Source organism: Nannobrachium achirus, assembly GCF_963921795.1.
Source record: "Nannobrachium achirus genome assembly, chromosome: 15".
NCBI lineage: Eukaryota > Metazoa > Chordata > Actinopteri > Myctophiformes > Myctophidae > Nannobrachium > Nannobrachium achirus.
Genome location: NC_137822.1, coordinates 41,285,800 through 41,357,888, shown reverse-complemented (window position 1 = coordinate 41,357,888; position 72,089 = coordinate 41,285,800).

Below are 72,089 nucleotides of genomic sequence, written 5' to 3'. Positions count from 1 at the left end.
GGACGAACCTATATAGGGTCCAATATATCCATCCGGTACTCAGAGATGGGAAGTAACGAAGTACAAATACTTCGTTACTGTACATTTTTCAGTACTTTGTACTTTACTGAGTATTTATTTTTCTGGGTACGTTTTACTTTTATCCGTTACATTTTAACACAAGTATCTGTACTTTTACTCCGCTACATTTTCAAAACAGGCTCGCTACTTTTATGTTAATGTAGCGCCGATGCGTGGCAGATCAAACGAAATGATTAGAGCGATCGATCATCATGTGGGGCAACACCGGCATGAGCACCGGTCTATTTACTTCCTGTAACTAGACTAACAAATAAAACTGGTGATATAGTCTACATAATAGCCTAATACCCTATGCTCTTATTTTGAAATCCACGGTTTTCAGAGGAAGTGGTTTAATTCTACCGTCATAACATGCTGGATACCATTCATCTCGTTACAGCTTTCAAAAAAATGACAACACAACTCTATGCACAATTCACGTGGATTAGTCTATTACTAATCCATCTATTACTTCTATGGATTATAAACACAAGACTTTGGCCATGCTGCGTTTTGAACCTCCCGAAGCTTAGGTGAGTTAGTGGCAGATAAAGTAATGCTTCTGAGTTCTGTGTAGAAAAAGTGAAATGGTCTGCTCTGCACAACTGTAGCTTCGGTCATCTTTGCCTCGCAAAAAAGCCTTTAGCGTGTGTGTGTGTGTGTGTGTGTGTGTGTGTGTGTGTGTGTGTGTGTGTGTGTGTGTGTGTGTGTGTGTGTGTGTGTGGCGCGTGCGTGCCCTAATGCGCGTGCATGCGTGTGTTTTTGGAGCGGTGAAAGCGCTCCCAATAGACAGGTATGTCCGTGGGTATGTGGGTGGCTGGGTGGCAGATGTGACTTATAAGGATTGGAATGTGACCTGAGGGCAGCATTCAATTTCATTGGTCCTCGCGCCTGGCCAATCAGTAACAGTTGGAGGCGGAGCGGGAGACGGGTTCAATGCAATTTTGAATTGTTCAGCGGCAGCCATCTTTGTATCACAGTCAGTCAGTCAGTTAGTCTGCTCCTGCTGCCTTCAGTGAAAGCCTGCTACTGCTTCAGTGCAAGCCTACTACTACACTAAACTATTAAAATCTTCACTACTCGCTACACTGCCTAAGCATATTGCTTCATCTGCAAGGTAAGACTTTTAAATATGAATTTGTTAATGTTTGCTAATACTACATTTAGAAACTTTCATTAAGCTAAGGTTTGCTAGCTGACTAACTTAGCAAGGTGTTGATTTCATTTAGCTAATGTTAGCCACTGTAGCTTAGCCTTAGATAGTCTGCTATGTTGAAACTAGCTGTTCCAACTCTGCCTTGAATTGTAATGTAATTAAATAATTTTCAAATGTAGCAACCTAGCAGGTTGCTAATGTTAACATTTTCAAACATAGCTAGCAAGCTACTGTTGTTAGCTAATGCAGCTTGGCCTTGTTACATAGCTACTCTGTTGAAATTAGCTGTTCAAACTGCCTTGAATTGCAATGTTATTTAAATCATTTTGTTGTGTTGAGGCGCCTCAGTGCGGCTGTAGAGTTCATGTGCAACCTCTTCCAGAGAGAGATAGAGACACTAGAAACTAGTGTCTCTATCTCATTGCCCTCAGGGCAGCATTTTAATGTTGGTCTATGCATATCATTTAAGCTGCCCTCAGACCAGCATTGACTAACTGCCCTCAGAGCAGCATTTTAACATTGGTCTATGCATGTCATTTAGGCTGCCCCCAGAGCAGCATTGCTCTTTGCATATCATTTAAGCTGCCCTCAGAGCAGCATCTTAACATTGATCTATGCATATCGTTTAAGCTGCCCTCAGAGCAGCATTGACAAAGTGCCCTCAGAGCAGCATTTTAACATTGCTCTTTGCATATTATGTAAGCTGCCCTCAGAGAAGCATTGATCAACTGCCCTCAGAGCAGCATTTTAACATTGGTCTATGCATGTCATTTAGGCTGCCCTCAGAGCAGCATTGACAAAGTGCCCCCAGAGCAGCATTGCTCTTTGTATATCACATAAGCTGCCCTCAGAGCAGCATCTTAACATTGGTCTATGCATATCGTTTAAGCTGCCCTCAGAGCAGCATTGACAAAGTGCCCTCAGAGCAGCATTTTAACATTGCTCTTTGCATATTATGTAAGCTGCCCTCAGAGCAGCATTGACAAAGTGCCCTCAGAGCAGCATTTTAACATTGGTCTTTGCATATTATGTAAGCTGCCCTCAGAGCATCATTGACAAAGTGCCCTCAGAGCAGCATTTTAACATTGGTCTATGCATATCGTTTAGGCTGCCCTCAGAGCAGCATTGACAAAGTGCCCCCAGAGCAGCATTTTAACATTGGTCTTTGCATATTATGTATGCTGCCCTCGGAGCAGCATTGACCAACTGCCCTCAGAGCAGCATTTCTGCAATGCTATTTGCATATCATTTAAGCTGCCCTCAGACCAGCATTGACTAACTGCCCTCAGAGCAGCATTTTTAGATTGGTCTATGCATCTCATTTAAGCTGCCCTCAGAGCAGCATTGAGTAAACTGCCCTCAGAGCAGCATTTTAACATTGCTATTTGCTTATCATTTAGGCTGCCCTCAGAGCAGCATTGACAAAGTGCCCCCAGAGCAGCATTGCTCTTTGAATATCATTTAAGCTTCCCTCAAAGCAGCATCTTAACATTGGTCTATGCATATCGTTTAAGCTGCCCTCAGAGCAGCATTGACAAAGTGCCCTCAGAGCAGCATTTTAACATTGCTCTTTGCATATTATGTAAGCTGCCCTCAGAGCAGCATTGACCAACTGCCCTCAGAGCAGCATTTCAGCATTGCTATTTGCATATCATTTAAGCTGCCCTCAGAGCAGCATTGACTAACTGCTCTCAGAGAAGCATTTTAACATTGCTCTTTGCATATCATTTAAGCTGCCCTCAGAGCAGCATCTTAACATTGGTCTATGCATATCATTTAAGCTGCCCTCAAAGCAGCATTTTAACCTTGCTCCTTGCATATCATTTAAGCTGCCCTCAGAGCAGCATTGACAAAGCAATTTAACATAGGTCTGTAACTTTGACAGTGTACAAATGGAACCAAATGGACCTGTTAGGGTCCATTTGGTTCCATTTGTACATTGGAACCAAATGGTTCCAAATGGTTCCTGAGGTCAGGTTGCAGCGGTTAACAGCAGCAGGCTGTTGCCGTTCTGGCGTGAACAGTTCTTTGCACTTTTGTTTTTGTAAAAATGTTTTGTGTGAACTTAATTCCACTCTCATACATTCATATAGGTTGACGGAGGAGGGGGTTCAAGCATCAGTCTTCTGAGGACCTTAAACACCAACAGCAGACTGCAGGGAGAGCATACAAGACCATTCTTGGGCCAAGTCCCATTGTACTGTTTACGGTGCCTGACGAGGTTTAGGGTCCAGCTCCCATATCCTGAGGTCCTCCTACAACTGCATCCTTCCTGACAGATGGAATCATCGTGTGGTACTGTTACGGGAGCTGTACTGCTCTTCAGTGCGGTCAGCTCAGTGGGCAGTTGGAGATTAGCTTCCTTTCCTCCATGGAATATATGAGAGGCGATGCATGGCCAAGGCTGAACGGATTGTGGGGGACTTCTGTTCAGGCAAGCAGTACCTTAGCCTTTCCATCCCCTCCAAAAGTACATTCTTCTTGGCTGCCATCAGCCAAATGGACAAACATTGAACACTACATGCCTTGGACTAGGTGGCTATGTGGCCTTTCATCTGTGGCTTATGTTTGGCCAGATTAATTAAACCTTGTTAGTAATAAAGTATGAAAGAATGAATGTCTCTCCAGCCTTACAGGAAACCTGTTGATTGAAGGTTGAAAATACTTCATAATTCCATTGTAATATAAATAAATAGTGTTTGCCCTGTACATGTATGAATAGTAAAAGAGAATGTTACCATGATCGCAGCAATGAAAGTTTAACATGGGAGAGAAAGACAGAATGTTACCAGATGCAATAAGACGAGTCTCTCTCTCTGTCTGTCTTTCTGTCTATTTGTACACAGTCAAAGTTACAGACTTGTAGGTCAATTTAGACCCCCATAAAGGAACCTAGAGAGTCCCTGAAATACACTTTGAGAACCACTGATATAGACTATTTAAGCAGCTTTTTAACCTTTAACCTTGGAAGAGGAAAGAAGACAGCTTGACAATGATGTTGTCCCTGAAATACACTTTGAGAACCACTGATATAGACTATTTAAGCAGCTTTTAACCTTTAACCTTGGAAGAGGAAAGAAGACAGCTTGACAATGATGTTGTGATATGAGACCATTATCTGTACTGTAACAAAATGGAATGTTTAAGAACCACTGCTCCAGTGAAGTGAGGTTTTCAGTGTTAATAATTGTTTTAAAACTATAATTGATTTAAAATTGGAATTCTGGTATAACACTGTAAATGATGTTTACAATAAAAAAATATTTCTATCATTTGTATTAAAGTTAGTGTTGAAAACATTAAATAATGATTCTGCATGCTTTATTTATGACTCCTCACAAACACGGGAAACATTGCTACACAAAGCACAAAAAGTAATGTACTGTAAACCTTCATTATACAGAGAATTATTGATAATGGGTTTATATTCATACTATTTTGCTAGAATACTGATGTTTTAACTATAGCATACTGGTCATGATACTCATTTATCTCTTTGTTATTATCTTCCAATATAATAGGTATTACAACAATGAGTCCACTAGGACCCCCATAACTCTGAGGAAGATATTATGTTCCGTCTGTCTGTCTGTCTGTCTGTCTGTCTGTCTGTCTGTCTGTCTGTCTGTCTGTCTGTCTGTCTGTCTGTCTGTCTGTATGTCACACTTCATGCTTCATATATGGCCACACTGAAAGACACTTGCAAATAGACCACATGAGCCCATATCTGGAAATGCCCATATTGTGTCAATCTCTATCTCTCTATGATGTCAGACGGTCAAAGTTGATCCTATGCCAAAGCTCCAGTGCCCAGCAGTCTGCAGTCACCCAGGCGGGTGCGTGCACACGACCATTTGCACGCGCCCTCACCCTTAGGGCATCTTACTAGTAAGGTATTATGATACTTTACCTTATAAAGTATCATGTATGTAAGTACCAGTATGTTTTGGATTTTAGTTACTCAAATTATACAGCATTATAAATAGATTAAATGCATTGTAAGTATATTTGTGAAGCTTTATAATAGATGGGATGCAAAGCAAGTGTAGCCAACAATGACTGTAGTCTCCTAAGGTCATAATACGTTCTACCAAAGACACAGTATGTTATCTGAGACCAGATGAGTGAGTCATGTTCTTATGGGTACCAAGCTCCATTATGCGCTGGCCTGGGAGTGAAACAACCCAAAAGAGTTCATCCAGAGGTCATCAATATGTCCGTACCTGGACAAATGTGTCCATGGCAAAGACCTGTCCTTCTCTGTGCCAAATATTTAGATTTTCTATGGATGACCCGCTTAATCCCTATGCTTCTGTACAGGCCCATATTATATAGAGATAATGTGGTTATTTTTGGTTTCTAAACACTTTAGAAAGTCAGACTGTTAGCTGTCTGACTGACAGTATGAGTATATAGAATGATGGAGGCTAAACCAGTTTGAGGACGACCATCATGTTAGCAATGACGATTAAAGAAGGCTAGAGACTGGAACACAACCACCCTAAGGACTACAAACCATGGATTATCATCTAGACCTGCTGCACAATATGAAATAGAGCTGCTACCTTTAAAGGACACAATGCGACATAGCTCTGTTTACACACTGCTGTACCCCCTCAAACTGTACAGTATGTTCCCCATTGTCAACAGTTTTGGCAATGTAAATGTATGTTTTCTCATGTCAATAAAGCAAACATCAATACTGTATATTGAACAAAACTGGCCAACCCCTTAAACCCTACCCAGTTTTAATCCCTCTTCCATAATTGGGTTGATCAATGCTTTAATGTATAAAGTTTTAAACTAGGACAGCATTGAGACCGTGACAGTGTCCAATATTGTGGGGCTGTCATTGACGTTATTATTGCCCATACAGTATATGGAACATGAAGTGTTACAGACAGACAGAATGACAGACAGACCATAATATAATATCTTCCTCAGAGTTATGGGGGTCCTAGTGGACTAATTATTAGAGGTTTGCATAGGAAAAGGTACAGTTTCATGAAGGTACAGTTCACTGGTACAAGGTCAAAAGGAGATCATAGAAAAGCACTTGGCTTATTTACACAGGAAACCATTGAAGTATCTCATATACTCATTGTTGTAATACCTATTATCGTGGAAGATAATAACAAAGAGATAAATCAGTAGCATGACCAGTATGTTATAGTTAAAACATCAGTATTCTAGCAAAATAGTATACATATGAAGCCATTATCAATAATTATCTGTATAATGAAGGTTTACAGTACATTACTCTTTTTGTGCTTTGTGTAGCAATGTGTCTCATGCGTGTGAGGAGGAGTCAGTTATATTAAAGTTATAGTGTTTACCCAATTACCCAATAAAGCATGCAAATGATAGAAATCAATTTTTTATTGTAAACATTGTGGTCATTTACAGTGTTCACAGAAATACATCAGAATCAACTGTCATACCAGAATTACAATTTTAAATCAATTATAGTTTTAAAACATCTATTAACACTCAAACCTCACTTACTTCACTGGAGCAGTTGTTCTCAAACATTCAATTTAGTTACAGTACGGACAATAGTCTCATATCACAACATTGTCATTGTCAAAATGTCTTCTTTCCTCTTCCAAGGTTCAAGGTTAAAAAAACTAAGCTGCTTAAATGTGTCTATATCAGTGGTTCTCATAGTGTATTTCAGGGACTCTCTATGTTCCTTTATGGGGGTCTAAATCGACCCTTACACGTCTGTAACTTTGACAGTGTACAAATAGACAGAAAGACAGAAAGACAGAGAGAGAGAGAGAGAGAGAGAGAGAGAGAGAGAGATACTGGTCTTATTGCATCTGGTAACATTGTCTTTCTCTCCCATGTTAAACATTCTTTGCTGCTTCATGGTAACATTCTCTTTTACTATTCATACATGTACAGGGCAAACACTATTTATTTACATTACAATGGAATTATGAAGTATTTTCAACCTTCAATCAACAGGTGTCCTGTAAGGCTGGAGAGACATTCATTATTTCATACTTTATTACTAACAAGGTTTAATTAATCTGGCCAAACATAAGCCACAGACAAATGGCCACATAGTGACTGGAGGGAAGGAAGCTAACCTCCAACTGCTCGCTAAGCTGACCGCACTGAAGAGCAGTACAGCTCCTGTACCAGTACCACACGATGATTCCACCCGTCAGGATGCAGTTGTAGGAGGACCTCAGGATATGGGAGCTGGACCCTTAAACTCTTCAGGGACCGTAAACAGTACAATGGGACTTGGCCCAAGAATGGTCTTGTGTGCTCTCCCTGCAATCTGCTGTTGGTGATTAAGGTCCTCAGCAGACTGATGCTTGAACCCCCTCCTCCGTCAACCTATATGAATGTATGAGAGTGGAATTAAGTTCACACGAAACATTTTTACAAAAACAAAAGTGCAAAGAACTGTTCACACCAGAACGGCAACAGCCTGCTGCTGTTAACCGCTGCAACCTGACCTCAGGAACCATTTGGAACCATTTGGTTCCAATGTACAAATGGAACCAAATGGACCCCACTCTAGGCTAACGCGGACCAGTTCGTGTAGGCAGATGGGCGGGCGCGGTGAGTCTCACCGCAAGTCTCCGACCAATAGCATGTGTTCTCCTCCCCCCTCCCCCCTCTGCTGCTCTGCTCAGCGCAGAGAACGCTGCTGCGTCATGACATCAACACATTCGGTGTGACGTTCTCTGCACTCTGATTGGTTAGGGAAATTCTACACTTCCTCCAACAGTGATCATAACGCGATCGCCCAGGCTTCATTTTCTTTCCGATCGCCAAATGAAGCCTGGGTTTCCGAGGCTAAATGGACCCTAACAGGTCCATTTGGTTCCATTTGTACACTGTCAAAGTTACAGACCTATGTTAAATTGCTGCTCTGAGGGAACTTTGTCAATGCTGCTCCGAGGGCAGCTTAAATGATATGCAAGGAGCAATGTTAAAATGCTGCTCTGAGGGCAGCTTAAATGATATGCAAAGACAAATGTTAAAATGCTGCTCTGAGGGCACTTTGTCAATGCTGCTCTGAGGGCAGCTTAAACGATATACATAGACCAATGTTAAAATATTGCCCTGAGGGCAGCTTAAATGATATGCAAAGAGAAATGCTGCTCTGAGGGCACTTTGTCAATGCTGCTCTGAGGGCAGCTTAAATGATATTCAAAGGGCAATGTTAAAATGCTGCTCTGGGGGCACTTTGTCAATGCTGCTCTGAGGGCAGCCTAAATGACATGCATAGACCAATGTTAAAATGCTGCTCTGAAGGCAGTTGGTCAATGCTGCTCTGAGGGCAGCTTACATAATATGCAAAGAGCAATGTTAAAATGCTGCTCTGGGGGCACTTTGTCAATGCTGCTCTGAGGGCAGCCTAAATGAAATGCATAGACCAATGTTAAAATGTTGTTCTGAAGGCAGTTGGTCAATGCTGCTCTGAGGGCAGCTTACATAATATGCAAAGAGCAATGTTAAAATGTTGCTCTGAGGGCAGTTAGTCAATGCTGGTCTGAGGGCAGCTTAATGGTATGCAAATAGCAATGCTGAAATGCTGCTCTGAGGGCAGTTGATCAATGCTGCTCTGAGGGCAGCTTACATAATATGCAAAGAGCAATGTTAAAATGCTGCTCTGAGGGCACTTTGTCATGCTGCTCTGAGGGCAGCTTAAACGATATGCATAGACCAATGTTAAGATGCTGCTCTGAGGGCAGCTTAAATGATATTCAAAGAGCAATGCTGCTCTGGGGGCAGCTTAAATGATATGCAAATAGCATTGCTGAAATGCTGCTCTGAGGGCAGTTGGTCAATACTGCTCCGAGGGCAGCATACATAATATGCAAAGACCAATGTTAAAATGCTGCTCTGGGGGCACTTTGTCAATGCTGCTCTGAGGGCAGCCTAAATGATATGCATTTACCAATGTTAAAATGCTGCTATGAGGGCATTTTGTCAATGCTGCTCTGAGGGCAGCTTAAATGATATGCATAGACCAATGTTAAAATGCTGCTCTGAAGGCAGTTGTTCAATGCTGCTCTGAGGGCAGCCTAAATGACATGCATAGACCAATGTTAAAATGCTGCTCTGAAGGCAGTTGGTCAATGCTGCTCTGAGGGCAGCTTACATAATATGCAAAGAGCAATGTTAAAATGCTGCTCTGAGGGCACTTTGTCAATGCTGCTCTGAGGGCAGCTTAAACGATATGCATAGACCAATGTTAAGATGCTGCTCTGAGGGCAGCTTAAATGATATGCAAAGATCAATGCTGCTCTGGGGGCAGCCTAAATGCCTAAATGACATGCATAGACCAATGTTAAAATGCTGCTCTGAGGGCAGTTAGTCAATGCAGGGCAGCTTAAATGATATGCATAGACCAATGTTAAAATGCTGCCCTGAGGGCAATGAGATAGAGTGTCTCTATCTCTCTCTGGAAGAGGTTGCACATTAACTCTGCAGCCACATTGAGGCGCCTCAACACAGCAAAATTATTTAAATAACATTGCAATTCAAGTCAGTTTGAACAGCTAATTTCAACAGAGTAGCTATGTAACAAGGCCAAGCTGCATTAGCTAACAACAGTAGCTTGCTAGCTATGTTTGAAAATGTTAACATTAGCAACCTGCTCGGTTGCTACATTTGAAAATTATTTAATAACATTGCATTTCAAGGCAGAGTTTGAACAGCTAGTTTCAACATAGCAGACTATCTATGGTAACAAGGCTAAGCTACAGTGGCTAACATTAGCTAAATGAAATCAACAACTTGCTAAGTTAGTCAGCTAGCAAACCTTAGCTTAATGAAAGTTTCTAAATTCAAGCAAACATCAGCAAATTCATATTTAAAAGTCTTACCTTGCAGATGAAGCAATATGCTTAGGCAGTGTAGCGAGTAGTGAAGATTTTAATAGTTTAGTGTAGTAGTAGGCTTGCACTGAAGCAGTAGCAGGCTTTCACTGAAGGCAGCAGGAGCAGACTAACTGACTGACCGACTGTGATACAAAGATGGCTGCCACTGAACAATTCAAAATTGCATTGAACCCGCCTCCCGCCCCGCCTCCAACTGTTACTGATTGGCCAGGCGCTAGGACCAATGAAATTGAATGCTGCCCTCAGGTCACATTCCAATCCTTATAAGTCACATCTGCGGCTGGCAGGCAGGCAGGCAGGCAGGCAGGCAGGCAGGCAGGCAGGCAGGCAGGCAGGCAGGCAGGCAGGCTGGCTGGCTGGCTGGGTGGCTGGCTGGCTGGCTGGCCGTGTCCGTCCGTAGCCTGGCAATACCTTGAGTGGCCACACACAACACACTAGTTAAAGGAGGGGCGCTGTTTTGTGCAGGCCAGGCACACTCACCACTCACTCACAGGCACAGTTTACACTCACTCACTCACTCACTAGGGTACAGCTGCTCAAATTCACCGCTCCACTTCGAACCGAGGTTTGATTTTTATTGAATACTTGATTAGCAGTTTGCATAGCAAAAGCACTACAGTAGGTCTATATGGCTTGTTTACATTGGGGTCCTCTGACAGACAATATGCAAAACATCTGACAGTAACAGTCAGAAATCTGTCTGTGGATGTGAGATGTATTATAATTATAATTGAACAATCAAAACGACATTCTTATTAGGAAACCTTATCTGTATTTTAACATCAGTCATAATGGCGTAGGCCTACTTGGTGGTCAATTGGCACTTAAAGAAAATGGGTTACAAAATCGTGGGATATAGCCTACATATATTTTCTTATAATAATATGATTATACTTGGAGAGTCAAATATTAGGCTATCTGTACTCAGTCTAAAAAACACTGCTGCATTTAGATTTCACATCAGTAGGAAACCATTCTGGGCCAGTTTTAAGACGTGTTTGGTGGGGATCTTTTAATTTTAATATCCTTCAAATTCTAGAAATATACGGTAAAAATACTTTTACTTTTACTTTAAAAGTACTTTTCAAAGCACATACTTTTTACTTTTTACTTGAGTAATTATTTGGAATGAGTACTTTTACTTTTACCAAAGTCGTTTTTTTCACAAGTACTTTTACTTTTACTTAAGTACAGAACGTGAGTACTTTTCCCATCTCTGCCGGTACTGTAAGTACCTGGTACTCATTTTAGGTGCAAGGCCTTTGGTGTTGTGATTATTTAGGGCACAAACATCTGCATTACTTAATTTACAAGAAGTCTACACAATTAGAGAATGTAGAAGAATTGTTATTTTCATCAATGTTTGCCTGTTATATCTCCTATGGTAGCAACATTAATACAGCATGGAATTGTGGACAAAATGTTATTGGTAGAGGCTAAGTAAGCAATTTACCCCGAGTGAGAGGACATTATGCTCTCATAATGTCCGCAGTGAGGGTGTTATCGGACGAGGCGCAGCCGAGTCCGATAACACCCGCACTCAGGACATTATGAGAGCATAATGTCCGACCCCGAGTGGTAAATAGCTTTTCTACCACTTTTTCCCGTATACATGAAAGAAAACACATAGTTGTAACTTGCAAGGATCTTAAGTTACAATCATTATTGCCTATAAAACTTCCGCGAGACAGCAGATAGTTCCACAAACAACATCTTCTACTCACCAACAGATGGCGCCAACTCCATAGTAATCCATGCGTCTAGCTTACAGCTAAGCTAACGTCAGTTAAAAGCACCGTTCCGGCCGTAAATAGAGGCTGTTCGCTTCCAGAAAGGCATAGGTTCAGAGAAAAGGGGCTTTAAAGTTGGCGGATTGCATTGGATCCAAATAAATCGGCGACGATAGTACGCACGTTAGTAAACATAGGACCGCTGCGACCTTCATTTGTTGGTTGGGGGAAGTCCTGAAGTCCCCGGATGTACACTGAGGCGCATTGATCTCGGACACACAACTTTGCGGCAGTTGTCCTCTCATAACCTCCGGAATTTAGCCAATCAGAATCCAGTATTTGAACACGTGACTCGAAAAAGTGGTAGAAATGTCATCAAATGGTAGTCCGTGCCGCGGCTCAAATGATGAATAAATAATGGACCTTGACATGAAGAAGTTTGAAAATCACTGATTTAAACCACATATGAAATGTTGTTATTGCGACCGTCAGGGAGCAGTTTACTATGAAAACCTCCACCGGCCGTCCGTCCGTCCGTCCGTCCGTCCGTCCGTCCGTCCGTCCATCCGTCACACGTCACACGTCACACCTTTGCCCTGCTCATATCTCCGCATCAGTATGACATCACACCACATGTGTACACAAACCTTTGTGTACGTTGCTGTGGCAACAGTCTGTTGTTGCTGGTCTGTTAGTGTACGTTAGCAACCACCTTAGCAACCATGGTTTTACCCTAGCAACCAACTGTTTACCCTAGCAAAAAAAACTGTTTACCATAGCAACCATGTTTTTGTACCCTAGCAACCAACTGTTTACCATAGCAACCAGATACGTAGAGCAGGGATCTCCATATATGGGCATAAACAGGTGACATCACACTGATGTCAGATACTCAGAGCAGGGATTTCTCCATAATATATGGGCATAAAAGGGATTCTGTTAGGGATCTCCATATATGGGCATACAAGGGATTCTGTTAGGGATCTCCATATATGGGCATAAAAGGGATTCTGTTAGGGATCGCCATATATGGGCATAAAAGGGATTCTGTTAGGGATCTCCATATATGGGCATAAAAGGGATTCTGTTAGGGATCTCCATATATGGGCATAAAAGGGATTCTGTTAGGGATCTCCATATATGGGCATAAAAGGGATTCTGTTAAGGATCTCCATATATGGGCATAAAAGGGATTCTGTTAGCTGTTAGTGATCTCCATATATGGGCATAAAAGGGATGCTGTTAGGGATCTCCATATATGGGCATAAAAGGGATTCTGTTAGGGATCTCCATATATGGGCATGAAAGGGATTCTGTTAGGGATCTCCATATATGGGCATAAAAGGGATTGTATCCCAGATGATGCCCTGTTAGGAGATCCACACTAACAGAATCCATATATGGTCCTACCGACAGCTGCTATAAGCCAACCCTGGCGATAAGGTCTGAGTCGAAGAAATGCTTCTTTCCTGGCAAGAATTGCCCCTTTATACTGTAGGGCTCGTTTGTGTATTGTATGACATCACACCACATCATCGGCTGAGGACTGTGTGATGTCATCATATCTCCATATATGGAGACATAAGTTGCTCATGCCCAAATATGGGCTGGTGAGGTCAGACTTAGTGTGATGCGTAGGTTATCTCCATATATGGAGATTCAACTTCAATGAGTAACCATGGCAAACTGTCAACTGCCCGTATTCTTGATAATTGGTAAAACAAACTTTTGGCCTATTTGTGGAGATGGTCGCTTATCTCCCGATTAGGGAGTCTTACTGGTACTATACACTGTCTAGTAGCCTGGTTACCAGCCTGCTGAGGGACCATGCAAGTCAGGAATGATGTGTCAGGAGCGATGCAGGTTGGCAGTGACACCCTTTAGAATAATACTAGTAAGACACCCGAGGGTGGAATGCGACCTCAGGGTGACATGCGACCTCGCCCTTTCCGCGCCAATTCTTGACAATCTGGCCAACCACAGCGTTTCTCTGTCGATTCTAGTTGTTGTCATTCTGGGGGGAGTTTGTTCATGTTTTTGTGAGGGTATCAACCCTAGGAGACACGGGGAGAACACGCAAACTCCACACAGAAAGGCCCTATCGCTCTGTCACAGCCCCTTACTAGGGCCTGTGTGGTTGGAGTATTCTCTTGTCTGACTAACTTCCCACAGGTCCTGCAGATCAGGTGCATTGGGAGCACCTGGCCAGTGTTCCCAGGGTGCACTATAAAAGGCTGGGTGCGGCCGCACTCAGTCTCTCTCTCTCCTGCCATGAGAGCAGCAGCACTTTTGGCTAACTAGCCTACCGGTAGTTTTGGTTTGCACCATTCAACACCACCGCACTACATCTTCCACACATCCACACACTGCTGACACTACTGATTACACTGATTTACACATCCCATAAGTTTTGTTCATATCGGTTGCAGCTGAGGCTGGGGGCTCGTCTAAAAAAAAATGAAATAATATGATTTGGGCACACCTAAAGTTCGAGATTACTAATTCTCGTCTGAAGTTGTAGGCCCGGTCGTGTTAGAAATATGTTTCAAAATCTTTGGCAAACAAGTGTTTGTTCCAGGCTTGTGTTGTCCCTTGGTGTCAGAAGGGTGTCTCCCTTGGTTGATGGACGCGATGGACGTGAGGGACGTGATGGACGTGAAGGACATGAAATGTGAAGCGAGAAACGTGAAGCGAGAAGCGTGAAGGGTGAGGGGTGGGTAATTCCCTTGGTGACAACAGGTGGGAGATGTGCCGTTTGTTAAAAAAAATAGAACTAGTATTTTGCCATGACTTTTTGAGCAGGTAAAGTAAACTTCCTGTCTTGCTTTGAAGCCTGTAGACCGGCAGGGTTGTCATAGTCATAGGAGAAGGTGCACGGTAGTTAAAGTGTTTTGGTTGTATTTGTGAGTTCAGTTTTTGGTTAAATGTATAATGGTTTTGAGTTGTGCTGTAATTTAATTGATAAAACTGCACAGTGTTAGTGTAGTGGTTAGTCAGGATGGGTGTTAAGGGTGCGTTTTTTTGTGTGGTGGTCCCCACATAGGATTATAGTAGTATACGCTATTTTTTTGTTAAAGAAGTTCGCTTGGTGTTTTTGGTTTTCAGTCGGCAGAGTTTTTTTTTTGTAAAATTAGGTGAGCATTTTTTCAGTGTCACGCCGTTGTTGCCCATTTTCTTTGTGTAGTTCTGCTCTGTGTCAATATTGGCTAGTAGTAATGTTGGCATCAGTGGATAACGACTCTAGATCCAACAGCTGACAGTAAAAACTGAGCTGGTTGGCCATGATGGGGCATGTAAACAGTGGTTGGTAGCATGGTGGGTACACAGCAGTGGTGCAGAGGTGTATGCTTTTTGTAGGTGCAGCCAGTGAGTGGACATTATAGGGGCATCTGGGTGTTGGTCCACCTGACGGTGCGACCCTCCAGACGGTGCGACTCTCCTGACGGATGTGGTCCACCAGACGGAAGCTGGGAGGGGTTATGGGTGGCCGTAGTTCTGGCCCGTCTCAGAGAGGCGGCGCTGAGGCGCATCGGTTGCAGGCTCGGTGCACTTCCCCCCAGCAGGCCCTGCTAAAATGGCTACACAGAAAGGCATACAAACCCTGTACCAGGGCATCACATTGATGCCACCATTAACCACCATTCACCACCATTCACTGGTCAAACGAGGTGAGATGAAGTCTATTTTAACGCTGGTATGCATATTGCTATGTGGAGATGTATTGACCAGAGCATGGCCTACAAGGTTGTTAAAGTTACTGTTTCAAGCATATGATTTGGTGCCAGTGGCGTTTCGCTGAAATATTTGATTGGCTGAGAAAAGTGCTCACCAAAATATGTTATTTTCATTAGTTTTAGGTAAAGCAGCTGAGGTAGGGGGATCATCGCACCTGTAGGCGCACCTGTAGCAGCTGTCCTGGCTTTGGCAGGGTTTTAGAGAGAGCATTTGTTTTTTGGTTAATGGTAATCTAAAAGGTCATTTGTCCTCATGGTTTTGTAATCATAGTTTTCCCTTTCTGTCTGTATTGTTTGGTCCAGAATTGTTTCAGTACGAAGTTCTTGTATAATGTAAAGGCAGGAATTGTCTTCACCAGGCCGGTGCAGCTGGGAGGCAGTGTTGTATCTGCCAGGCTGCAGGTGGCTGGGAGGTGTAGATGTGGTTTTATCCTGTTAAGTTTGCGATTTGTCTTGCCTGTCCAGAGTGGCTGGGAGACAGTGTTCGCTTGGTTTGGTTTATCATGTTCTAAGTTTGCGATTTGTCTCACCAGGCCGGAATGGCTGGGGGACAGTGTTCACTTCCCCATGTCCTTCTGACATATGGGTCGGTTGGGATGGGGGGGGTTAGTTTCGGGCAACGCTGGATCTATTGGTGTGGGGCTTTGTGCACACTCCCGGTGAGCTGGGAGGAGCCGCCACTCTGGGTTTTATTCAGGTTGGCCTAGCTGGTAAAATGTACTGAATGATTTGACTTTAGGTTATCTGGATCAGAAATTGTTTTGACGGAGTGACTTATGTTATACAATGTGACCTGTGTTTTGACCCAGTGGTTCTGCCTTTCTCACTGTTAATGGCTCTGTTCCTGTCCCATTCCTCTTAGATGCTTCAAGTAATTCCGGATGATCTTGTTTGCTGGGGATGGTGGGCTGGTATGCCATGGGCAGATTGGAGTGGTTAGAGTGACGTTTAAGTGGGTCGTTCATTTTCAAAACATGGTTTGTGATATAGGTTGTGGTTTTGGTATGGTTATTGGCTATTAGATTTACTATTGGGTGACTAATGGGTAGACTGAAATTAATTTCGGTTTCTTATCTTTAAATTGTAGGTAAAGTGTCTGATTGGATCACATTTTGAAAGTAATGTTTAGATTTTCTAAATGTACTAACTAACACATTTAATATGTTTTGGTTTAGCTGTTGGTGCCTCGGCCCCTTAAGGGTCCTCGTTTTGTAGGGGGAGGGTGTCACAGCCCCTTGTAACCTACTAGGGCCTGTGTGGTTGGAGTATTCTCTTGTCTGACTAACTTCCCACAGGTCCTGCAGATCAGGTGCATTGGGAGCACCTGGCCAGTGTTCCTAGGGTGCACTATAAAAGGCTGGGTGCGGCCGCACTCAGTCTCTCTCTCTCCTGCCATGAGAGCAGCAGCACTTTTGGCTAACTAGCCTAGTTTTGGTTTGCACCATTCAACACCACCGCACTACATCTTCCACACATCCACACACTGCTGACACTACTGATTACACTGATTTACACATCCCATAAGTTTTGTTCATATTATTGTTTATAATGTAAATAAATATGTTTTGTACACTTTTAACAGCCGTGTCCCTCTCCATTTGTTATGGCCTAAGAGCCGTGGTCATAACACCCTAGGTTCGGTTGGCGATAGGGCCTTTCTGTGTGGAGTTTGCCTAAACATGGAGATGTGGTACAGAAGGACTCATATATGGGCATAAAAAGTATGTCATGTGACATCACTTCCTGTACAGACAGTCAGACAGACAGCCATTGACTCCGACCTAACAATGGCTACTGTCTATGACGGTAGTCCCATATGACATGATGTACTAGACTATCTCCATATATAGTGTTATCCACATCTCCATGTTTAGGCCAAACAGATTCGCTCCATTTCTCCATGTATAGGTCCAAATGCCCAACGTTGAGCTTGACAACGAAACGTTCTTAACACAGCAGCCCCCATATTTACTTTAGAAAATATGTTAAATTCTAAGTACGTTTCGAGTACCGGTTTGATACAAGAGCGAATAAGCACTACACTTCTGGAATCATGTGCGTCGACTTAAAGTTGGATCCAGGCCTAATAACTTTATTTGGCCGCCCTGTTGCCACCTCCTTGTTACATTTTCTTTTCTCCAGGTGGATGGACATTCTTTCATGGACATCCTTTCATAGGTGATCTAAGTCCAGCCGCCCGTATCAGATCAGAGGATCAGATCTCCATGTTTAGGCAAACTCCACACAGAAAGGCCCTATCGCTCACACCCTAGGTTGGGTTGGCGATAGGGCCTTTCTGTGTGGAGTTTGCCTAAACATGGAGATGTGGTACAGAAGGACTCGTATATGGGCATAAAAAGTATGTCATGTGACATGATCTGACATCACTTCCTGTACAGACAGTCAGACAGACAGCCATTGACTCCGACCTAACAATAGCTACTGTCTATGACGGTAGTTCCATATGACATATTGGACTAGACATATGTGTCCCAATCTCACTGAGAGCCAGTCATCTCGGAAAGTACAGCTTTAGACAGGGACTGAAAATACCTTTTTTTTTTTTTTCACTAAAATGTGATAAAGCCACTAAAGCATTTTATAAATTTCAGGCTACATTTCACTTAAACGCCAGAGCTTAACTCTGCATGTAAATAAGACTTTTTTTAATTAATGTGAGAGATCGTCAGGTCATTTGCAGGTTAGAAATTTATTTAGAACTTGAATATCTCAAAAGTAGTATTTCAGCATGGCATCATTCTATAAGCCATATCTTCAAAACTGTTGGGTCAATCTCCACAACCAATATATCATTTTGTAGCTATGATCCCCAGCTTTCAAATGAAATGAAAAAATGAAAATGAATAAAAATCCAATGACTGGCTCCCAGCCAAATTGGGACACATATAGTGTTATCCACATCTCCATGTTAGGACTCATATATGGGCATAAAAAGTATGTCATGTGACATCACTTCCTGTACAGACAGTCAGCCATTGACTCCGGATTAACAATGGCTACTGTCTATGACGGTAGTCCCATATGACATATTGGACTAGACTATCTCCATATATAGTGTTATCCACATCTCCATGTTTAGACAGCCAATGACTCCGGCCTAACAATGGCTACTTTCTATGACGGTAGTCCCATATGACATGATGGACTGGACTATCTCCATATATAGTGTTATCCACATTTCGTGTAGCCGCCCTGTACAGGAAGTGATGTCACAACTCGCTGACATCACACTGACATCACAGAGGATACGGAAAGACGGTCACGAGGATACGGAAGGAAGGAAGGAAGGAAGGAAGGACACTCAAGCGACACGGTTCTTCAGAGTATATGCGACCTTCGGTCGCAATTATTTAGCACCTTTCATGACATGAAATGCAGCTCAAATGTCTTTACAATTATTTACAGGGCACCCCTGTAAAAATGTTCTAATCCATGGCACCCCTGAATTACATTGTTATTTTACTGTACCTTACATTTACGTCAAATATGTAAATCTTTCCCCCTAAGATACAGTATGTCATGAGGACAACTTAAACACTTAAACCCCAGCATCCCTATTCTGGGGGGAACATTCACCAAAAATAACCAATCTACAATGTGTCACAACAAGTTCAACGTGACCCGTTATGATCTTGCAGATCTGCTATTTTTGGTGAAGAGACTTGATATGGACTGAAAAGGATCCCACCAAGTACAGTAGAACTCAGGTCTGTTTCATTAAGTCTAGAGGTCTAAGTGGATACATTCCAAATATTATAAAACTATGTTTGACTTTATTATTATGGCACCCTTACTGATTCACTGTTTTTTAAGCCATTGTGGGCACTTAGAACAGGTCAGCACCTGCTTGAAGAGCACAGAAGTGCACCCCAGTTTGGAACATATCTAAGCAGGCAGTCATAGAGGTATGAAGGTGCCACACCATTAGTCAGAGAATATTAATACAATCTTGGAATAAATTCTTTACCAAGAAATGTCTTCAACAATGTGTTTGTAAAGGTGTCTAGTAACATATCTAACAAAGTTTGAAATTCAAAATCCCTATGGGAATGTTTGACAGCTGCTGGAAGTTGTGGTCCCATTCACTTACTATACATAATTCTATACAGAAAAGAAATACCCCAAACAAATCTGCTTTAAGTAGCATGTGAGGGGTTTTCATGATTCTGAATGCATTGCAAGCATTTGTTTTGCACAAAAAACATTCCTTGGAATAAAAACGCACCCCTACAAAACTGTGAAAAGTGATGACTCATCACTAAACTATAGTTTTGTGGGGCCATGTCAATGTATAAATTCCAGAATCTAGAGACTGAAGCCTAGAATCCTTGCTGTAGACATGTTTTCAATAATCAGCTCTTTGTGGCGAGGGTCACAGCACTAGTAGACAGTTGATGTAACTCTTACTAGAGATTGGATCTCTTATTGCGTAATGAGAATACTGTTACTATAGCAACCCCCCCCCCCCCCCCCACTCTCATAATACGCAATGCATTGTGGGATGTGTGGTCTGAGAGGTGACAGAAGCCTTGCAAGGCCGTTTTCACAAAAATGCAACACATGATTCTATAATCTGTGTTTTTATAAAACTGGTGGCTCAAATTGCACAAGTAATATTATTTAGTTATGATTCTCTACTCACTATGAAGTCAGAACAAAAGAAGCAAAGCATTTTAAAAGACTTTGTGCCATAGAAAATAAATTGTGCCATAGAATGACCCAGAGATGATGCATACATTTTTCATTTCAAAATTCAACAACAGGTCATGTCATGTCATGTACTGCTGCACACACAGTATTGTTCATAAACAGATTTATTTTTATTTTTTCAAATAAATGAATGTTGAAAGTAAAAGGTGTGACTTGCCTTCTGATCTCCCAGGGCTGCAGGCTGCTATGCAGAGCAGCAGCATCAGGAAGGAGCTCATTGTAGCTCCTGACTAGACTGACACTGACACTGACACACACTGATCACTGAGCTTTATAATGACTAGACTGACACTGACACACACTGATCACTGAGCTTTATAATGACTAGACTGACACTGACACACACTGATCACTGAGCTTTATAATGACTAGACTGACACTGACACACACTGATCACTGAGCTTTATAACATACACTGCTGGAGGGAGGGACGCCTCAATCAACCTCATGGAAACAATCTGATACAACATACGTCAGGGTGACCACATGTTTTTGACAGGAGAACTATGCAGAGAGCATTATCTGCATAGTGAAAGAGAGCTTCCCTCAAACTGTACAAGACGAGGTGTGTGGTCAAATATCACCATATCATGTCATGTCAGTTATCATAACTCCTTCTGTTTGAAATATGTATTTGTTAGTGTGATGGGCACACATGTGGATGGCAGGTCTTAGGGAGGATACGGTTGATTATGAATATTATTTATAGAAATAACTGTTGTTGCCAACGATTAATAACATCATTGAAGCTGAACATAAGGGAGTGATGTACAGTACAGTCTAGGGCAGGGGTCGGCAACCTTTCTGATGTGAAGTGCCAAGTTTTCATTTTCTTGATAGTCAGTGTGCCATGAACATTACGTTTAATTATGACACCAAATCAACATTAAATAATTCCAACTGATTTTGATTGTCCATGGACTATACATGTATTTACTTTATCTTTTTCTTGTTTAGATTTTTCATCAGGATGTAGGCCTAATGATCATTAGACATTAGACTCGATCATTAGATTAACAATAATCCTCCCTTCTCCCACACTCCCTGCCCAGTCAGAGTTAGGAGTTTGAATGAATGTAGATGTATGTGCAGGATTTCTATATAGATGTGAGGGGACTTCATTTAACTGACTAAACATTTTGAATGTTTAATTTGAGAAGAAATGGCACACTTGGCACTACACTCAAATTCACGGGTGCTATAGACTTACATGAAATACTGTAAATTAAGGAGTCATTAAGTTCAAGTTCAAGTGTATTTGTCACATGTATAAATACACAGCAATGTATACATTCATTGTGCTCTGAGCACCCTTTTCAGCCTTACACACACAACATCCAGACAATACAAACAATGCTTAGTGCTACAAGAAAGTGCAAATTACAGTGCGTTGCAGTGAAATCAATTGCTCAGCAGCCTGACTGCTTGGGGAAAAAAAACTGTTACTGAGATGGGTGGTGTGTGATTTGATGCTCTGATAGCGTGTCCAGGAAGGAAGTAGTGTGAACAGTTTACGGGCAGGATGGCTGGTGTCTCTAATCAGAGCTGCCAACTTTCAGGAAAAATAAGAGTGAGATTAATTTTTTTTCTTTTTTTCTTTTTTTTGGGGGGGGGGGGGGGGGGGGCATTTGGTGCCACAAAAAAAGAAAAAGGGAAAAAAAAAATATATATATATATATATATATATATATATATATATATATATGAAACTTGGAGTGCGTTTTTGTGACTTTTTTGTTATTATAATTTTATCGACCCACTATTGTACCCCAACCAGGTACAATATGTTGCACTGGGTGGGTGTTATTTAATTCTTCAAATCTAACCCTCAATAATGAATAAGTAATTTTGAGGCAGAAACGTATAATTAATACTGTGGATCATTTGTGGTCTGGGGGTCCTCCCCCAGAAAAAAAATCCAAGAGTTTAATGTTAGATCCTGTATTTCGGAGCATTCTACAGGGAGTTTGATACTTTTATCAGGCTTTACTAGGATGGGAAAATTATGGATAAATGTTTAGGCTACATGTCATATAAGCTGCAACACTTCTTTTTGTACAAGCATCCACCCAAAAGTCCCTCCCTATTTAAACTGCCTGCTATGGACATTTTGGACGTGTTGAACATAGAACATGAATGAATCTATTTTGTAGATCCTCCTGAGTCCTGTCGATCTTATTGTAGAGAATGATGTGCGCAGGGAACGTGCACGCAGCGTTCCTCACACCAGACGCCCACGCACACACGCATCTATCTAATCATTACTTCAGAATCAGATACAGTATTTTAAGCCCTTCGTTGCTCAAATCGCGGCCGAAGTGATTGACTCAGTGACACTTGAGTTGACGCAGTTTTCCACTTTGTGACGGCTGGTGATACGACGGCGTGAGAAATACGATGTGTGACGTGAGAGCGTGAGAAGAGTCTCACGCTCATTGCATGAGGGTTGGCAGCTCTGTTAATGATGTTATGAGCTTTTTTCAGACAGCGGGTGGTGTAAATGCTATGGAGGCTAGGTAATACTGTGCCTATGGTTTTGGCTGCCGTGTTAACAGTCCTCTGCAGCTGTTTACGGTCCTGAACATACCAAACCGTGATACAGCCACACTTTCAATAGTAGACCTACATCTATAGAAATTAACCCTTTGTGCTTAGGCCAAATATCTTGAGGCGCCTCAGAAAGTACAGTCGCTGTTGTGCTTTCTTGAGGATGCACTCGGTGTTAAGGGACCATGTAAGTGTGTCTGTAATGTATATATGCCCAGGAATGTAAAGTTATTGACTATGTCGACAGATGACCCATTGATGGAAATGGGGGTGTGGATGCCTTTGGATGTAATAGGGTCCGGGTTGTGAGCCTCGAAGCGGGCAAAAAAGTTATTCAGCTCGTTTGGTAGAGTGGTGGAGGTGTCCGAGATTGAACCAGACTTATTACCAGTAAGACTCCCTAATCGGGAGATAAGCGACCGCCAGGTCGCAGGGTGATTTTAGGCCAAAATCTGTAGGAGCAGTGTCCAAAAATGTGTTTTAAAAAATCGGCCTGAAGGTGGCGCTAAATGGGACAGATCCATGTTGATGACATGAGTGTATAGCAAGTGTGTACCGATTTGCGTGATTTTAGGGCAAAATTTGTAGGAGCAGTGTCCAAAAATGTGTTTGAATAAATCGGCCTGATGGTGGCGCTGTATGGGACAGATCCATGTTGATGACATGAGTGTAGACATACTGTGTAGCGATTTGCGTGATTTTAGGGCAAAATCTGTAGGAGTAGCGTCCAAAAATGTGTTTTAAAAAATCGGCCTGAAGGTGGCGCTAAATGGGACAGATCCATGTTGATGAGATGAGTGTAGACATACAGTGTACCGATTTGCGTGATTTTAGGGCAAAGATTGTAGGAGCAGTGTCCAAAAAATTGTTTTGCAAGAATCGGCCTCATGGTGGCGCTAGAAGAGGGCCATGTGAGAATTGATAGTGGAGGTTGTAGTTTGGCAGGCAAGGAGTGTGTGTGCAAAATTTGGCATGGATCGGGCCAACGTTTGCGGAGATATGAGCAGGGCAAAAGTGTGACGTGACGTGATAGACACACTGACTGACAGACAGGCGGTGGAGGTTTTGATAGTAAATGCGACCTGAGGTCGCAATAATCCGAAACCGCCTGCAGCCCTCTCCACATCCGCCGTGAATCACCGCCGCTGTAATCGTATTCCAATTTGTTCCGGTAATGTCTTTTTGCCACTGTGGATCCATTCCATTCCATCAAATCATTTAGTATGGCGACCCCCTGGAACCCCCTCAAGGACCTCTGGGGGTCCCCGGACCCCACTTTGATTTCCAGATTCTTTCCAACGCTTACCGCCGTTGACGTCAGTGCGGTGGAGAGCTGCCTTATAGGTTATTTTGAGGGGGGGAAAAAAAGTTTACCAGAAAACTCATGAATCACAGGGTGTTTAGACAGTCATCTCTGCTGAGTTACATGTTTTTTTTTTGTCAAAGCGGAACACGGTTTTGAGAAGAATTTATCTTGTGATCTTCACACACATGCACCGTGAGAAGTGTGTTGGTTTACTCTAATCAACCGTCATCCATCTTTATCATGGTGTTTGGCTGCAGGGTGGTTTTATTTAGACCACAGTGCTTGTATGTCATTTAAAATGTGTTTTAGGCCAAATGGTGATTTCATGTCATTTAAAATGTGTTTTAGGCCATATGGTTCTTTCATGTCATTTAACACTTGGGAGGCCAAACTCGTTCAGTAACGAGATACGGCCACTAGAGGTCACTCTGCCAAAAGGAGTTATCTCGTTCCTCAACGAGACAACAAAGGGTTAATATGCAGCGTGCTGCGCGCATCCTGTGTTGTCTGTGAATGACCGGGAGTCCATACGTCACAACGGCGAGGAAGCTATTCGCAAGCTTGTCTATGAAGGGAGCGCTCGTTTTATGGTTAGATGTCACAGTTATTGTCCACGACGCTCAGTTATTGTCCACGACATTGCAAGCAGCGCGAAGGCCAGCGGACCTTGGTCCTGCTCTTCGCCCCCGAGCGCCGCAGGCCGTTGCGAAGCCGTGGTGAATGCAATCGTTATATTTATGCCCAGGCCGTAAGGCCTGGGCAAGCGCACGATAAACGCAATGATAATTGGGTTTTGGTGCACCTCGCGCGGTCCAAGTGACTACAACCGAGCGCTCCCTACGTCCGGTTCAGCCAATCACAGGGGGCTTGGGGGAGACCGGAACCAGACCGGAACAGGGACAGCCTTGCGTATACGCCAGACGCGTCACAACGTGGCTCGCGGAGAGAGAAAATGGCGCGACCAGGCTGCATTGATTTCCATTCTAGGCTGAAACATAAAAAGGGCTTTATCTATGAATGAGGTGCAAAGAACGCCAGGGAAGCAGAGATCTGATTGTTTTCACGGCGACACTATAACGCGATGGTCGACCCCCGTTTGGATTTTAGTTTCGCGAGCGTTTGTAAACAAATGGATCTTCTTCCTCAATCGTCAGCGGACACTCACGTGCACACGCACAAAACTTCCGAGGCTCTTCAAAATAAAGCGTGAGTGAACGGCGGCAGCAGCAACAGCTAGAAATGTTAGAAACCTTGGCTTATTCCCATATGTTAAATGTGTTTTAGGCCATATGGTTCTTTCATGTCATTTAAAATGTGTTTTAGGCCATATGGTTCTTTCATGTCATTTAAAATATGTTTTAGGCCATATGGTGCTTTCATGTTGTTATAATGTGATTGGGGATTTTCAGTCAGGCACAGTGGTGAAAGTGGTTTGAAATTCTTGCCGGAACTGTCATAAATTGGCCGCGCGGCGAAGCTGGCGGCCGAAAACAATTTGGGAGGCTCTAATCCCCCAAAACCCCTGAAATGCATAGAAAACTTTATTTTGAGAGGCCCACCTGCTGCCCCTCTATAATAAGCCTCTTCATATTGTTCATGTTCCATACAGAAGGCTAAGCATATATATTATTATTATATTTATTATATTATTACCCATATTATTATTACCCATTATTATAACCAGTTATCTAAAGTAACTAAGTAGCCTACATTTACTAAAGTACTGTATTTAATTACAGGTTTTAAGTATAGCCTAGCCTAGTTTACTGGAGTATTTCCAATACTTTTATTTCTACTCCACTACATCTCCCATTCCCAGATGCAGAATTGAATCATTTTGGTCTATTCTGCATTTATGGCCACATGCAGGCACAGACACGAGTCCTCCTAGAGATGGGATTTATGGCTCTTTGAAGTGAGCCGGATCTCTGGGATCCGTTCCTTTCAAAGAGCTGTTCAAAAGACGTAGGCCTACATTTTGATACTTCTACTCAAGTACATTAACATTCCAAACTTCTACTTGATTGCAGTATTGATATTTCTACTTAAGTAAAGAAATTGAGTATTTTTCCCACCACTGTTCATTAGAAAGGAACGGCTCCCTACTGTGAACCGAATCCTATCGTTCATTTCAAAGAGCCGTTCAAAAGACTCGATTCGTTCGCGAACGTCTCACCTCTACCCGCTCCGTGTCAAACAAACACTGAAACGCAAACGGACTGACTGGATCACACTGACCTACACAAACCCACGGGAATAATTTAGAAGCACTTTATCAGAAAATATAACTAGTAACACTTGTGTAGCCTACTGTATGTTAATCTGACTTTAGTATAGGCTATTGTTTTCTTCCTGGACGTGCGTTTGTGGCTGGTTATTTAACATGGGATTTTGACAGCTGGCTTCTCCTCTTCTTAACGGAACTCCGTTCCGTCCCCAAATGTTTTAACGGAACGGGGGTTCCGGCCGTTCCGGCTCACTTTCACTACTGGTCAGGCATACTAGACACCACTGGGGTCCTGAGACTTTGCATTGTTTTACACGTGTGTCTAAGAAGCCGGTAGAGAGCCGGCAGTGTAAACGCTGGAGTGAATAAAACAGCCTGCTAAACAGTAAACAGTGAAGACCGAGTCCTCTCACTTTATTACATTGGCGAATTTGGCGACGAGGTAAAAAACGACTTGAAGACATGGCAACTTACGGCAAAATCACAGAGTTTGACCCAGATTCTGATGACTGGCAGCAGTATATGGAATGTTTGGAATTCTATTTTGTGGCAAACAAAATCGAGGATGAAGGACTACAGAAGGCTATATTCCTAGGTGCATGTGGAGGAAAAGTCTATTCCGTGCTGAGGAACCTGTGTCTGCCTGGTAAGCCTGGGGCTCTTACATTGACAGAAATATTGAAGACTTTGAGCGACCATTTCACACCAAAGCCCAATTCCATTGTGGAGCGTTTTAAGTTTAATTCAAAAGTGAGACAGCCAGGACAGACTGTTGCATCTTTTGTGGCAGAACTACGGAGGCTAACTGAACACTGTGGGTATGGGGCTACCCTGGATGAAATGATTAGAGATCGAATAGTGTGTGGAATTAACGATAACAACATTCAGAAACGTTTATTGTCAGAACCGGAGGGAAAGCTGACACTGGCGAGGGCAGTTGAATTAGTAACCATAATGGAAACAGCAGTTAAAGATGTGGCAGAGCTGCAGCATTCAGGGGTGGAAGAACCTGTGCACAGAATGCAATCAGCGGCCGCAGACCGGCGAGCACCACCTGCTGCAGGGTGTTTCAGATGCGGTGCAAACCACGTGCCCGCGGAATGCCGTTTCATAGATGCAATATGTCACAACTGCCAAAAGAGGGGACACTTGTCCAGGAAATGCCGCAGTGCCAGACAGCCTAAACAAAACCGTGTCAACACAAGAGGTGCAAGTTCAACACACATGCTGGCTGAAGAGGAGGACAGGCAACTAAAAGTGCAACACACAGGCTGGATGAAGATGAGAGCGGAGAGGAATTTACTCACATGCTGTACAATCTGGATGATGAAGAGAAGGTGGAGCCATACAGAGAGACAATGTCAGTGAATGGACATGATATTGACTTTGAAATTGACACTGGTGCAGGCATGACTATCCTGAACGAGGAAACATACATGAAAATGGGTGGGAGGAAACTCCAGCCAACAAAGATAAAACATGCACAAGTCAATTACAAAGGGCAGACCAAGCGACTGGCATTGCTAGTGGTAAAAGAAGGTGGTCCAAATCTGGTGGGGAGAAATTGGCTGAGGGCTATTAAACTAGACTGGAGAGCCATTTTCAGATTACAGATAGGACAACAGCAGGAGCTGGAAGCACTGCTTTTGCAACACAGAGAAGTGTTCAAAGGAGAGCTGGGCACTTTAGTGGGGGCTGCAGCAAAAATCTATGTGGACGTCGAGGCCAAACCACGTTACTTCAAAGCCAGGCCCCTACCATATGCTCTCAGGGACAAAGTAGAGACTGAATTAGCCAGATTGGAAAAGGAAGACATCATCACGCCTGTGAACTTTTCCGAATGGGCTGCTCCAATAGTCCCCATACTGAAGCCTGATAAAACGACAAGAATATGTGGGGATTATAAAGTCACAGTGAATCCAGTGTCCCAGCTAGACAATTACCCCATTCCAAAGACAGAGGATCTGCTGGCTGTGTTGGGGGGAGGACAGAAATTCACTAAATTGGATATGTCTCAGGCGTACCAGCAACTCCCGCTAGATGAGGATTCCAAGAAGTACACGACAATTAACACTCATAGGGGTCTGTATCAATACAATAGACTGCCTTATGGAGTGTCATCGGCCCCAGGCATATTCCAGCGCACCATGGATAATCTACTGCAGGGGCTGAACCAGGTAGTGGTGAGAGTGGACGACATCCTGGTGACGGGAAGTGACGATGCCAGCCATCTGCAGAATCTCTGGGAGGTGCTAGAGAGACTGTCAGCAGCAGGGTTACGCCTGAGAAGAGACAAATGTGTGTTCATGGCACCAGAAGTTGTATACTTGGGTTATAGAATTAACCACAAAGGCATTCATCCAGTGGCCGACAAGGTCAAAGCTATTGAAAATGCCCCAGAGCCCATTAATCAGACCCAGTTAAAGTCCTGGCTTGGAATGCTAAATTACTATCACCGTTTCCTGCCCAACATTTCCACCGTGCTGGAACCGCTACATGAACTGTTGAGAAAGGGCGCTCCCTGGAAGTGGGGAAAACGTCAGGAGCAGGCCTTTGAGGCTGCAAAACAATGCCTCCAGTCAGAGGAATTGTTAGTACATTATGATGACAATAAGCCCCTCTACCTTGCCTGCGATGCATCGCCTTATGGCGTCGGGGCAGTTTTGTCACATAAGTTGCCGGACGGCACGGACAGACCCATTGGATACATGTCACGATCACTGTCACCAGCAGAACGAGGCTATGCACAGCTGGAAAAAGAGGCTCTGGCCATAATCTTTGGTCTGAAGAAATTCCATCAGTATCTGTTTGGCAGACACTGCACCATTGTGACAGATCACAAACCACTGTTGGGACTATTAGGAGAAAATAAAGGCATTCCACAAATGGCGGCTGCCAGGATGCAAAGATGGGCCTTGATTTTGGCTGCTTATGAATACACTTTGGAATACAAGGAGGGCTTAAAACATGGAAACGCAGACGCTCTGAGCAGACTCCCATTGCCGACCGCACCCTCAGCCACACCACGTGAGGGGGAGATGGTGATGCTCATGGAGCATATGCATGGCACACCGCTACAAGTGAAACAGATCCGGGATTGGACCCGGCGAGACACCGTCCTGTCCAGCGTGCATCAGTGGCTCATGCAGGGATCCTGGCCCTCAGTATGTGAGGACCCAGACATGCAGCCTTACATGAGGCGAAAGGACGAGTTAAGTGTGGAGGAGGGGTGCATTATGTGGGGCAGCAGAGTGATAATACCCCCACAAGGAAGACAAACTATGATTGAAGAGCTACATGAGGCTCACCCAGGAGCCTCGAGAATGAAATTGCTGGCCCGTAGCTATGTGTGGTGGCCAAAAATGGACACAGACTTGGAGTCTGCAGTGCGAAAATGCCACACATGCCAGTACAATCAAGCCGCCCCAGCAGCAGCACCGTTACATGCATGGGAGTGGCCGAGCCAACCGTGGATGAGAGTACATGTGGACTTCTGTGGGCCGGTAATGGGGAAGATGATTCTGGTGGTTGTGGATGCCCACTCGAAGTGGATCGAGGCCCACCCGATGCAGTCTATCACTTCATCCATGACAGTGGAAAAGTTGAGGACCATCTTTGCCACTCACGGCGTTCTGGCCATTTTAGTCAGTGATAATGGGCCAAGTCTGGTCAGTGCTGAGTTCAAAATGTTCATGCAAAAGAATGGCATAAAGCATGTGACATCCGCACCTTACCATCCATCTTCTAATGGATGTGCAGAACGCGCCGTGCAGACGGTCAAAGATGGAGTCAAGAAGATGGGAGAGGGTAGTCTGGAGACTAAACTGGCTAGATTCCTATTCAGATACAGAGCGACCCCACAGACCACCACAGGAGCCACTCCGGCTGAGCTGCTCATGAACCGGAGGCTTAGAACTCAGCTGGATCAGGTGCGCCCATCGTTAGCTGGCAAAGTTGGACTCAACCAGGCTAAACAAAAGGCACACCATGATCAACATGCCCACGACCAAACATTCAACGAAGCTGATCCTGTTTATGTGAGGAGCTACTCAGGGCAGAAGTGGAGTCCGGCTGTGCAAGTCAAGCACACTGGCCCAGTCTCGTGGAAAGTGCAAATGCAGGATGGCAAGCTCGTGAGAAGACATCAAGATCAGATTCGTCCACGTTATGATCACCAACCAACCAGATCCAGCCTCCCAGAGGAGAACTTCCCTGGGGACTTGGCCCTCCAAGAACCAGCACACCCAGAACCAGAGGATGCTGCACCAGAGGCAGCAGCACCAATGCCGGCAGCTGGGGAACTGAGTCCTGACAGGGGCCAACGTTATCCGGTGAGAGGTAATAGGCAGGCACCCACTTATCTGAAAGACTATGTTTGTACAGGGGCAGAATAATCCCCTGGGGTGCCTTGCCTCGAGGAGGGGTAGTCCACCCCCTACCTCGTAGTTAAGTTGTTAAAGACAGATTTGTTTACTGTAAGTTGTTAAAGACAGTTTGTTGTGGACTATGGGGGGAGGAATGTTATAATGTGATTGGGGATTTTCAGTCAGGCATACTAGACACCACTGGGGTCCTGAGACTTTGCATTGTTTTACACGTGTGTCTAAGAAGCCGGTAGAGAGCCGGCAGTGTAAACGCTGGAGTGAATAAAACAGCCTGCTAAACAGTAAACAGTGAAGACCGAGTCCTCTCACTTTATTACACATGTCATTCACAATGTGCAGGTTGGGGACAGCAATGGTGCATGAAGTGACACTTATCTGTGTCCCTTAGTTATGACACCCTATAGGCTGATTCTAGTGGAGGAAAAACTAAGGCCAGAAGTTGATTATACCCCTCCCCGGGGTAGAACAAAATGCAACATAGTTTTTTCATATCTTTAGGATGTCCCCTTCGTGAAATGATTGTCCCGAGTTTTGCTTTTACTGCAAATTTCATGAAATTGAAGCATGAAGGGACTGACTACATAAGCATTAAAAAAAAAACGCCTATCCTGAAAGATGGAGTCAACTAGCAGTCTTACCTGCTGGTTGTTTTTACCTTATAATTGCACAGATGGTCTACAGGTAGGTAGCCTAGTCCTTACATTCCAGAAAAATCTAAATGCAAAAAATTTGGTTCTGTTTTGAATCTGTAGCCTTTTATATAAGAACTTTCTATAGGCGGAAATTACATTTCTAAGGAATATTCCCCTTTAATCCTGGAGATAATATTCTATAATATTCATAACTTTTACTTGTCCTCTTCATGAAATGGATGGTCAGTAGTTCACCAGGTTAGCATTCACCAGCTGACACTGGTGAATGCTAACCTGGTGATTGTAGTATAGTGTGTTGACAGCAAGGCTTATGCAGGCCAACCTAACTGTGTCCCTGGCATGTGCGAGGTGCTTGTAGATCTGTGAGGCGCTTGTAGATCTGCTGTATTGGGTTGTTTAACTTGTTTGAAGTGTTGGTGCCGTGCTGTGACAGCTTGAAGCATGGATGGCTCCCCACAAACCCAATTGTGATGAAAAAATATTTATGGAATAAATAAATGAAATATATATGAATATGTGAAAGACAACTGACTGATTTCATTTCTATGTAAACCATACTATATGGACAGTTTGTTCTGCATGCCACTATGCTGGAAAGCGTCTTCAGCCTCAATTTGTTGTAATCTCGGCACTGCTGAAAAAGAGGTACCAGCCCTCAGTCTATTACCGAGAACTAAATAAAGGTTGAAATGAAATGAAATAATACACAGAGCACATGTCTAATCGTTTTGGCTCATAGCTTGCCACACTGTGGAATGATGCATGAACTGCGCAATAGCAGCCTGCCACACTGTGGAATTATGTCTTAACTGCAAGATATACCCTAAAAATGTAAACAAAGGGAAAAGAAATCAGTGTGGGTCATCCGTAGGACTGATGGGCAAACAAGTGGTGTCAACGCGTACAGACGGGCCCAGAGGACATGTAGAGTCTGCCCCCTTAATTTTCACGTCCCCACAGGCCGCACAGTGGGACCCGGAATTTGACCGTGAACACGAGCAGCAGAAACGAACACGAGACACCTATTCCTATAAGTGTAATACTACTACTAATAATAATAATCAAAGGAGCAATCAACACAATAAAATCAAGGAGTCTGAGTGCCTCAAAGTCCAAATACCGGGATTGGCGGGATATATATTTTAATAAGGCTCCAGTCCAACCACACCACAGCAGCATGATAGCCAGGAAAGGGAAGATGTATGGGTACGTGCCATAATTTATACTGTGATGTCTTCGCACCCACACAGCTGTGGTAAATTGATTATGTCTCATGCTTACTACGTCACCGTTATTCCACCGACTGTAGGTGGCGATGCTGCGTGCACACGCATGTAAGACCCAAAGAAGACGCACGGCGGTCTACAAAACGAGCGCTCTCCCACACTACTTGTTTCCAAGCCCCCAGAACCCAGGGCTAGAGTTGAAGCAAAAGGACATGGTGGCCAAAGCTGGAACTGCAGGCAGGGGGAAAAATACATGCACGAGCAAAAAGAGCACACCGCTGGGGTCTGCTATGGGGTTCAATGGACGTCAAGTGACGTTCGTGACATAATTACGTCTCAACATAAGTAAAATTGGCAAACTCTTGAGACACTTCTCTGCCGGGTCGGTTTTGACCCGTAACACCACAAGTGTCCCTTTTTTTATACAGACCCCCAGAATTAACTAAATGATGACAATTAATTTTGTTGTGTTAAATAGTTGTTTCTGAGGATATCATGAAGCCTCGTTCCAATAAAGATGGGTACTTTTTACCCATTTAAACTTGAAAACGGGTCAAAAATTACCCTAACACAATAGAAGGGTTAAAACAAAATCTAGTGGCAAGGTTTTTCAGAAACCTGTTAGGATTTTGGAGACATTCATAGAATCGTGTGAAAATATTCAAAGGCTTGCTCAAATTGTGATGATGTTTTTCCCCCTCAAAAATAGGAGATCTACAAGCTTGCTGTGCAGAACTCGTGCCGCACTTTGAGCTTGTATATCTGCTTTCTTTTTAATAGTTAAAGCATAAAATAATGTAGAGTTACACAATTGCGTTCTGGGTCTTGAAGGGTTAACCATCCTTTAACAGCACTGGGTCATATTAGGAGCAGCACCTGGCTGCAGACACTAGGGTCCTGTTGAGGTCCACGGGAGACAGGAACCTCAACAAGTGGCAGGAAGTGACCTCACAGTGCGCAAGTGACTTCATGCCGCTTGTGGAGGTCACGTGACGTCTCTGCCTTGCAGTCCAAGGCACTACAGTCCCTTTGAGCAGCATTGTCGCTATGTGTACATGTTATCTTTTAGACAACCCAACTCTACCCCTAACCCTAAACTTAACCTCCATGGGGTAGAGCCAAGCCCCCAGAACCCTGGAGGCGCCCTGAAACCAAATGGACATGGTGGCCGTTTTGAGGTACTGCAGTTGGGGCCAGAAACATGAACGCGCGTCTAGGCTTCTTTGTATTGACGCGCGTTCATACCGGAAGTGCTCGTTCATGAATGCGCGTCCATGAACACAAACTATGACGAGAAATGCGTCACAAAGGCCCCACTACGTCTCGGTTTTACTAGCCGGAAGGAGGGTGAAAACGCCTCATGCGCTGGATGAGCAAGTCAATGCAAGTGGACGGGCGGGGATATCTGGTGTCCTCTCTATTCTTATTATAACTCTATGGGTAGAGCAAGAAAGAGGTGTGAGGTCACTTCCTGCCACTTGTTGAGGTTCCTGTCTCCCGTGGACCTCAACAGGACCCTAGTGGCTGCAGCCAGGTAGTCTTGCATATTAGTGTAAGTTAGGGATGTGGTTGGTTGTATATGGATATCGGTATGTTGGGTGTATGTTATACAGTACATTGTATACGGGTATATGTATATATATGTATTCCTATTTATTTATCTCCTACTTAAGTGTTACGGTCTTACGGATAAAAGTAGTCTTTATTGTAGGCCTAGACGACTAAATGCAGAATATATAGCTATATAGCTATACTTATTATTATTATTATTATCTTTTAACATGATTCTAAGCTTGAAGGATAGCTTTTAGGAAGGCCACTCGACAAGCCCTTTGTTTTTGTTTTTTTGGCCTTTCCGGCACATCTTGTTTTGATTTTGTACTTGTTTATTTCTTTATAATGTATTATTTTTGTGTTTGTTTCTTTGTTTATTTCATATGTTTTAAAAATGTGCAAATAAAAAACCTAAAACCAAACCTAAAACCTAGTCAGCCACCCTCCCCATATTTCCATGGAGTGGATTCTCCCAATCAATCACAGCTGTCCTCACTCCCTCCTCATTAGTGGCCCTCCATAAATGGGTCAGTGACGTGACGCCCCAAAAAACATGTTTTTTAAAAAACTTTAAATAGCAGGCATAAAAATTATTTACTTTTGTTCTACTCACTCTCAACTTTATGGAAACACATTTTGTTTTTAGATATTTTATTGGAATCAGACTTTATTGAGCAGTTTGTTGTACTTGTGCCTAAAACCGTCATCTGGTGTGACATGACAATAATTGTTCATAAAATGAAAATGGAGTACACCTTTCTTAAGTTACTCACTTTATCAAAGTCCTTTATCATAACTAACCTGTGATCCACTATAGTTTTGTGAAAATTAATTGAATCTGTATATTTTTTTCATAATCAACACTCTGTGTGAGGCCCATGTTGTCGATCTTTCAACATATTTTAATTTTATTCTGACAAAAACTTTCTTTAAAATTACACAAATATTTGTGACTCTTCCTGATACTATTTTCTATGTAAACCATACACATTTTTTCGGTTTCATCATTAATAAAGGTATGATTTCTCACTATTTGGAATGTCACACCAGATGACTTAGTGTCACACCAGATGACCATATCTTCATGTGTCAAAGCAAACTGTGTTTTAACCTACCTATTAGTGAGTACTGAACTTTACTGATTGATTAAACAATTACCCAGGAAAAACAGCAACAGTAAAATTGCTTTAACATTAAATAACATGGCCTTAATATTTCTGAACAGGATAGTATTGTTGGGCCTTAACATAGGATAACAAAGAATTGTAGTAGTAGATGGATGATGAGGATGTGCACAGGAATGCTACGCACACCTAAGTCTTCTGCCGGCCCACGGCAGAAGGATCTTAAAGAGACAATAAGGTGCATAGCCACACTGGGAGCCAAGGCAACATTTTATTAACACCAATTATTGGAAACAACTCAGCATTCAGGTGTATTACTTTTTTCCGAAGTCTCCTGAACTTGAACACAGCATTTTGAGTTGAACAAATTTATTTACGAATCATGTCGTTACACCACATCTCCACTAGCTAAAGAGTGCTGGGTTGTGCAACTCCGAAAATAGCTGATCTACAAGCTCTCGCAGCACAATGCGTTGAGAGCTTGTAGATCAGCTATTTTCGCTATGTTTGTCTCGGGTCCTACCTTACCTCATTGTCCAGTCCAGTGAGTGAAAGTACAAAAGTATTAGATTAGATTAGAATAGACATTTAGACTGCATTGTACATCAGCCAGTCACATTTGGTGAGGGTATCTAGACATTTAGACTGTATTGTACATCAGCCAGTCACATTTGGTGAGGGTAGCAAACCGTTTGCCCTGTTGCGGTTCTGCTATGCCACAGACAACTTCCTGCTCTTTGTAGAAAATGCAGTCTCGCCCCTTTGGCCAGACAAAACCATTTTTCATTTTTCCAAGTTGATTCATGCAGTTTATCTCTAGCCCCTCCTTATTAATGGTAACAATCTGCCCCACATATGGCTTTCCCTCATATTTGATTATGACAAACTGTCCTTGTGTGTATTCATCTGAGGAGGTGTCTGAATCCTCAGCTTGGGCCTCTCCAATAGATGCACTTGTGTCCAGCACCTGAGTAGAAGACCTTCAGGAGGAGACATTTAAATGTAATTTATTTGTCAGGTAGATTGTTTTTAGTAGTAAAATGTAATTACTAGCAAGTCCTCAAGTTTGCCAAGTATGTTATACTCACTGAGCTCCGGAAGCTGTTTTGGGCCTGCAGCTGACCTGGGAAGGGGGCAGTTCCGCAGATGGGCCACCACTTAGTTAAGGAAGAAAAGGAATGAATGGATGACATAAGTTACTTTATTGTCATTAAACAGGTACAATTACAGGTATCATAAAATTGGCAAAGAGAATGATTTAGTTATACTTACTCATCACTTGTCTTGTCACCTGGCACCTCAGCCCTGGAGACTTGGTCGAACTGTAATTTCCGTGGGTTGTGACAGGTGCAGATCTGAGGAAACTGGCAGAAACAACTCAGGTCTCTGTAAACTATCTTTCCCGGGAAGATAGAAAGAACCTGGTGCGTAGTGCTGATGCCAGTCACTGGACGCACTGATGGAGGGACCATTTCATCCATGTTGGATATCTTCTCTTCTTCGATCCACATGACAGTGACTTTTTCAGAGGACTTCTGTAAATACTCACACAGATCCCTCGGTGTTTGTAGGTCACTGCCTCCGAGGACATACATGTCTGCCTTACGCTTCAGCACCCCTCCCACACCATCAGGTGCGCCCTTTCCATGGGAACGCTCTGAAAAGTTCCAGGTGACCCTCTTGAATCCCCATGTATAAGGAATGCTGCTCATGAGGAAGCAGTTTGTGCGATTCCGGTACTGGGTTGCTGGCCCATCACTGAGGACATGCAGGGTGTCAATTGCATTGTCTTGTTTTCCTCGGAAATCATCAATAACTGGCTTGATGTGTGCCCACACAGCACGCTCATCATGGCGTAAGGACTGTGAAATGGTGGCATAGCACTGGGAGCCACTGACTGAGTAGGCAACTCCGGTATGCACTGTTGCCTGCTGCCTATTGCCACCAAAATGAAACGCCTGAATCTCTGTGTTTAGTTTACATGCATAGTTCTCAGAAAAGTCTATATGCAAGACCATTTCATTGGGTTGGATGCTCTCCTTGATGTGTCTGAACTGCTTCACCTGATGAAGCCAGTTGAGCTGATGACTTGCAATCGCACTGAGCCTCTGGTTGAACACATCAGTGAGTCCAAATTAATCAATTTATTTGAATTGTGCTAAATCTATAACTAGTAGTCCTACTTTTTTTCCTTCTTTTTTTTTGTTTTGCTGTATCCAAGTAAGGATAAGAACAGCTATGGTTTTGTTTAAATGCCCTTCCTCCATATCCATTCATTCATCACTATACAGTATGTTTGTGTATTTTGGAAATAATAAAATCACATTTTCTGTACCACCCATTTTCTGTTGTCAAGTGTCTTATATTAACTGCTTATAACGGATAGTTATTATAAAGTGTTACCACAATATAAGGTTTAGGTTTCTGTGAAGGGGTTTCTGCTCTGTCTGATGAATTTGCTGTATCACCGAATGAAGCTAAATTAAATTATGTAAAAATGTTTAAAACGTTGTTTTAAACATGTTAAAATGTTTTAAATGGACAAAAGAAACATGGGACTTGTTATTTATTGTTATGTCTGTAGGAAAATACAGTATATATCATCTGGTGTGACAATCAAGTCATCTGACGTGACAAGCAGATATGTCACACCAGATGACGAAGTGTCACACCAGATGACGTTTTCTGCATTTAGGACTACCTTGAGGCTACCAGGTACACATTAGCATGCTAACAACATGCTAGCTATAACAAAACAACCTAGATTTACATGTAATTATGACCAAAGTTTCAAATAACTTTTGCTTTATTAATGAAAAAGGTGTCACACCAGATGACATCCAGAAGTGCCACACTTGTCAAAGTTTCAACAAGATGGCATTTCATGAAAATGTTAAAATCATAACTCACCTCAGACACCTGTCTTGCAGTTGTGCTGGGAGTGCTGAATAGCCTTACAGAAGAAGGCCCAGTAGGTGTCCAAATTATTGCCTGTTTAATTTTTCCAAACTAGTGTCACACCAGATGATTTTGGTTTGGGGGACAAAATCTTTTTGATCAGAAATGACTGAAAACATTATGCTTGGACTTTGAAAAGATATAGGCTCACAAATAGACATTTTTTTTGCCTAAATTCATTTTTAAATGAATTTTAGCAATTCTTTTTCTTAGTTTTATTCAAGTTCCCACTTTGAGAAACAAGGTCGGGACAGTCACACCAGATGACATTTACCATGTTTGGTTGAAGATTCTGAAGAAATGAGGAATGAAATGTTTTAATCTTGAGTAAGTTCACATAAAGCTTAATGTCCTGCACAATATTCAGAAGGTTTTTGACAAATATATTTTTTATTTATACATGTTTGACACCGAGGACAGCGAAAACGCTACGTCACGTCACCCACCCAAATGCTGCCTGCCTGGCCTCAGTTTCTGTTAAACAACCGCAGCAGTAACATCTCAACCTGAGAGTCCTCTGTCCTCAAGCCTGATCAGTGAAAAAAAAAAAACAACCTTGAAGAAGTCTCACCACCTTTCCCGATGCACAAAATGCTAGCCCGTGCAATGGAAAATAACAACATAACAGAACTCTGTTCTCCCACATTGTTGCCAATGTACCTGTGGTGACATCAAACAACCCAGTGAAACAAAGTAAAACTCTGAACAACCACTTTCCTTAACCTTGTTCAGACTGCGTGAAACCAACCTCACTCCAATCAGATCGTGGCTAGATGTTAGATTTTAGCAGTCACACCTGTGGCTACAGCTAGTTAATTGGCACCTGAAAAATGAGCCATCCCCTCAAACACAAGCGCTGTGAGCTTGTAGATCTATTTTTTTAAACATCATTAAAAACCCATTCCCTGCGAACTTAAAATATGGATGTGCGCTAAAACTGCCGGGAAATAGCTATATTTTATTAACATGATAGGGTATAATTTCATTGTTTTCAAAGCCATGATGATAAACCACCACCAAAAAGACCACTAGAGTGCGCCATCGTAACACTAAAACCTTCAGAAGAAACCATGTTTGAAGGATGGGAAGGTGACATCGCTCCATTGATTCACAACGGGAGATCAGAGGCGCGCCATGTGTGCTCAATCCTGTTCAATTTGTGCTTGATTCTGTGAATCAATGAAACTCAGAGACAAAAAATACTCTGAGAAACGCAAATATAATCACAAACTCAAAAAAGGCCCCAATAAACACCTTGAAGCCAAATTAGAAATAGTCAGTTTAGAGGCTAATAAACTGAGAAATCGGACAACCTCCTTAATCCTTTCTGCCAAAAAAAACTACTTGGATGAGAAAGTTGAGGAAAACATCCACAAACCACGAGATCTATGGAAGCTATTTAAAACCCAGCTAGGCTGTGGTGCTAAACTCAGATCCATAGCCAGCAACATATCCATCCAAACTCCCATAACCCTCCTCACTGACAGTCTTGATGTAGCCAAAAATCTCAACATCTACTTCACCTCCATGGCCAAAAATCTGGTCAATAAACTGCCCGCTCCATCTGGGCTGTTTGGTGTTAGGCACATCTTGAAATTCTACAGGAACCTTGGGGTATGCAAAGACAACTTTAAACTTGCCACGGTGACAACTGATGAAGTGTTTAAAAAACTGCGCACCCTACCTCAATTCAAGGCCGCTGGCCATGATAAAATCGCCCCCAAATTCCTTAGACTCAGCTGCCACCATTGCCCCAATCATTACCCATATTATTAATCTATCTATCAAGCAGGGTTATGTCCCCCAGGACTTCAAATTAGCTAAGGTAACCCCCCTGCACAAAAAAGGCAGTAAACTTGACCCTGGCAACTATAGGCCAATCTCAATCCTTAGTTCCATCTCTAAGGTAATGGAAAAAACTGTCTATGAACAGGTGGCTAAATATCTTGAAGAGAATAAACTGATCTACGAGTTCCAGTCTGGCTTCAGAGAGTCCCAATTCACAGATACATGCCTCATCTATTTGAATGATTACATCAAACGTGAAATTCGGCATGGTCATGCTGGACCTCCAGAAGGCATTTGACACCGTCGATCATTCTATTCTGATTGAAAAACTCAAAGCTATTGGTCTTGATAGCACAGCAGTGAGATGGATGCACTCTTACTTGGTGGGGAGGGAACAGATGGTGGAAGTCAACGGAACCCTGTCCCCCCCCCCCCCTCCCAGTAGTAAACTGTGGAGTACCTCAAGGGAGTATACTAGGACCACTGTTGTTCTTAATATACGTAAACGACATGTCATTTGCTTGTGACTGCAATCTGTTTCTGTTCGCGGACGACTCGGCTCTCCTAGTCTCAGGCAGAGACATATCGCAGGTTGAAAAGGCCCTAAACTGTGAATTTAACAAGATCTGCACCTGGCTCAATGACAACAGACTCTCAATTCACCTAGGCAAAACTGAATGTATCCTCTTTGGATCTAGTCAGAAACTTAGCCTAGTTGATAACTTCACAATTAAAGTAGGTGACACTGTGATAGAAAGAAAAAACTACATCTGCTACCTGGGTTGCATCCTGGAGGCTAACCTATCCAGTGACAAAATGACCACCAAGGTAATCAATAAAGTCAACCAACGAATTCGCTTCTTGCAAAGGGTTGCCCCGCTGATCAATATTAAATCCCGAAAGACACTAGGAGGTGCTCTTATTGGGCCCCTCATTGATTACGGAGTCCTTGTCTGGTATCGCGACGCCCCAGCTGCCTTAAAGTTAAAGCTCCAAACAGCCCAAAACAAACTAATTAGGGTTGTGCTTGGTCTCCCTCCTCAGACCCACCTTACCGATCATCACCACGAAAGCGTGGGATGGCTCAAAGTAGCTGACAGAGTACAGCATCTTGCAATGGGCCTGGTGTACAAGATACACTACACCTCCAAGATTCCCATGTACCTGACAAACTACTTCTTAAAGGTCAAGGATGTTCACAATCACAACACCAGAGGCAGCTCCACTAATCATCATCAACGAAGATTTAACACTAAACAAGGCTCTAACTCGTTCTCCTGCTACACCATCAACATGTGGAACGCCCTTCCACAAGCCCTAAAGGAGAGCAAATCCCTAGCCTCCTTCAAAATTGGTATGAAAAGTCACCTTCAGACAGCTGCTACCCGTGACTTGTAAATAGACTAAGCCCCCATGCTCCCCCCCCCCCCCCCCCTTTTTTTTCTCTTTTTCTGCCTTTGTATTTGATGTTATGCTTTTGAAACTGATATTATCCTAGATAAAGTACTATGTTATATCCGTCTGTCTTTCAATGTTATATGAGATACTTAAAGTGTGGTTCCTGTGGAAATAAGCCTCGGCTTTCTAGGATCTCCTTTTAGTTGACCTTGTACCAGTGATTTGTACTGTCATGAAACTGTACTTTTTTCTATTGCAAACTTCTAATAAATTCTTCAATCAATCAATCAATGATCGTCTAAAACCACCATCGGTCTGGGCAACGGATCGTATACAGACGCCACGCACAAAATTTCCAAAACAAAATCCGACCTAGTGAAGCTGCGTAATGGACGATGGTTTGCATTGAGCCTAACGGCTAGCAGATGCTATTGTAAACAGACGAGGCCTGGTTTAGCGGTGACGTCATAATCGTATCCTTTTTTTTTTACGGTCTTGTGTTATAACCAGCTGAAGGTAAGGAAACCCATTTGCTCCGTCGAAATATCCAAATAAATGCTTAAACAATGCTTTTATATAAAAGTCGATTAAAGTAGCTCAGCACCGCCGCTCTTACTGACAATGTCGATATAAAAGTCGACCAGCAGGCAAGAAGTTAACATTTGTGCAAGCCTTTGTGTTTGATGTGTTTGATTAATGTTTTCAAAAGGATAAATCTAAACATTTGCTAAAAAAAAAAGAGTGAAAAGAATGAATAAATAAATCACAATTTCTCAAAAGAATAGCAGATCTACAAGCTGTTTTGTAGGATCAGATACATTCTTGTTGTAGGGATAATATCCATACTTCATAATACCACTTCCCAGAAATACTGTTCCTACGAAACAGTGTGGGCTCACTTCAGGCCTAAAAATAATGGTATACAAACTGTCAAGATCCCAGGCAGAGGTCTTAGAATCTGTATGCATGAATCTTGTATGCATGTGTAGATATTATGATTGGCTCTGGTTGATCAGCTGTTTCCATTCTACTTTTTCTATTTCCATCTTGGGTCGTAGTTTAGAGTTATGCACTGAGTGGATTGCAGGATACTAACCTTTTTTCTCTCTCTCTTGGGAGGTGAGCTTAAAGGACGACTTTTCAACCTATCTTCATATAATTGGTCCTCACTATGTTCATATCTTGATAAAATAGCAGGAGGGCTCTGGGGAGTTCAGAAAACTGTCTGCCAGTGACATCATCGGTGGGGAATCCAAGCTAATAGAAACTGTAGGCTTTCTATTCCTGAAAAGTTGCAATGTTATTAAGGGTTCTCGTGTTAATACAAATCTAAATATATTTTATATTTAAAACAAATACATTTTAAAACAAATATCCATCAACATGCCCATCGAGCCACCTCAGAGTACAGAAACAGGAGATAGTCAGCTACTATGTCCTATGGTCCTTATGGGCCATATGGCTCATGAACTGTTACTTCCCAAGGCTAGTTGTCAGTTGTGCATTGAAGCTTGTACGTTTTTAGTGTCACATTTCTGGTACATGACATGGAATTGTCTTTGATCAAAAGGGTACTGCCCCATAGGTTGAACTCATGTTGGGTCGAACAGCGTCGTCAGGTTAAGTAATCACCCGCGACCGTCAGGCAGGTTAGATAATCACCCGCATCACGGTTACTGAGGTTAGGTTTAGGGTTAGAGTTTGGCATAGTTTTACTGAGGTTAGGGTTTGGGTTAGAGTTTGGTGGTCGATCCAAAGGGTGTTCGACCTAATGACATGTTACCGATCAAAATGCATATAACTATCTGTCCTCTATACTGTGACTATATACAAAATGCCCATTGTATTAAAAACGTCTCAAGGTGCCCAATAGTAGAAAAAAAATACTAATTTATGTCCTTTCATTGATGTATTAGTCTCATTCAGTTTTGTCCTGATTGGTCTTTGTCAGCATTATGTCAAAGTCTGGCATTTGCTGTGACTGTCATGGCCTTTTTGCCTCATGGAGTAGAAGATTCCCTGAGTACTTGTTAGCTACATAATATCGTCCCATCACTTCCTTGTAATGGGATGTACAACTAACAACTTACAACAGTTTCTTCCTTTATCATCTCAAGTTGACCTTTCCATTCTTCCACACAAAACCTGATGTATTTTCAGAGCTACACAAGATGTATCCACTGATATAGACTGTATTGTGGCTAGGTAAAACTAATCCAAGCTAAATGCATGCATCTGCACCTCTCTTTGCCCTCTCCAAGTCTTCTTTTATGGACACTTCTATAAAGTGCTTGCTCTAACCGTGACCACCTTCAGGGATACTTGGAGTAACATTGATTTGACCAGTTGGGTGAATGTTTTGTTATTGCTGTTAATATTTAGACCAGGCTCATTTCTAACAGAAATGGCTGAAGTATATTGGGGAGACAAGTTTCTCCAACTCCCTGGTAAGAGCTACTTTGTTGGTCATACAAAGAGACACTGTCAAACTGTTGTCTAGGGTCAAAACAAAACATTTACACAAATTACACACAGACAAAAACAATGAAAGAAAGGCTTTGAACTTTATTTCAACCACATAATGAAATGCATTTGAAAAGAAAAAAGAAAATGAACATGGAAGGGAAGCTGTCCTTGGACCCATGTGAAGGGGCTTTAAACAAAGGGGTTCACCATTGTGATGACTGTGCCTTGGATTTTAATAACAATACAATACAACATGGCCAATGGCTTCATCCCACATGTCCTTGGAGACGGTCAGCATTCGACCATCATCCAAAAGAACCTGCAGGATGTCGCCAGCCATGGTCCCCAACACACCCACCATTTGTGTCCGTCTTGTGCTGAGGGTCAGACCCCAATTAAATACCCCTCACCGCTATAGGGTATCGTTTCCAGCTGGCTTGTAGGCTGGGCGCTGTGCAGTGATGTGTACATCAATCCAGTCCATGAGGGCGGTCCAGGTGTTCCTTGGGTGATTGTCAACGGTGTGGTTATTATGTGAAAAAAAAAAAAGAACCGACCATCATCCAAAAGAACCTGCAGGATGTCGCCTTGGCCAGCCATGGTCCCCAACACACCCACCGTTTGTGTCCGTTGGACAACTGCTTTCTGCAAGACATAGGAGGGGGAAAAAAAACAAAAACTTATGAATACAGACCAAAAGGCCTTTGGTAATGGCACTTCAGAAGAAGCTTGGGCTGTTTACTATGAGTTTGAAATGTAGTCGTACACAGAGCATGTTGGGACCAACACAGGGGTTTAAAGTTGTCTGATCAGACAAATTTAAACGCTTGTGTTGGTCCAACATGGCGAGTCTAGGACTACTTTTCAAACTCATGAAGATACACCATCTGTAAGGTGTTGTAGAAACACAAATCATAATGCAGGTTAGTTACCTTAAATGTTGTATAAAAGTTGGTTGAATTTAACCATCTATTAAGACATTTTTAAAAGCGAATTGTCAAATATAGGAGACAAACGTCTCGTCTAAAGACGTCAAGGTGATGGAGTGGCAGCCTGGACCACGGCAAAAAAGACATCAGATGTCATTGCCATTGAGAAGAAGAGAAGTGACCTTCACACGTTCCATCCAGTACATCAAAGCAAAAATGTTTATGACTTGTCAGTGACTTAATGTTGATTAGACCTGAAAATAGTTTAAAAATAACTACCTCTTCCGGTGTCAATTTGCGCAGGGAAAAATCCCTCGTCCCATCTTTGTTAGCTGTAGGCCTACATGGATTTTTTTTTTTTTTTAAATAAGACAATGCAACAGAGCGGAATGCAATTTGTGCCATATGGGCCATTGTGTATATACTATAGTTATGGGGAAACTTTTTTTTTTTCTTTGGGGGATAAACTTTTTTTCGACGCGTTTCACCATCCACAGTTTTTGCGCCACACACTCGCGCCATATAGTTGGGGCAAATCCGATACTTCCGTGACCACGAGAGCGAAGGTCCGTTTCTCAATGGATTTGTCATCTAGGACGGTTATTAAACAAATTTGGCCGGGTTGTATTTTTTTAAATGGCGGGGAAAATGTTTGACAGCTTGGGTTATTTTCAGTCTCATTCACTTACTATACACTACACCAGGGGTTCCCAAACTTTTTTGTCTCAGGGCACCCCATAAATATCTTTTTAATCCGAGGCACCCCTACATTATAATTTTCACTCACAGCACCTTATATTTATAGCATATCGTCGTTGTCGGGTGGAAACCTTGTATGTCCAAAACCGTTTTGCATTTATCATCTATAAAATGTACTAAACTAGTGAAAACAGCAGATCTACAAGCACACAACTGCTTGTAGATCGGCTGTTTTCACTAGTTTTGTGGGACAGTCTTGTATGATGAAGCAGGGCCTTGCTTTACCAAAAGACGTACACATTTTGAAACATGGAGGTACAAGGTTTCTGCCCGACAGTGACAATATTTCAGTGATTATGTTGCGAGGAAAACGTTGAGATAATAGCCATTTTGGTTAGAACTGACTGAAAATAACTTTGTACTTCAAGTTTAAAATGATACTAAATATTTTTGTCCAAATGTCCAAATAAATTCCAAATGTTATTAAATTACCTCGCGGCACCCCTGGACTGCCGTCGCGGCACCCCAGGGTGCCCCGTCACCCACTTTGAAACCCCCTGCACTACACTATAAAGGAAAAAATTACTCCCAAAAAATCTGCTTTAAGTGGGATGTGAGGGGTCAAACTAGGGGTTTTTAATTATTCTGAATCCATTGCAAGCATTTGTTTTGCATTAAAAAAAAAACAGACCCCAAAAGACTGAAAATTAATGACTCATCACTAAACCATCGTTTTGTGGGGCCATTTCTTGCCCAAGGAATGTTTTTCGTGCAAAACAAATGTTTGCAATGGATTCAGAATAATTAAAAACGCCTAGTTTGACCCCTCACATCCCACTTAAAGCAGATCTTTCTTCAGTCATTTTTTCCTTTATAGTGTAGTGTATAGTAAGTGAATGAGACTGAAAATCACCCTAGCTGTCAAACATTTTCCCCACCATTTTGAAAAATACACCCCGGCCCAAAAAAATGAATAACCCTCCTAGATGACAAATCCATTGAGAAACGGACCTTCGCTCTCGTGGTCACGGAAGTGCCATAAATGACCCAGCTAATATGTCAAATCGACCGGCTTAATCGGGAATGGTGTGCTATCATTTTGCTTTCTTATCATTGTCAGAGGTATGTCCGGTCCTCCCATAATAGAAAGGTTTCCAATACCAGGCAGCACAGCTAAGTTGGATCCTGTTTTTGGAAGAAGTCTCCTGTTATTTGACCATGTCTCCTGTTCCAGAATGTCCCCCAAAACAGAAGATTTTTTCTTTTTTTGGGGTGGATTTCACACCTTTTGTGTGATAAGTGAGCCATGTGTCAAAGACCCGCTGATATGCAGCCACGGCCATTATACTGTAGTTCCTTGGCTATTTGATATGCAAATCACCATGGCTGTATTTGATTGTTCTTTTTGTTGAAAAGTGTGAGATCTAGCTCTCTTTCTTGCCATGCCACCCACATCCAGACACCCACACCCAATTTCTCCTGGATTTGGTGTCAAACTCCCCAAATTCACCATTGATGGTGGTCTGAAGCGCACCAACATCTTGTGCTGCCAAAACTGTGCCAAATCCTGGGGGTCCGTTCGAAGGTACCAGCGAGAAAAACCCCGGATGGGTTAGCAGATCGATTTCAAATGGAGGAAGGTTGTGTCCATGACCAAACTTCTGAGGTTTCAACCCATTTAGGCCTGACCTACCGTATTTTCCGGACTATAAGGCGCACTTAAAAGCCTTTAATTTTCTCAAAAACTACAGTGCGTCTTATAATCCAGTGCGCCTTATATATGGATCGTTCATTGACATTGACATTCCCTTTAGCACAGCTCCATCTGTTGGATGCATAACGCAACGGTAGCGTCTATTATGTGCGCCTTATAGTCAGGTGCGCCTTATATATGAAAACAGTTTGAAAATAGACCATTCATTGACAGTGCGCCTTATAGTCAGGTGCGCCTTATAGTCCAGAAAATACTGCAAGTTTTCTGAAAAACAATATTATTCAAAAATTAGCCTACAAAAACAAATATGTTGCTACATACTGTACATGTACTGTAATACACTAAAATGTGTTCCCTTTTTGGTGTCTTGTGCTGAGGGTCAGACCCCAAATGAAATACCCCTCACCGCTTGGATTTGATTTCCTGCGTGTCCTACCCGGGCATCAACCCAGTAAAAATCACACCCGTGTGAAGTGGAGCTGTGTGTGTGTGTGTGTGTGTGTGTGTGTGTGTGTGTGTGTGTGTGTGTGTGTGGATCATGTGTACCGATTTTTGTGACATTTGAAGAAAATATGTAGGAAAAGGAGCAAAAAGTGTGTTTTGGAGAAAATTCAAGATGGCGGAAAATCTATCATGGCGCAAATGGGCGTGGCCTATATGGGGAGATGCGTCATGACCCAAGGAATCCAGGGAAAAAATATTTTTAATTTTCCGACCTACGGTTCAAGAGTTACAGGCCAAAACGTAAAGTGGGGTGTTATGGCGCCACCATGCGGCCAAATGACACAATTATTTTTTATTTAATCCTTGAAATCATTATGAACCTCCTCTCCAAGTCTTGAAACTCTAGCCCCTATGGTTTGCGAGAGACAAATAATTGAATGTGAGTTTTTGCGATTCCCATTATAAGTCAATGGGGAAAATTAATTCACTAATAAATTAATATCAATTAAACTATTGAACCTTTCTCTTAGCAAGTTACTAGCCCACGATTCCCGAGTAAGCCGGTCGATTTGACATATGGCGCGAGTGTGTGGTGGCAAAACTGTGGGACTAGTAGCGTGCCGAAGTTTAGGAAGTTCAGGCTACATACAGACACACACACACACAGACAGACAGACACACAGACCCACACAGCCACGTATAGGGAGCCTGTGCTTCACACAGCTCCAAAAAATAACATGAAATAAATATGCTTTAAGTAGCATGTAACCCCTCACATGCTACTTAAAGCATATTTATTTTTTGTATTTTTTTTCCTGTATAGTAAAGTTAGTGGAACACAAACACAAATCAGTTTTTTTATGAGGTTTCCCCCGGGAGTTGAATTTCAACCTTTTAGTACATATTATTACACACCTTTAGAAACACATTGGTGAAGAGATTTCTTGGTAATGATTTACTTCGCAGACTGGTCAAATATCTTATACAATCCCCTTATTATATGTCTTGCTATTTCCGTCTTGGGTTGTGTGAGGCATTGTGAGCTTGCAGATGAGATCTGCCATTTTCAAATAGCCAATGTAAAGTGGCCAACTTAGACTAGATGCTTCTTTTGGTCTTGTTCTCTTAAGGCCGCAATCAGACATACGCGTGAGACATCGTCTCTGTATGGCCTGAGAATGAGGTGGGGAGGGGAGGGCTAGTCCAATGCATTTTCTATCTAAGTCACGTGGTTTCATGTCGTTGCCGTGTCTCTTGCTCAACCGAAGGCTGTCTTTTGGCCAAGAGACACAGCAACGACAAAAAACCACGTGAACTTCATTGACAATGAATTGGACACCCCCTCCTCCTCCACTCATTCTCAGACGATACGGACACGATAAGACCTTGTTTCCCTTGCAAAATTCTGGCAACACACCGATTGCCTAAAGTGTTTTACCTGGACATGTTGGTCAGGGGACAGCAGATGCAGGTATATTTTAAGGTCTGTGATGCAACAAGGTTTGTCTCCAAACTTCCCAAAGAACTGCACCATCAGCTCTAAGGGCTCACCTACGCACGCACACGCACGCGCACACACACACACACACACACACACACACACACACACACACACACACGCGCGCGCGCACGCACACGCACACACACACATTACTTAAAACTCTTGTGAGAGTAACTAAAGGAATTTGTCATAACTTAACCCATTTATGGCATAGAATTATTGAATGCTTTAACCAGTGAAAAATAGCAGATATACAATTAGACCTGCAGCAAGCCCTCAAAAAAGGCCTTAGTTTTTGAGATACCCCTACCCGAGGTATAACCAAACACAACCATGTTTTTTCTTATCTTTAGGGTCTCCCATTAATGAAATGGATTGTTGTGAAATGTTACTTTTGGCGGAAATGTGTTTTTTTGGCTATTCTTTAGACCTACCCCAATCTCTGAAAAAGCCAAATCCGCCTAGGTCAAAGGTGACAAAAATGCCTATAACTTGAGAATGCTCACTCTTATCTTCATAAAATCTGCTGAGATGTGAACCAGGTGTCTACCCTACATCAACAAAGAGTCAGAATGCAATTTACCTAAGAAATACTGAAATATTATCCTTTAAACACACCTTTAGTTTAGGCGGAAATTGTACTTTTGTGGTGAGGACCTCTTTACTGTCTCTCATTTATTTAACACACATTTATGTCAAATAAAATGTTCCTGCATTGCCTAAGATGCTACTAAACAACAACCAGTGGTTGTGTGGAGATAGCTTGTACAGTTTTATTGCAAATCAGATTTCTTTAGACACACCCCCTCCACTGAAAAAGACAAATTAGGGAGTTAGGTGACATACTGCAAGTCATTTTTTGGAGGTCCAGTTGGCTGCACTGTACCACAGAACCAAACTATCACAATATGAATAAACCAATAATATATTTTATCTAAAATTACTACATTGATCAAAACACAGCAATGCCTTTTTTCCCCTACTACTCCCATTCATAAAGTAATTGTTGTGGAAATGTATTTTAAGGCAAAAGGATAAAATTGTGCACTAAATTCAGAAGAAAGTAGAAAGTGGTCTTTCTGGAGCATACCAGGGCAAAATAATGCTATCTGGCTTTTCAAGACACTGTCTGAGTACACAAGTAATAATTTCACCTGTGTATTTTAAGCCTCTCTCTATATATAGGCGAAGATTTCCATTGATAAATAACACTCGACTTTTGACTATATACCAAATTATAAGGTTTTCAAGTCAAGTCCTTATCATATGACATTCACTAACACTAAAATAAATCAATTATCAAGTGTTTTTGGAGGTATGGAATCCATATAGAAAGACAATATGGATACATGGCAAATGGTGCATTTGTATAGCGCCTTTATCCAAGGTGCTTTACAAAGATTGTGCATTACATTCACCCATTTACAGACACATTCATACACCGATGGCGGAGGAAACCATGCAAGGCACCGGGAGCAACTAGGGATTTTGAGTCTTGCTCAAGGACTCTTCGAAACAAACTCTGGGACAGGGTCTTACTTAATCCCATTCAATAACCTTGCTCTTTGCATGTTCTCTCGTGGTCAAAACTAATGTGGGCATGATTGGATCTGTAATACTCTGTGTGTCAGAGTGAAGCAGAAGTCAGTAATCCCAAAAAACAGAATAGAATCTATGGGGGTCAGACTTGGCTGTGTATACTGATGACTACTGGAACAAAGGACTGACCAAATCATGTTGTGCTGACCCTGGGATGATCAATATGTGGCTGACTGTGCTCCTCATCCCCATTGGCACACCATAGAACAGATGAGAGGAGTTCATCAGGACAGCGTGACCACCTCCAGAGTCCAGACTGTCCTGTTTAACTCAAGCTTTGGAACTTCCTCACCGGCTGATTATTTTGTTTTTGCATTGCTTGTGTTAATAGGTTTCCTTCCACCACCACCAACTCCTCCCCTTGGATAGGTGTCTGTGTGTGCGTGTGTGCGCCTGCGTGCACACACGCACGCTCGCTCACTACCCTATGTAGCTCTGTAATCCGCCACATTGTCATCCATGAAGTTGTGAGGGTGGACAGGAAGGGTGACAATATGGCTCCTTGGGGAGCACCAGTGTTGGTGACATAGTCTGCAACCAAGCCTAGATCCACTTGTACTGACAGCTTCAAGGCCAACTGCTGTGGTCAAAGAACAAGTCTCACATTGCTACCAGGAGCAGAATCTCAAAGATCTTCTTGACATGTAATGTCAAAACAATTAACTGGCATGTAGTCACTGAATGCACTGGGTGTCCCTTCTTAAGGGCCATTTATAGTTACGTATGGTTGATTTTGTGTACGTTTTGGGTGATATATTACGTACAGTAAGTCCGTCGACATACATAGTTCTTCCTCTACTTTATGTCCGTGCCGACCAGCTCTCCATTGGGCCGCGCACCACATAGACCTATTGTGCCTCGCAGCACAGTACAGAATAGCTAACAAAAGCGAAGCAGCCAAAATATGTAGAACCACAGAATGTCTTGACCCGACGACGTGATGTTATAAGTGGTAACAGTATGGACTGCAGGTTCTGCTGTCTGTCGGCAAAGTTGTTTCGCGGATTTGCGGTAAATGTAAAACTCCGCGAGGGTACAGATTTAACCACATATGGATCAGGACCCGGAGTAAAACACACCCGCTCATATAATTCCCAAGTATTTGATGAGCCGCTGAGCTAATTAATCAGCTCTTCTTGTGTGCCTCGTCTTGTTGGCAGCTGTTGGAGGAGGATAGGCGGTGTGTGTGTGTGACTGCGTGCGCACGCGTGCGTGTGTGTGTCAAGCCGTCCTGTTGCGACCTTTTTTACCGTTTCTTGATACAATATATTTCTCATTGGGACACATAGTTTGAGAACCGCTGTCATAGAGCAGAGGAAAAGTAATTTTCATCACTACTGCGCTGTTACTGTTTGACAACGGTGGCCGTGGGTACTTCTGGCTACGGATACATCTTCAGTCCGTTCAGTCCGTCCAGTTGGGTGCTGTCCGTTAGGGTCCGTATACGGAGATAAATCATCCGGAGTGTTGCGTACTGGGAGTCAAACCGGACCAAACGGAGTAAAGTTCTCTCACCCTCCGTTGCTTGTGTATTCCTGCGGTCCTTATGTAGGCCTACTACTATGCATGGTACTTTAAACACCAGGACATTTTACTTTAATCAACCTCAGGAAGAAGTTGAATATATGCCGGAATGCAGCTGCCAACTGCCCAGTGTACACCTTGAGCACACAGGGGTTGTGCTCAAGACCCCTGGCCTTGTTAATGCTGATCCTGTTTAGGGGTGGCCATATCTTAATGGGTATAGGAATCTGGGGAGCTTAAGGTTGCTGGTTCACCAATCACTAATCTGCGTTAAAGTGTAATTAGCCCTATTCACGACCCGCCCACTCAGCATCCCCCGGGTGCTGAAGTCCCGTTTTGAAGGGGTAAATCCTACTAGAGCCTATAGAGTTAGCACAGAAATCGCTAATTTAATGCAATTTCCGAATAGTAAAGTATAAAATACGGCTAGCATGATCAAGAACACAAGATAGTAAACGGCATAAAGCATTATAATTTACTTTACCGTTAGAAATAACGATTTGCTGGCTTTAAGTCCAGTATAGTTTCCCCTTCTAAATTGAAGTCAGCACCCGGGGAAAACTGAGAAACGGAAGTAGGTGGGCGGGCCATGAATAGGGCTAATTGGGAGAACCAGTCTCACAAATCTGTCTGCAGTGATATTAATACAAGTATAGGAGAAATGCTGTGGCTCTACACAAGGGAGGGTGGGTTGGAAATTAGGGTGACAAACTGCAGTCTCCTGGGATAGGGTTAGGTGGAAGAGAGATGCGGATGGGAGAACTGGTGCTGGAGGGTGGGTCTGGGAAAGTAACATTGTAGAATTCCTTGGCTGCCGCCAGAGCCGTTTTTAAAACTTCAATACGGACAGTATTGAAGTATTTTTGTGTATTATTATTATATTGTTGTTGTTGTTATTATTTCATCATATCAAGACAAGCTCAAACTTGGATTTAGGTAGGAGATACTGATTTAAATGATTTTTTAACGTACATGAAAATATAATCCATCTTGTTTTAGTCATTTTAGAATAGATAAACTACATTATTGGGTTATTCATATTCTGATAGTTTGGTGATGTGGTACAGTACAGCCACATGGACTTTCCCTCCCCAAAATGACACCATCATTAACTTACCGTATGTCATCTCCCCATTCAGAATTACCTAATTTGTCTTTTTCAGGGCAGGGGATGTGTCTAAAGAAATCTGATTTGCAATAAAACTGTGCAAGTTATCTCAACACAAACACTGGTTATTGTTTAGTAGCAACTTAGGCAATGCAGGAACATCTTATTTGACATAAATGTGTGTTTCTTGTAAATGAGAGAAGTAAAGTAGTTCTCACCACAAAAATACAATTTCCGCCTAAACTAAAGGTGTGTTTAAAGGATAATATTTCAGTATTTCTTTAGGTAAATTGCATTCTGACTCTTTGTTGATGTAGGGTAGACACCTGGTTCACATCTCAGCAGATTTTATGAAGATAAGAGTGAGCATTCTCAAGTTATAGGCATTTTTGTCACCTTTGACCTAGGCGGATTTGGCTTTTTCAGAGATTGGGGTAGGTCTAAAGAATAGCCAAAAAAAACAAATTTCCGCCAAAAGTAACATTTCATTAATGGGAGACCCTAAAGATAAGAAAAAACATGGTTGTGTTTGGTTATACCTCGGGTAGGGGTATCTCAAAATCTGACGGCCTCTGCTGCTAGACTAAATCTCACAGCGCGGCACGCGCAAGCTTGTAGATCAGATATTTTTTGGAAACATTTTGAAAATGTGTGCAAATCTTTGAATAATATGTATTTTCAAAGCGAACGTTTGTAACTCAAATTTTGCTTCTGGGTGGTCCCTGGAACTAAATATTTTGAGATGGGGGTCCGTGGCCAAATACATATCATTTTGGGGTTCCTTCACATGAAAAGGTTTGAGAACCACTGACATAGTAGTCTCTCAAGAACAGGCTAACTGAGCTCCAGTTATGTGAAAAGGACCTTTTCTTTGACGATGGCTAAAGCCATATTGCTGACATAGAAAAATAGTTTTTTCAAAAAAACCTTAGAAGGATTCAAAAGACACTTATAGAATCGGGCCAAAATTCAAATTTTTACGATTTTTCAAAAATAGCAGATCTACAAGCTCGCAGCGCGGCACTCGGTGCCGTGCTGTGAGCTTGAATATCTGCTATTTTTCAATGGTTAAAGCATAAAATTTTGATACACAATAATGTGTACCCGTTCTAAATGGGTTAAAAAAACATTGTTGCACACAACTGTTGGTTTGTCTGTGTTTGTACCTAGCTGGTGGGCTTCAGGACAGCCCCTCTCTCTCAGTCTGTGTATGAGCTCCAGGCGGGCTAGATAAGGGCCTCTGAGCTGACGGGATTCTTTCGTGTCCTCCCCCTTGATTCTGTCCTCCACGAACGCCACCACCTCACCCACAGAGTGGTGCACGGCGCCCTCTGTTGACCTGGAGAGGAACACAGAGACAAGCATGTATTCTAAAACAGTCCTTCTCAAACCTTCTCTTGTCAAGGACCCCCAAATGTACATATCGTCTGTGTTTGAGGGTTTAGATTTTTTTGGCATAAATCAGGGCTATTGAACACCCTTTACATCTGAGTGTTGGTTAAAATAATATTGAACCAATGGAAAGTAGTAAAAAGCACTGGGACAAAACCTCCTAACTCCACACTTTCTGCCAAACCAGCTAACTCCACCTGATTGGTCCTCTATTTTTTTCATGAATATGTGCTATTGAACACCCTTTACGTCTGTGTGTTGGTTAAAATAATATTGAACCAATGAAAAGTAGTAAAAAGCCCTTCGGTCAAAACCTCCTAACTAAACCTCCTAACTCTACTTGAGCTCATTTTCCCGAAAATGAACATTTTGGAATTAGGAGGTTTCGGCCCGACAGCAGAGATATAGTATATATCTGGCCACACAGACCCCCATCTGAAAATGTTTTGTGCCAGGGCCCAACTGGGTCGAAACTGTCGTTTTTAAATGTGCTCTAGAAATAAAGTTTGATTTGATTAGATTTTCGATCAGCCAGAAATTGTTGGATTGCATTGTGGAATGTTTTGTGATAATCAATGTTGAAGAGGATCAAAATGAACTAAACTAAACCCTGACAAGCACTTGGAATTATAGGAGTGCAGTGTATGCATAACATTGTGGTTCAATTGGTGAAAATAGCCAAACAACATGCTCAAAGCGCCTCGTCCTTGGCCAATTTGGCCAATGTTTAACCATGTTTGCATTTTAGCTGTATTAGAATGGTCTTAATGGTCGTTAAATTGTCACTTTAGAAAAGTGCAGAACTGCAGAATCCCCGTGTATACACTTACACTGTATGTTGGTTTGTTGAGTGAGAAAACAATGTTGCACATTAAAGGAGTAGTTCACCCCCAAAATGACTTTTTTTTCTATTGAATACTCATGCCATGGAGACTTGAGTTCAATAATATTTTTTGGTTTTAGTCGCATTCCCAAGACAATAATTTCATTACAATAAATGTACGCCCACTGATTCCGGATGGGGACCCGAATGCATTCGTGTCCTCATCTGGAATCAATGGGGGTAAATTCACTATAATCACATTTTTGTCTTAGGAATGTGAAAAATACAAAAAAATATCATTGAACAAAAGTCTCCATGGCATGAGTATTCAATAGAAAAAAGTCATTTTGGGGGTGAACTACTCCTTTAAGCTCAAAATCACACATTTTATCTTCTGCTCCAGGGGTTTTCAAAGTGGGTGACGGGGCACCCTGGGGTGGCGTGACGGCAGTCCAGGGTTGCCGCGAGATAATTTGATAATATTTGGAATTTATTTGGACACTTTTAGTGTCCAAATAAATAATATTATACATAATAATATTTAGTATCTCAGTTCTAACCAAAATGGCTATTATCTCACATACATAATCACTAAAATATCGTCACTGTCGGACATAAACCTCGTATCTCCAAGTCTCAAATGTGTACATCTTTTGGTAAAGCAAAGCCCTGCTTCATCCATACAAGACCGTCGCACAAAACTAGTGAAAACAGCCGAGCTTGTAGATCTGCTGTTTTCACTAGTTTAGTACATTTTATAGATGATAAATACAAAACGAACGGTTTTGGACATACAAGGTTTCCACCCGACAACGACGATATGCTATAAATATAAGGTGCTGGGAGTGAAAATTATAATGTAGGGGTGCCTCGGATTAAAACAAATATTTATGGGGTGCCCTGAGACAAAAAAGTTTGGGAACCCCTGCTCTACTCACTGGTCTCCTTCGTCTGGGGGGCTCCAAGACTGGTCTATGAGGTGGAAGAGAGAGTCAAAGTACGAGGGATAGAACTGCCAATCATCTGGACTAAACAGGGTGACAGAAGGAGAGACAACATATGCATTATCTGTTGCTCATAATGGATGCAGTTGGTACACAGTATATTATCAATAGAGTAGTGAAGTGTGACGTCATTAACACATCCTACCTGGTTGGCATTTTTTTCCCCCCATGCTGAATTACCATAGACCTTTTTCATATCGCGTCATATAAGAACTGTGTTCCAATTATAAACAAATGATCTCAGCGGTTTGACTCATATGGATATGAAGAATCAACTGATGGTGAAAAAACGCTAATGTTACTGTCGCCCAATTAGTTACATTTTCGCTAGAAACAGGCTTTATCACTTATGAGTGACTGACTATCATAAACCATACAGAGCCACCTCACCGTCAATATCGCAAAGACAGTTTGTTTATTTTTGGACCACAATGCTTACTGTATATGAGACGATTTAAGATGACCCAATGTTATTCTCCATAGAGAATTACTTCCGTGGAACCGGGGGATGAGCGAGTCACTTCATGACTTCACTGTTCTATGGTGGTATTCGAATAAAAAACAGTCCTCAGCAATGCCTTGGTTCTACTTACTTCTTCAGTAACAGCTTGTGGGCCAAAGCGTTGCACTCTGGCCAGCGCTGTAGTCGCTCATAGAGCATCATACACTTCTTCTCTCTGCTCTGTAGCTCACTGGTCAGCTTCTCTATGGAGACACACATAACCAGAGTTACCACATAGTTTTACCAATTCATTTCCAAAACTTTTCCAGAATATTTAACCCAATTTCCAGGACTATATAACAATAATTCAGCTTAATAAAAGGTCGCTTACTCCCATGCGCAATGCCCAAAGACAGGTAGTGTATGCTAGTGGTTCTCAACCTTTTCAGGCCGTGACGCCCGGAATAATCATGTTTTAACTGGGGAACCCGGCACCCGACGAGCACTGAGTTGAGGAATTTTGTATAACACGGTTCTATTGTGAAAATAGCAGATCTACATGCTCACAACACCTCTAATATTAACATTTAAAATTAACATTTCTGCCTCTAATATTTGACAATTTGGCCAATGTTTAATTTGTCATTTCAGAGGTATTAACACAATCAATAGCCAAAGACAATGCATAGCTATTTTTTCCAGGACCTTCCAGGACCCTTGATAAATTCCAAAACTTTTCCAGTACTGGAAAAATATTTTTCTAATTTCAAAATATTTCCAGGAATTTCATGACCGTGGGAACCCTGCACACTGGTCAGCTTCTCTATGGAACGCACGCACGCACGCACGCACGCACACACACAGTGAGGATTCAGTAGATAAGAGGTAGGCAACCTTAGGGACGGGTGCCAACATTGGCAGAGGGCAGGGTGGTCACTGGCACACTGGCATAAGTGTGAGAGAGGATTCTTATTTTAAAATCCAAATCCAAATACTTCTACATGCATTAAAACTGTGAACTCTGACTGGGGAGGGAGTCAGGGAAATAGGTGGCTTATTGCTCTAATGATCGTTATAGCAATGCCAAAATCCTGCCAAATGAATGAATGAATGAATGAATAGTTTATTTCAGGGTTACCCAATAGGCAAGGGCTACTGTCTGGCCCACAACCAACCCCAGTAATAATGGTGGTATAAGAGCAGCAACAACACTAGTATATCGTTGTTGTCGGGTGGAAATTTCGCATCTCCAAATTTGTATGTTCTTTCGCAATGTAAAGCTCTGCTTCATCATACAAGGCTGTCGCACAAAAGTAGTGAAAACAGCAGATCTCGCGGTGCGAGGCGTTGTGTGCTTGTAGATCGGCTGTTTTCACTAGTTTAAATCATTTTTAAAATGAAAAATGCAAAACAAACGGTTTTGGACATACAAGATTTTCACCTGACAGCGACAATATCTGAACTGTCGCTGGAGTAGTGGGAAGGCCACCGTTTTCCCTGCAATGTTGTGGCCCTCAGCTTGGTACCCTAGACATAATTCAATGTTGTGGCCCTCGGCTTGGTACCCTAGACATAATTCAATGTTGTGGCCCTCGGCTTGGTACCCTAGACATAATTCAATGTTGTGGCCCTCGGCTTGGTACCCTAGACATAATTCAATGTTGTGGCCCTCGGCTTGGTACCCTAGACATAATTCAATGTTGTGGCCCTCGGATTGGTACCCTAGACATAATTCAATGTTGTGGCCCTCGGCTTGGTACCCTAGACATAAAGGTTGTCCGGATCGGGAATCGAACCGGCGACGCCGCCAGGCATCCACGCCTATGTGGCAATGCCTAAGTGGTATGCGCATGGACCAGTAGGCCAGCGGGCGCCCAAAAGAAGTAGATTTACGAGCTGGTAGATTTGCTATTTTTGCGATTTAAAATAATAATTTAAATCCTGAAAAATTACATTTTGGTTAGGTTTCCACCATCACAGTGGATCTGCACTGAAATGTGTTCACTTGAGTATTAAACTCACATGTTTATATTCATTCACGTGTGTGTGTGTGTGTGTGTGTGTGTGTGTGTGTGTGTGTGTGTATGTGTGTGTGTGTGTGTGTGTGTGTGTGTGTGTGTGTGTGTGTGTGTGTGTGTGTGTGTGTGTGCGTGTGTGTGTGTGTGCATTCATGTGCGTGTGTGTGTGTGTGCATTCATTCGCCTGTGTACAGTACCTGCGGTGACATAGATGGCTGCTTGTGTGTGTGCATGCAAGTGTGTGTGTGCGTGTGAGCGTGGGTGTACTTGTATTATACTGGTGAGGTAAAAATGTGGCCCTGCAAATACCGGTAGTACAATTTGCGAACCAGACATTCATCGGAACAATGGTTGTTTTATATTAAGAAAAATGTGGGGGGTTGATCCCTATAGACCTTATTCACATGCAGTGCTTGGTCCACCATCATATTAACTATTTGTTGTTAGATTGTTCCTGATTTATTAATATGCAAAAATCACGATACAGTAATATTAACTATATGATGGCAGAGCAAGCACTAGTCTGCAGACTCTGCACAGATACTGTAGCAAGTCTTTTTACAGAGTAACAGTGTAACCTAACTACCATGAATATTGTGGATATACCCTTCTATTTAATCATGCAGCAAACAGGAATAAAACGCAATGGTTGAAAATCGTGCCTGTGTGCAAAGCCATAAGGGCTTGGGTGTCTCTGTGTCTTGGTGTGTGTGTGTGTGTGTGTGTGTGTGTGTGTGTGTGTGTGTGTGTGTGCGTGCACGGTGTGTACCTCAGCTTTCAGCCTCTCTATCTCAGTGTCCTGGTCCTCCAGCTGTGTCCTCAGCTGATTGGCTGCCGTCTTCTCCGTCTCCATGATCTGCAGCAGGTGGATGTACTTCTGCATCAGCACCTCGCGCTCGATGATGATGTCACTGTAACTGTACACACACACACACACACACACACACACACACACACACACACACACACACACACACACACACACACAGACAGACAGACAGACAGACAGACAGACAGACAGACAGACAGACAGACAGACAGACAGACAGACAGACAGACAGACAGACAGACAGACAGACAGACAGACAGACAGACAGACAGACAGACAGACAGACAGACAGACACACACACACACACACACACACACACACACACACACACTGCATCAGCACTTCGCGCTCAATGATGATGTCACTGTAACTGTACACACATATACACACAAATAGGCCTGTAAGTGCCATTGGTTCCTGGGTGTAGGGAGATGTGCGTGGCAAATGTATTGCAGTGCCCAAAAATGTGTTTCAAAACATCGGCCTGATGGTGGCACTAAATGGGACAGATCCATGTTGATGACATGACTGTAGACATACTGTGTACCACTTTGCGCGATTAGGTAGGAGCAGTGTCCGAAAACGTGTTTGGCAAGAATCGGCCTCATGGTTGCGCTAGAGGAGGGCCATGTGAGAAATGAGGGGTGGAGGTTGTGGTTTGGCAGCCAAGGAGTGTGTGTGTGCAAAGTTTGGCATGGACAGGGGAAACGGTGATGGAGATAAGAGTAGGGGAAAAGAGGACTGTGGGAGAGAGGGAACCCAATGCCAATTGCTGGCCAGTGGTTTTGTAAATAGTTTGAGCTGTCTTATTTTCATCTCTTTTGCCTGAACACTGAAAAGGTGAATAAATCACATGCTTTTGCATCAAAGACTTTGACTTGCTACTTTTGCATATTTTTCCATTTGTGGGTCATGACCGAAATTATAAGGTTGTGGGTACAAGCGGCCGAAATGAGTTTTCTCAGACGGGTGGCTGTTATCTGAGATAGCCGAGAGAGACTTGGAGTAGAACCGCTGCCCCTACACTTGGAAAGGAGTCAGCTTAGGTGGTTCGACCTTCCTAGGAAGGTCCTCGATGCACATCCCACTGGGAGGAGACTCCGTGGCAGACCAAAGACCAGATGGAAGGACTACATCTCCAAACTGACTTGGGAATGCCTCGGTCTACTCCCAGAGGGAGTGGAGGAAGTTGCTCGGGATAAGGAACTTAGGATATCTCAGTTGGAACTGTTACCCCCGCTACTCGATTCCGGATAAGCGGTTAAAGATGGCTGGATGGATGGACAGCACAGCAACAACAACAACACAGATTTTCCCATTTTACAAATACTGCATTTTTAACTATGTAATCAGGTGATACCGATATGATGAATGATTAATCACTCATCCATAGTCTTATTGAAAGTGATGAGAGACAGAGAGAGGGAGAGAGATAGAGAGAGAGAGATAGAGAGAGGTAGAGAGAGAGAGAAAGAGATGAGAGATGAGTGTGAAACAGTACGAGGAAGAAACACAAACGTAGAGGTAATAGACGGTTAACATCACAGCTGTGATGTAATCAGCACAACGCCAGAGTGTGACCTAAATGTTAACTGTTGCATACACACTAGGGCATTCACCGAATATTCGAATATTCGAATATCAAAACACTATTCGATTACTATAAACACTATTCGAAAAATCGCCGAAATTAATTTTAATATTATTTTCGTTTTTTTTTTTTTTTTTTTTTTTCGTGACAAACAATATTTCTACAGTAGACATGCAGCTGTGAGCTCTGGTGTTAGTATTTCTCCTAATCCATTCATGTTTGATTGTTGTCAAATCCAACCACACTGTAGTGGCTAGCTTATGTGATTGATGTGCCGACTGCCGACATACACTGCTGGCCCGTCACTATAGATGACAGTCACTCAGTGTAGGAGGGGAGGGGAGGGGCTCTCCAGAACAAGCAAGCTCTGCTCGTTGCTGACAAAAGTGTGTAATTATTTAGGCTACTTTACTTTATTGCTGCTGAGTTACGTTCCTCTTGCCGAGTATATCCAGTTTAGAGGACACCCTTCTCTTTACAGTAGCTCTTTCGGACCGCGCTTCACCGCAACCACGTTGATGTCATGCTTCATATTCAAATGTATCTCCTCTTTAAACCATAAAGGTACAAGTGTCCGCCGTTTTATTTATGATAACGGGTCGAGAGTTTCGCGACACGGATTGGAGTGGAATTGATGATCTTGTAAAGCTTGTGTTACATACTGTATACTTCTATACTATAGCATGTGATGTAATGTAATCATAACCCATCTTAGCCTTGTCTGTTGTACTGGTCGAGACTCGAGTCACACCAGCCTTCATTAACATTGGAATGAGTCTCGGTACATATTAATGGCCTGCTAAGTAGCGGAGGTGTCAACGACATGCGTGTGAAGTCATTAACATAGCGTTCATCATCCCATCAAACAATCACTATAATGCCTGGATCCCGAGGCTAAACAATTCACAATAGCCTACAACACTGCTTGTAACGAACAAGGATGGACAGTATAAATGTGGTTGTTGAAGATAGATAGGATAGGCTTGAACAGTTATTTTCGGAGTTTTCCTAGTAAAATGAACTCGTTTTTCGTCGCAAGTTTCATCAGCATGTTTATGCTATGTTCAGTCGTAAGACAGTGCAGCGTGTCAAAAATAGCAGATGTACAAGCTCACAACGCGTCTATCCGCGACGCATTGTGCATTGTAGGTCTGTTCCAAAGGGTCCGTTCTCTCTGAATTAAAGTCTCTGCTGCTTGAGTTCTGCATCCACCAGTGAAAACCTCTCACAGCCAATCGATGGCTGTTATTTCACGAACAGAGGTTAACCCGTTAATTGCTGGTTGTTTTTAAGGCTCGCAAAGGAGCGTTTTAATGATTTATTAGATTACAAAAATACCCGTCGAATTCCGAATATTCGAATACTTTGAGGTCGAATAATTCGAATTCTAAAAATCACTATTCGTGAATGCCCTAATACACACGCACACACACAAACTCACACACGTACACACAAGCGCGCACGCGCGCACACACAGATGGAAAGTGAATATCTGGAGCTTTGCCACAGTCTTCTTAAGCCCGACTAATACTCCATCGTAAGACGATGCTGTCGCGCGGCAGAAGTCTGCAAAGATCTGCAGGTTCGCAGAGTTGACGGTGCAAGCTCGCAGTAGCCTTTTGGTGCGCGAACGAACACCATCATCCACTGGTGTATAAATGACGCATTAAAAATAACCAAAGCACACAGTGAAGGTAGGGAAAGTAGGCAACATTATTTAACCCATTTAGGCCTGAACACATTATGACGCAATATTTTATGCTTTAAATATTAAAAAATACCAGATATACAAGATCACAGCGCTGCACCGAGTGCCGCGCTGCGAGCTTGTAGATCTGCTATTTTTGAAAAATCGTGAAAATTAGAATTTTGACCCGATTCTATAAGTGTCTTTTGAATCCTTCTAAAGTTCTATGTTTCTATGTTAGCAATCTGGCCAGCCATCGTCAAAGAAAAGGTCCTTTTCACTTAACTGGAGCTCAGTTAGTCTGTTCTTGAGAGACTACTATGTCAGTGGTTCTCAAACCTTTTCATGTGAAGGACCCCCAAAATGATAATTATTTGGCCACGGAGCCCCATCTCAAAATATTTAGTTCCAGGGACCACCCAGAAGCAAATTTTGAGTTACAAACGTTCGCTTTGAAAATCCATACATTCAAAGATTTGCACACATTTTCACAACTTTTTCAAAAATAGCAGATCTACAAGCTCGCAGCGTGGCACTCGGTGCCGTGCTGTGAGCTTGTATATCTGCTATTTTTCACTGGTTAAAGCATTCAATAATTCTAGGCCTAAATGGGTTTAATAAAACATTGCATCATGCAATGTCCTCCTTATGAATGCATGCATACACATGACAGCATTATGTATGCACTTGACTTCTCTCTCGCTGTCTCTGTCTCTCTCACTTTTTCACAAAAGCATGAAACCTGCTATGCTTGTTCTTGTAGTTTGGGGCCTTGAACATTTTCAGATATGGAGCCATCTTCTTCTGGGTGGTACTAAATATTTTGAGATGGGGGTCCGTGGCCAAATACATATAATTGTGGGGGTTATTCACATGAAAAAGGTTTGAGAACCAAGAACAGACTAACTGAGCTCCAGTTAAGTGAAAAGGACCTTTTCTTTGACGATGGCTGGCCAGATTGCTGACATAGAAACATAAGGTTTTTCAAAAAACCTTGGAAGGATTCAAAAGACACTTATAGAATCGGGTCAAAATTCTAATTTTCACGATTTTTCAAAAAATAGCAGATCTACAAGCTCGCAGCGCGGCACTCGTGGGTCCTAAAGCTACCGTTTTTCCTCACCTGGCCTGCTGGATAGACTCCACCCACTCGTTGCAGTCTGACTCCTCCTCCGTCCGCAGCTCCAGAGGCTTCTGTCCGTCATGGCCGAACACCACCAGGAAGTAGTGCTGCATCAAAAACCACATGGAAACAGAGATAATTTGTTAATGTATTTATTTATCTATTTTTTTTAATGTGTGGAACCCATTTTTTCTCTAATATAATCCCGGGCACTACACTCCCTCTGCCAACCTGGGGAGAGCAACGGACTGACCTCATCCTTCCTTCTATGCATGAGGAGTCCAAGCCACTTCTTTTCAGCTGACAGGGGGGAGATTCCCCGGTTGGACAATCTTGGGAAGGTGTTGCGACCGTGGGTCGCTATTTAGTATGAAAACTTGCAGCTCATGTCCGTCTGTCTGTCACACCTAATGCGGACACTTGCAAATTGACGTCTGACATCATAGATGTCTGACGCCATAGACCACATGAGATTGACACAATATGTCCATATATGGGCACTCCCAGATGATGCCCTGTTAGGGCAACCACACTAACACAATCTCCTATGGAGATCCTTGATGACATCACATTCAGCCTCATGTGGTCTATGACGTCAGACATCTATGACGTCAGACATCTACTGTATGTAGTCATCTCCATGTATGGCCAAGACACTTGCAAATTAATTCTGTCCATGGCGTGCACAGTTGCACACGCCCATGTATGAGCTTCTCCCCCTTAGGGTGTCTTACTAGTTAGTGTAGCTTGTGGCAATTGAGTCCAATATCTAGTTCAATGACCATATGGGGCTAAAGAATGGTACTCAGCATCAAGGTTTGATGCTGAGTACCATTGTTTGTTTGATTGATTGATTTAAGAGTTTGTTAGCAGTTTGCAATAGAGAAAGGTACAGTTTCATTACAGCGCAACCAGTACAAGGTCAACCTAAAAGGAGATCCTAGAAAGCCTTATTTCTTTACACAGGAACCATTTACATACTAGCGTCATGTCCAGGGGATGTGCTTGTACATCCAGCTGCCTCACAAACACACACACACACACACACACACACACACACACACACACACACACACACACACACACACACACACACACACACACACACACACACACACACACACACACACACACACACACACACACACACACACACACACACACACACACACACACACACACACACACTAGAATCCTGCAGAGCCTTGGCGTAAAGATTCACAGAGTAATAAATAATAAATAATTGTGTACAGCAGTAACTGCCACACCTTATCCTTCTCTACGGCTGCCTTTAGCCTGCTGTGTCTTTGTGCATGCCTATAGTATAGAGGTTATGCGTGTGACATCATCATCATCATACCCGGAGTGGCGAGAAATCTACTTTCTGGCCTTGACAGCCGATACATCCAAACAGAAAAGTCCTATCTGATTACATTAAACAACATTAAATGATGTTAAACTCACTTTGCCACTCGGTATGCCATTCACTTTATGGCCAATACATTGGAGACGCGTCAATGATTCATTGCTGAGTGTGTGGCTCTCTAATGTTTCACGTTGTTTCATAAATAAGGCATTTGACAGTCAGTGTGTGTGTGTGTGTGTGTGTGTGTGTGTGTGTGTGTGTGTGTGTGTGTGTACTTCGTTGCTTTACGCCACTGGAAATTGGCACACTTAAAATGTCGATCTCATCATAATAGCCATACCTACAGTACCTACTGTATATGCCTGCATATGTATACATGCATGTGTGTGTTTGTGCATGCATAATGTGTAAGGGAGGTCTTACATAACTACAGTAGGAGGGCTTGTGCAGCTACACTGCTGCTCCTTGCAGCGTTAATGCGGAATCCCCTCCCCACATGCTTCCCCCCCTCCCCTCCCCATGCTGGCTTAAGGGCCCTCACAGACAAACAGAATTCGTACGCAATGTTGTGGCATTTGAGGAATTTATGACTGTGACGAGAAACAGCTCAAGATCGCTCACGAGGCACAGTTTTTCTCGTGTCGTGTGGAAGCGCCCGCCGATATGTTAATTAGCTTTTTTACGACCTTTTTTACAACCCACCCGACAGGAGAAAATATCAAACTTGCTTGAAAATCAGCGCAAGTAAAATAAGCAAATTAAGAATTACCATGGGTGATTTGCAGAGCCTGACTGTGTGGTCACGATGACCCAATATTTAGCGCACCAGCAGGCTCTGTCTTTTTTTTTCTGCTGCTTATCCCCAACATGAGGCGCAGCACATTGATCAGCATCTACTATAAGTTTCTATGTGCAAACAAAGTGTGTGTGAGTGCTTTGATGGCAAATGTCATCGTGATGGATAAATCAAATCTAATATTGACGACTGGATGGGAATCACTCGTTATTAGCCTACCTCTGCTCGGCGTGCCTGCTGCTTCAATGTGATTCGGTCATCTGAAGAATATTAATCCATTTTGAGGTGAGAAGAGAAGAGAACATGGAGAAAGTAGTCTTATAAACTGGCTGCGAATGCCATATATTATGGTGAGCTGTGCAGGTCGCGAGTCCAGTCAGTCCAGCTGGCTGCGCTGGGAGTTAATTAGTATTTAAAAAATCTTTTAGTCTTTTGCTGGTGATGTAGGCCTAATTAATTATTTTGAAGCAGATTCCAACAGTATAAACGTTATTAAAATGCTTTCATATACTCTTGATATTCTTTCAAATGAGGTTTGCCCTAATGGGTCGAAATGTGCTCAGTTTTGGCAGAGAAGAAAATAACAATTAATTTATGGATAGTCGGATATTCGGTTTCAAAATTGTCATGTAGGCTACACCTAGGAACACATACAGTTTGTCTCATGATCTGACTTTTAATGTCACTGGTGGTTTCTGCTGCTGCTTTGAGGGAAGCGTGATTTCTTTATTTATTGTTTTGTCTCGTCACGTCTCGCTCCAGAATTCGCCACAGGGGTGTCGGGGAAGAGTTCTCGTTGTGTGTGTGGGCCTGTCGCGCGTCTCTCGCACAGCGGGACACACGACCCAATAATCGTCAAGACTGAGGATGGTGTCGTGTGTGTGCTCATACGATCCGATGAAAAAATTATAATATCTTATTGTAGGCGAAATCTCTTCATCTGTAGAGGCCTTTAAGCTGCAGGATAACAATAAGAGACAGACAGACTGGGGGGGGGGGGGGGGCTTAAAGCCACGGGTTTCCCTGTGCCCTGTGTGTCACACAAGAATCAGCCAGCTCATCTGTCTGGCATTTAATGTAATGTAATGTAATGTTAAACCAAGACAAAGGACAAACAAGGGCGCAGCAGTTTTCTCTAAAGTTCAATGTGATGTAGTGCACCACACCAATAGTTCTCAAACTTTTTCATGCTTTACCTGTTCTTCAACACTGACTGGGCAAAGCTGTGATGCGCGGAAGCGGGGATTGAACCCGGGGCTCCCACTCGCAATAGGGCTAAGCCCGATTGTCAGGGCAGGGTGCGCTGGTTCATGGCTGTACTAACTATGGGGGCTACACTGACTGACACCCTTTTTCCACGCTGCACTGAGGTTTATTACTGTAGTTCCACCTTTAGGAAGTACAGTATCATTCTACTCCAGGGGTCTTCAACGTTTTCAGGCCAAGGACCCCTTAGTTGAGAGAGAGATGAAGCAGGGACCCCTCACAACCTGTTCATAGATTCCATATTGTTTCATCGTTTGACAGCACAATCATCAGTGTATTTTGGATTCATGACAATTTGTGTTTTCAGATATTTACACTTGAACTGTCAATACTTAATAAAGTTGACCTGAGAAAAAGGTTTCTATCACACAAAGATTAACATCTTGCTGGTTGCTACACTACCTGACTTGCTTCCTAATGTGGTTTAAACCATTGGTTCTCAAACATCTTCAATTCAAGAACCCTCATCTGAAATTATCTTATGCCAGGGATGCCAAATATTGTAACATTTTCACAATTTCTTCAAGATTATAATGAAAATAGCAGATTCATAAGCTCACAACGTGTCGCAACACAACACATTGGGAACTTGCAGATTGGCTATTTTCAAATAGCCAATATACTGTAGCTGTTGAACACACACAAACACACACACACACACACACACACACACACACACACACACACACACACACACACACACACGCACACACACGCACGCACACACACGCATGCACACACACGCAACACATAAAGGTCCGTTTGGTTCCATGCATTTCAGTCTAGTAGTTCACCACCAAAATGAAAATGTTTCTATTGATTACTCACATCATGGAGAATTGAGTTCAATAAAATACATTTGTATTTGTCACATTCCTAAGAAAAAACATTTACTATAGTAAATTTATCCCCATTGATTCCGGATGGGGACCCAAATGCGTTTGGGTCCCCATCCGGAATCAATGGGGGTAATTTTATTGTGATCAAAATATTGTCTGAATGAGACAAAAAAACTCAAGTCTCCATGGCATGAGTTATCAATAGAGAAAATGTCATTTTGGCAATCAACTACTCCTTTAAACACAAAAGGAAAATAACTGCTCAAATGCACCGCTCACTTCAAACTGGGTTTGATTACTCCTACAGATTTGGTCCGAACGCCGCGTTCATATTCCACCCTGATTGGCTAACATTGACTTCTAATACCTGGCCTGGCAGAGTCCTTTATTGTTCTAGTTATTTACACGCTACCTTGCATAATATTTGCCCCAGGCTGTTGTGTTCTAAAACTGTGCCACTTCAACTATCAACATTCATCTCCATAGCAACGCTTCAATCAGCTGGTCTACATGATGCATGTTGGAGTAGTCTACAGCTGGGGTCTTCAACAGGGGGTCCGTGACCCCTAGGGGGTCCTCATTACTACAGGGGAGCTAATTTCTTATCTGGGGGGAACATTGGCCGAAAATTGCCGATCTACAAGCTCACAACACCTCACGCTGCAAGGCGGCGTGAGCTTGTTGATCGGCTATTTTCGGCAAAGAGGTTTTAAGTGGTATTGAGGGTTTAAGTGGGGTAGACTGTCTGAAAATACACATTAACATGAATCCAACACTGATAGTGCTGTCAAACAAGTATATCGTCGTTGTCGGGAGGAAACCTCGTATCTCCAAGTTTCAAATTTGTATGTTCTTTCGCAAAGCAAAGCCCTGCTTCATCATACAAGGCCGTCCCACAAAAGTAGTGAAAACAGCAGATCTACAAGCACACACAATGCCTCGCGGTGTGAGGCGTTGTGTGCTTGTAGATCGGCTGTTTTCACTAGTTTAGTTATTTTTTTTAATGATAAATACAAAACGAATGCTTTAGGACATACAAGGTTTCCACCCGACAACGACGATATGAAGCTATCGATGAAATCTAGGAAAAAGTGTAGTATAGTCGAATATGTAGTGTTGTAGTGGGGGTCCCTGCTCTCTCTCAGCTAAGGGGTCCTTGGAGACCTCAACATCAACAGCCATCACAGTATGAGTTGGTAGAGAGAAGTGGCCTAGTAATCAGAAGATCACTCTAAAATGTAAATACAAAAAATGAAGAAATACTCTGTTAAGTAACACAGAGTGGTAAGTGTGGTAAATTGGTAAATTTTGGGGCTGACAGCGGACCTGAAAGTCGATTTATCCACGCACGCACGCACGCACGCACGCACGCACGCACGCACGCACGCACGCACGCACGCACGCACGCACGCACGCACGCACGCACGCACGCACGCACGCACGCACGCACACACACACACACACACACACACACACACACACACACACACACACACACACACACACACACACACACACACACACACACACACACACACACACACACACACACACACACACACACACACACACACACACACACACACACACACACACACACACACACACACACACACACACACACACACACACACACACACACACACACACACACACACACACACACACACGGTGGAGGAAACCATGCAAGGCACCAACCTGCTCACCAGGAGCAACTAGGGGTTCAGAAGGTTCAGAGTCTTGCTCAAGGACTCTTCGACACTAACTCTGGGGGAACTCGGGATCGAACCGGGAACTAGAATAATACAAATGTTGAAGTGTCCTTGAGCAAACTTAAAGTAATTGCTATACTAATTTAGTAGTGCTCACTGCTCCTAATAGTAAGTGTGGGTCAATGCAGAAAACATGTTTCATATGTGCAAATATACAGTGACAAAGACAATACCCCCACATATCTAAAGGAAACCAAGGCATTTATAATACTTATAATATCCAATAAGCTGCTATTGTATCTACACTTCTATCATGCAGGGGTGTCGTACCAAATTCTGGGCCCTGGGTACAAGGATTCACTGTGGGCCCACCATGACCTGGGAAAGCATTATTTTGTGCTTTAACTATTGAAAAATACCAGATATAATTATAGCTCACAGTAGATCTGCTATTTTTGAAAAATAGTGAACATTTGTGCGAGTCTTTGAATATTTCAAATCCAGAGATTTTTCCAAAGGTTTTTTTGGAGAGAAAAAAACTAATGTTTCTATGTCAGTGGTGCTCAAACCTTTTCACGTGAAAGACCCCCAAAATGATATGTATTTGGCCACGGACCCCCATCTCAAAATATTTAGTTCCAGGGACCCCCCCAGAAGCAAAGTTTCAGTTACAAATGTTCGCTTAAAAATACATATATTTAAAGATTTGCTATAATTTTCACAGATTTTCAAAAATAGATCTACAAGCTCGCTGTGAGCATGTATATCTGCTATCTTTCAATAGCTGAAGTATAAAATAATTAAGGCCCCTCCACCTTGGGCCCTGGTAACTCAGTCCCACTCCCCCCGGACCCTTGTGACACCCCTGATGTCATGAAACAACATGATGATGAATATATTCAGCCCTGTGTTATAGTGTTAACATTAGCACAGCTAAGCTCAAGGGAACTGGTGAACATCAGTAGTGGGTGAGTCATCGACATCAATTGTGCACGATTTGCTTTAAACTTCTCTGATGTTTTGTCTGCAGGTCTGATGGTTTCACTTCAGAAGCCCCGGAGAAAGCTAAAGAGTTGACATGAATGTTGTTTTTTGTAATTGCGACCGTAGGTCGCATTTACTATCAAAAGCTCCACGGGCTGTCTGTCCGTCAGTGAGTCAGTCAGTGAGTCAGTCAGTGAGTCAGTCAGTCACACTTTTGCCCTGCTCATATCTCCGCAACCGTTGCCCCTATCCATGCCACATTTTGCACACACACTCCTTACCTGGCAAACTACAACCTCCAAGGACCCCCGGAGCTCCAGGGACCCCCAGGTCCCTGGGGGACCCCCAGATGTAAGAAATTACCAAATGTGCAAAAATGACCCATCACACTTTTGCACGGCTCATATCTCCGCAACCGTTGCCCCGATCCATGCCAGATTTTGCACACACACTCCTTGCCTGCCAAACTACAACCGGAGCTCCAGGGACCCCCAGATGTCAAAAATGACCAAATGTGCAAAAATTAGCAAATGACCACGCCAACGGGGCTGCTCACGGGGAATTCCCGGGGACCAACGACTCCTGGTGCTCCAGAACGGATGCAAAAGTGGTGGCGCCCCCAGTGGAGGACCCCCTGCCACTGCAGCGCACATAAAATGCCGTAACTTGGCCTAGGAGCGACCGGGAGAGCCGGGGCCGGTACCTATTCGTCCGCCTCGGCGGCGCGGAGACCCCACCCCTCATTTCTCACATCGCCCTCTTCTAGCGCCACCATGAGGCCGATT